A 72,089-nucleotide genomic window follows, 5' to 3' on the forward strand; every position below is an offset into this window, starting at 1 on the left:
AAACATTTATTTACTGTCCACGGACTCTTTATGTGATATAAATGTAAAGAAAACAATATATTGCTCAAGGGGATTAATGAATGTCCTTACCCTTTGGGTGTTCACACATTTTGTAATTTTTCCTACAACTGTCCAACGTTTTAGTATTGATCATCCTCAAAGATTTTTAAGCTCAAAATGACCTTTTTGTAGAATAAAAAAACATTTCACTAGTACACGACAATTAAATTCCCTTGAATTAGTCTAGTTCCTTGGTTCTAGCATAGAAAATGTACTGATGCTGATATAATAATTGAACAGGTTAAGATACATACAATTATGAACCGATTCAGAATACTTTTAGTTTGCTAGGTTGACCAAATACAAATAAATGGCAATGTTTCATAAATCACGCTTAAATTGATTTATATATATTTGAGTGTTGCATTCTCTAAAAATTTGTATATAAATACGGTAATTCATCACAAAAACTTACGAAAAGAAAAATTATTGCGCGACAAAGATGTATCTCTCTTAAACCTTTATCGGTAAAATAACGAACCAACGATAAATTGTTGTGGGACAGACAAAGGGTTAAGCTTATTGATTATTTGATACATTTAAATATTTTTTATTTGATCTAATTCATAGGTTTAGTTTATTTTAAAGTGATTATTGACGTCGCAGCTTCACTACTATACAATGCTCTATCTAAATCAACGCAGCGTGCCAGGCGGGAAGCTAATGTCCTTGTACCAAGAACTATATCAGAGTACAGAGTGCGCTGGCGCAGAACCCTCGGTACTGTCAAAGTCATCGGGGTGAAGATTTCTATAAGGCAGCAGTTGTCGACGACAATGGTAACGTTTCTATAAACTTCATATCCCAGAATCTCTCTGCAAGGCTCTAGACCGATGGCACCCACATACATTTAGATAGTACATTTAAGGTAGTACCGGGCACGTCTAAAGCTGCCAGATCCTAACTATGAGTGCTATTTATTTTGACCATGTAAGTCGGCGCATTTTGTATAAAATTTCTCGTTTTAGCAGTAACAATGGTTTGTTGTTAGAAACACACGTGAAAATTAATTTTCCCCCTTACTCCAATCATAAAATTGCGAATCAGATTGCATCCCACGGGTTGGTTTAATGGTATAAATAGCCTTATTTAATATCTACTGGAACCCAAAACATTTATTTGTGTGTATGGCCTATTGTAACATTTTTCTGACATTGTTGTCTATATTCGTAAACACATTTATATTCCTTAAACTTACTAGGTGTGAATTTAATGAAGTCATTTAATATTACTCCATTATATTAAATATTAATAATAATATACATATTATATTCTAAAATTTAATTTGCCTCATAGTGGTATATTACTATGGTTTATAGAGTTAGTTACATATGGTGTGTGTGTGTGTGTGTACTTTCAATGACTTTAAAGTAAAAGAAATTCAAAGTAAATAATAGTAGTACATCTAAAATGTTACTGTAAATATACAGTATATTTAAAACATGATAAATCTTATAGTAACTTAGACGTTTAACATTATAAGAAATGGGCCCAATAATTATACAACATCAATTCATACTAAAATCGCCATTCTTTAAAATAGTAAAAACCATAAAACTACAAACATCAAAACGTAATATAATATGAAATATAAACAATATACATAATATGCGAATTGATTTCTAACAGGCTTTTCGGAGGCAAATGTGCTGATGGGCAGGAAGACAGAACTTTTGTACAATCGAGTATGTGCATACTTGCATAAAGTTCTGCTTGGCTGTTAACCCCCAGTTATCACTTGTGACTTTGAAAAGGCATTAACAAGTTTCTTATGAAGAGCAAGGCCGGAAATTCAATTAGCAGGGTGCTTGTTTCCCGTGATAAATTTATGTTTCATTAAGTGTAAAATATTTATATATCAATGCGTCGAAATTGTCTATTAGATAATTTATAGATGGTTGTAAACATAACAATAACAAACGTTATATTGGTATATAACCACAATAATATATGTCTTCAATGCCATAATTGAAAAATAAAATTTAAACAAAACGTGCTCCATACTAATATCTTACTATTAAAAAGGAAATAATATACGGTATAGTGCTTGTTCTTACAGAGCATGAACGAGAACTCACTTACAGCTTCTATGCCAAAAGCCTGCTGCCAGAATTATACAAGATGTGCCAGGCCTTGCCTCTACTTCCAGCGCACATGGCCGAGGCAGGGTATGACCATATTGTGAACTTAGCTCAGCAGGTGGGCGTTCTCCAAAATCTCGCAGTGTTCCTCAACTATGTGCACCGTGTGTGGATTACTGGCAAGTTACCAAAAAATTACCGTATTAATAAACTATTTAGTTAAGATGTGCACTAATCTTAATATTTAACGATTACATTACAATACTGTAATAAATTAATGATTCTAAATTATAAGATGGTTTGTAAAACAAATAAAATTATTTCATAACCAAATGAATGGTCTAGGTGTCGGTGTTAAGTCTTCCTCAGTTTACAAACAGAGGAGACGAATCAACAACGACATGGAATCCTACCACATGAATCTGAGGGATACCATGAACACTGTCCATCCGAACGTGTGGACTTTTACAGTTAATTAAATCTATTTATTTATTTTTATTCGATTTCATACATAAAAGCAGTATTTATTAAAACGGTAGTAAAAATAGAATTTTACAGATGGTCTAAGTCATGGTCGAAGATCTAATGAATGTGAGATGTCTGTTCAAAGATGCCTCAACTCTGTAAGACCACCTCGTCCGAGAAACTTGTTGTCCAACAGGAAAATAAACATTCTGACCACACGGTTAGATGGCGGGCAATACAGTGTTCCTGAGTTTTTGGCGGCTAGTCACCAGCTGGGCAACATCTACCACGTCGCAGGCGACGACGAAAACGACGATGAGAATCTTGTTGGTGTGGACGGTGGCAGTTGCCACAAGACGAAGAAGTTGGTGGCAGTGCTGCAGTGGCTGTACGTGAACGTGGCCGTGGTGGAGTAGTGGCAGCATGCGGGAGACGTGGACATACAGGATGGTAGTAATTTTACAATATTTAAATAAAACAGTGGAGGCAGGTACTTAACACATATTTTGACTTTAATTGACCTTTAGTGGCCATATTAAAACCTCTGTGATACCTTTAAAACAATATGAATGTTTTTATAAAGTACCACAAGTTTATCGCGGTGGTAAGCGTACCACTCCAAGATCGGTGGCCCCTGCACCTGAAGCGGTAGCGGTAACTTTGCCTGCTTGCGCTAGTACTTTTCCTAGCAGGTGGACTCGGACCCTTGGGGAAGAGGATACAAACTCGTGAGAAAAAAGCTCGGAGGAGTAGGGAACAGCACATAAATGCCTGCTGGAATGATTTCGGCCATCGTGGAAGCTTCAAGTCACCCTGTTAGGCGGGAGGAGAGAGTAGCGAGACCGGTTCCAGACGTTCCCATTTTTACGGAGCAGGAGCTTGTAGCGGTGTCTAGCATGCGCAGCAAGAAGGCTCCAGGACCTGATGTTTTGAAGGTTGTGGCGGCGAGTTATCCGCTCTTGCTGCTAAATATTTTTAATGCATGTTTGGTAGCGGGTGTGTTCCCGTCGCGCTGGAAGGTTGCTAGGTTGGCGCTGATCAGCAAAGGCAAAGGTGACCCGAACTCCCGTGGGCATGCAGGCCACTTTTTGTGCTTGACACCGCGGGGAAGCTGTATGAAAGGTTGCTGAAACCGAGATTGCAGTCGTCCATCGAAGTCGCCGGAGATCTTTCTCTCCGGCAGCACGGCTTTCGAAAGTGACACTCAACTCTGAACGCCATTACAGAGGTGATCAGTGCCGTCTAGCAAGCCTAAACAGCTTGTCATCAGACTCAGCCGATTGTGCTGTTGGTCACCCTTGACGTAAAGAACGCGTTTAACTCTGCTCGGTGGGAGGACATGCTAGATGCGTTACAGCGGGACTTCAGCGTGCCCGACTATCTCCTGGTCATTGTGCAGGACTACCTGAAGAATCGTCAATTTTTTATATTGTATCAGAGGCTTATCACAGTGCTGGACGTACCATTCCAGCATCGGCGGCACCTATAGATGAAGCAGTAGCGTTAGCTTTGCCTGCCTTTGCTGCTACTGCTCCAGTGGTTCTTCCTGCACCACTACTAGCACCAACGGCACCTCCCATGTCACACCTTTTTCCAGTTGTGGTTAAGAGTTATTTCTACATACTAGTGTAATTAATTTATTTCGTCTCTTAAATGTGGGGGTAAGTGTTAATGTAATTTTAATAGTGGTTTCGATCATTAAAGTGTTATTTTTGTTAAAATTGTTAGTTTTATAAATTCATAGTTTATAAATCATATGTCGTCTTTCTTATTGTTTTGAGATCAGATTATTGTTGCTAGATAGTATGTAAACAACGCTTATTGAAGAATTATTTTTTTAGTATTTCGTGAAATACATTATGAGCACTATTTATTCATTGCAAATCCAGTTTATCAGTTTATTTCAATAACTCTTTTCAAAAATTAACCTTCACTAACGGTAAGCAATTAAACTATGTAATAGGCTTTAATTTAATGTTCTGGGCATATAAATAATCAACAAAATATTATTCCACATATCAACAGCTAGTGATAAATCACTGCCTCGTTTGCCTATAACACAAGGCAGTGATGACAGTATCTGTTCCTTGCGGACATCTCGGGAACATACGGAGCGGGAACACCAGTTATGTGTAGCGTGTAGAGCACTAGTTGCACTCTACTTTAGGTTAAATAACCTTCATTAAACCTTTGATGGCTAAGAGCGACGAGACCGCGGGTATTTCCGATGAACATAGGGAACAATAAAAAAAAGAAATACAAAAAAATAGAATTGCAATGTTGATATTCAAAAGTTGTCAACATTTAATTTTTGATAGATTTATTCATTTATTTTAAGACTTTCGCATAGTTTACTATTGAAATAAAGATTGCATGCTATAGCCTACTTTCTCTACTACAAGATAACAAAAAATCATCTTATTATATTTATATTCAAATAAGTTAGGAATTATGTAGGTTAAACGTACAAAAACACCAGAATTTTGCTTGGCACTGAGAAAAGTGACATGTCATAACGCTTAGTACTGAGAGTGCCACCCCTTCATAAGTGCTTAGCACTCAAAGGGTTAATGACTAGGATAATTAACAATAATAAATATTTGTAATTTAGTGTAATTGTTACTTTATGTAGTTTTAATTTGTATACTTATTTTGTAATACATTTTACTTATTTTTGTAATATATTTTTTAACTATAGGACTTCAATAGCAGTTCATAATATGTAATAGTTTGAAAATGCAAAAGATTAATCGGTCTAAAACGTATTTAAAACTATTTAATTTTCCTCCAATAATCTTCCTTAATGCTCTGGATATTTTAATAAAAAAAAATATCATTTTTAAAATGTTGTGTAATATCCCTCGTCTACAGATTGTTTTTTTCTTTAAAATAAATTACATTTAAAAATAATAAATGTAATAATTCTTTAAAAAATCGCCCTCCCACAGTAGAATTTTATATAATAACTATTTAGATTACTACTTTAGTAAAACTTGATATTTATTTGTAATCCTAAGATATACCAGGTGACATTTCTTTCTCTTCAAACAAACGTTCCTCGGTTCTCAATGAATATGTAACAAAATGAATTAGCCAAATTGGCCCAGTCGATCCCGAAATTCATAATTAACAGTTCCTATGTAATGCATTGATATACGAGGGGTATTAGAAAAATAAGGTTCCCATGATTTTTTTAAATAGACAGCTCTATATTTCTACTTGGTGTTATACATCAATTTAACACGTAAAAGTTAAGCTATTTTTCCACATAATCACCGTTTCTGTCCAAACACTTTTGTAGACGATGCTCCAACTTTTCTATCCCCGTGTGTAGAATTCTGCCGCCAATCCTTTGAGTAACCTCTTCCTTGACTTCATCATCGGTACTGAAGCGTTGGCCACCCAAGTGTTCCTTTGATTTTTGGAATAAGTGATAATCACTTGGGGCTAGGTCTGGGCTGTAGGGGGGATGGGGCACAATAGTCCAGCCAAAATTTGTCAGCAGTTCTTGAGTTTGACGTGAGACATGAGGTCAAGCGTTGTCATGGAGAAGCCTCACGCCACTGGACAATCTTCCTCTCCGCCGGTTCTGGATCGCGCGTCTCAGTTTTTTTAATGTGTTGCATTATCTGTCAGAGTTTACTGTTGTTCCTGTGAATGGTGATTCTCCGATTTTCAAGCAGTATTGTCTAAACTTTTTCAATAACTCCATCTGAAACTGAAGGCCGTCCACTTCGGTTTTCATTGTGAATTTCCATGCGGCCTTCACTGAATTCTCTACACCATTTCCGAACGTGTTAAACAGATATGCAGTTTTCCCCATAAACTTTGATTAACTGACGATGAATTTCAATAGATGAAATCTGTTTTGCATTTAAAAAACGTATCACAGCACGAATTTCGCATCTGGCGGTAACAATGACAGGAAGCCTCCATCTTCGAAGGCAGCTAGGCTGGCACTGATGGGCGTAGCGAGGCGCACGAGCTCCTCCCGTTTGTTTTCAATGGGGTGATCGTGACAGGCGGAGAGAAAGAGTGGGGGCAGAGCCGAGCAGTACCGATAAATCCCGAACATTCCTGACAAACCCTGTACATGCGGCTGATAGCGACCTCAGTTCGGAACGGTTCTGATTTCTATTATCTTACAAATTAATGAGTCGTTTTATATCCGAATTAATGAGTCGTTTTATATCCGAATTAATGAGTCGTTTTATATCCGAACATATCTGCAAAACATAGAAATTATATCGAATTAATTATATTAATATTGAACTTTCTTTATAACTCTAAAGATACTTTACAAAATGTGAGATGGTGCACAACGAATAAAATGTCATAATCTAGAATAGAATAGAAAAATTATTTATTTTCTTGAAAATATGTACAATAGTAAAATTATATAAACATCATTTATACCTTAAGCACAAACACAAACATTGCTCCTTAGTTGTAGACACAATTGACATGAGAATAAAAATAAAGCAATGTTACTTTTTATTAAAGAAATATGAACATGTCTTTTTTTATTTTAATACAGCTAGGGTACATCAATAAACAAAATTCAAGAAAACAAAATAGGACCTCAAAAGGCAAGGAACTGCCTGTGTAGAGACTCCAACTTTCTTAGAAAAACAAAAGAAAACAACACTCAAGCAAATGAAATTAACAAATAAATTCAAATACGATAAATCTACCCATTTAAACTAAGCTTTAATAAAACACTTAAATTTGAATTAAAAACACATTATATAATTTTCAAAGTCTAAAGCTAATTCAGTATACATAAAATGCCATAAATATAAATTATAACCATATCCAGTTATCTTTTTGTGATATTGGAATATATTCAAATTAATAGGACAAAAGCAACATATTATAATGTGGAGTCCTTAATTGGTAGTAAATAAATTAATAATTACTTAACCAAAAACATAATTATAGAAATATGACAAAATCAATGACAACTACCTGACTTAAATACCTAACATAGCACGTGAGAAATAAGCTAGACTTGAAATTGTGCATGCAACTTCGACCAAGCCTGATAAGTGTCATTTTGTGTCGTCTGGCGTACGCGATTATAATGCTGATCTGATCTATAGTACATGGAAATTATCGAATAATTTCTAACTAATAGTAATGTAACCTACAAATTATATTTATTTGATTAAGGCAGTTGGAAAATGCAATGAACCAAATATAATGTTACGAAACAATTTTATTGGTTTATATTTTAATACGAAAGATGCAATTAAAAAACTCAACATAATTGTTGATTTTGTGTTTGGAGACCCTGAAGATAAATTTTTTAACTACTATGCTAAGTAGGGCTCTTTTTAATCCTCCTGGATGTTTAATCCACCCTCGAATGTTTTATAGCTACGCCACTGAATGTAACGAAGTTACTTTGTTACATTAGACTTCCTTACGTCTTTTTTGGTATTTCGATACTCCGTTGTATTGGTTTATTTGTATGTAGACAAGAGTAATTGCCTGCCATTAATTACGTTGTAAAATCACGGTTCAATGAAATAAATTTAATTGCGCTGCATCCTGCAGCATCCAGCTTTGAAAATGTAATATATATATTACATTTATACATATACATACATATACATATTACACCACCAGGCTCTATTAAATTCAGAGGAGTACAGAGCGAGAACGCGCGGACTGCTTATTCCACTATTCTAATACGCGGGCTATCTCTAGTTGGCAGGAGGGGCCCCTCCATCCCCACTTTTTCTCTCCGCCTGTCACGATCACCCCATTGAAAACAAACGGGAGGAGCTCGTGCGAGGCGCGAGTGGCATGGATAGAGAGAGGGAGAGTTGATGAGTAAGACAGTGTTGCCAGATTTCTCTCAACATATCGCATTCTGTCTCGGCGGCATAGGGAACCTTATTTTTCTAATACCCCTCGTATATTTAGGTTGCAGTAAATTTTGAAGTTTTAGTTAAATATGTTATACTTCTATTGATTGTGATAATATAGAGTTTTTATTTATTGAATTTAAAATATCGTGAAAGTTTAACGTAACTGAATAATATAGAAGGATGTAAATTAAATAAATTTACTTATTATACTTCCGTAGTTTATAAAACTTATTGTACAGACTTTTACGAAGAGCAAGGGAATGTTTTAAACAAATTGTAATTAAAAAATTATATCTAAATTAACTATTACATTGATGTATAAAGCTACAACTTTATAAGTTAATTTGATAACCACTTACAAGTATAATTGGCTCTTAAAGTTTATTTTTGCTTGCAAGTTTTAACTTGGCGAACGGACTTTTCATGGCTCTGTCGCATTTCCTATTTGAATTGGATAAACGCTTTTACGAGATCCATTAGGGTTTCCGCTACCCCAGAAGATTACAGCAAATTTCCTCCCGCACCTCAAAAGGCGACCCTTGCACCCGAACAAGCACACACCCTCACACGCGCAGCCCGGCCTAATTGTCATCATATGTTGATGACTCACATAGAAGGCCTTAGTCTACCAAACTGATTTTTTATCATTAATAGTTAGGTGAATATATTTATAATTTTTAAAATCTGCATGTTATTTCATGATTCCCAACACAAAATGACTACGACATTCCTGACGTATCTTAGAAGTAATGCGGTCAATAAACAATTCAACTTTGTATATCAGTTACTTAAACTGTAATAAAGCAAATAAATAATATATACTACTAGTTACACGTGGCATCGAATGCGATTTTTAAAATCGAAGGGGAATGCCTTCTTAGTGACCTACGTTAAGTGATTCATAGGTTAGATATAATTTTTACTGGTTTAAAGTTGTTCGTGAGAAAAGGAGCATACATTTTTGGTTCTAATCAATTAAATTTCTGACGCCACAGTAGAGTTTACTTGAATAAATTTCTCAATCAAGAAAATAATATAGTTACATATAGACTAATGAACTCGGAAACATACGTCCGTTCTAATATATCTCCATACATAATCTAAAGGAAGCAAACCAGTTTTGGGGACCTTACGGGTAAATAGCCACAGCTTTGGTGGGTTTCATTACGGTGGTTTTTTTTAACAGATTTGAAATAGTATTTTTAATGCGTTAAATGATTTGAATTCACTTCTGTAATCTATAAGAACTATTATTACTATATAATTAGCAACCTCCATTAGAAAACTGATCAAGCACTGCATGTTTCTTAATATTTCTACAATTGAAATGTTAGCAAATGTTTCTGCTTCTTTGGTGTACATCTGCTAGATAAAGTGTCAACGGCTGTTTATCGTCATTGGACTATTTTTCGTAAATAATATCATCATTTAGTGTAATTAAAATAATAATTAATTGTGTTTTTTACCACTGTAAAATATTATAACTAAAGTAACATTTAACATCGAGATAAGTTTCATAACTATTAGTTACTTCAAATTTGGATTGAACTATTTATAAGTAGGTTACACGTAACTGAGAGCGTTCTATTAATGTGACATACTGATATCCAGTGCAATGGAAAATTATAACTTACAATAATAAAAATTTACTGTTCCAGTTACTACTATTTAAAAATATTTAATTGAATACTTCAAATTCTTTTGGAAAAACGGAGTAATGTATTGGGATTCTAATACCTACAATTTTATCAGTGCAATTATAAATAGTAATACATTTTTTGTTTTCTACGCGATAACGAACTTTATTGGAAACATAGAGACGTAGGTAGACATATTATTTTCTCTAATTTAAAGCAATAGCGAGTGGTATTTTTCATATAATAAATATTATGATTTGAATATTGATTATTTATGTAAACTAATTTGCAGAAATTAAAACGTAAGTTTTCATTGCAATATATATCAAACTGAAACTTACAATATAACTTCTCCATACTGTTACAAACTGTAATTTTCTATAAATTACGACACAAAAATAGTAAGCAATATATATTGTAATAACTGCAAGCTATAATATATTAAATACTACTAGGTGCGTCACTCTCATTAATGTGGAATTTCGTGTAGGATATATTAAACGATGGTTGCGGTTATATAAAGTCTAATTTCATTCAGAAGTACTGTTTTCTTTATATGTCTGTGTTGACTCAGTATTTATCATTACAGTGAGTGCTATGAACTCCATTCTATTTTGATCTCTTAAACACCCGTTTCTCCTAACTTTGCGCTTGTATCACTCGCAACATGCCATTTAACACTGAATTCAAAATAGGAGTTTGGTAATGTGGAAAGAGATGACGTTATGTAAGCTGTCTGTTTAGTAGTGATTGGGTAGTCCTGAATACGACTAGATAAGGCACATTCAACTGCACAAACAATTAACATACAGTAGAACCTCTCATATCCAACCTTCCCAAATCCGACTCCTCCCGATAATCGACCTAGTATCCGATCGTCTAGTGTCCGACCGTCCGTGTTATCCGACCGCACTCTGTTGGAGAGCGTGTTCTGACTTGATTTTTACCGCCTCACGTTACACCCTAGAAGCGTCAATCGAGCCGTTCGGTATCGATAAAGTAGCTGATGCTGATATAATAAAAGAACAGGTTAAGATACATACAATTATGAACCGATTCTGAATACTTTTAGTTTCCTAGGTTTACAAAAAAAAAAAAAATGGCAATGTTTCATAAATAATGCTTAAAGTGATATATATATATATATATATATATATATATATATATATATATATATATATATGTATATATTTATATTTGAGTGTTGAATTCTCTGCAAATTGGTATATAATTACGCTAAATCATCACAAAAACTTACGGAAAAGAAAATTTATTGCGCAAAAAAGATATATCTTCCACGTCTCATGCTGCCAGCTCCTAACTATGAGTGCTATTTATTTTGACCATGTAAGTCAGCGTATTTTTTTATATTCTTTCTCTTTCGTGCAATAACAATAGTTTGCTATTAGAAACACACATGAAAATTAATGGGCCCGCTTACTCCAATCATAGAATGGCGAGTCAGACTGCATCCCACGGGTTGGTTCAAGGGTTGAAATAGTATTATTTAATATCCACTATAACCTAAAACTTTTATTTGTGTTTGTGTGGCCTAATGTACCATTTTTCTGACGTTGTTTTTTGTATTTGAAAACATATTTATATTCCTTAAAATTTACTAGGTGTGAAATTAATGAATTCATTTATTAATACTTCATTATATTAAATATTAATAATAATATACGTAGTAAATTCTAAAATTTAATTTGCCTCAAAGTGGTATATTACTATGGTTTAGTTACATACATAGTTACATACATTAGTTACATACATATAGTTAGTTACATATGGTGTATGTTTTTTCAATGACCTTAAAGTAAAAGTTACAAATAGTAGTACATCTAAAATGTTAGAGGAAATGACACATAAAGTATATTTAAAACATGATAAAACTTAGTAAAACTAGTAACTTAGACGTGGCATATTATAAGAAATGGGCCCAATAGTCATACGACAGCTAGTCATACTAAATTCTTAATATTATAATTGTCATTCTTTAAAAAAGTAACAACAATAAAACCGCAATCTTAAAAAAGTAATATAATATCATATACAAACAATATAGTCGTACAAAATATGCGAATTGATTTCTAACAGGTTTTTACGGAGGCAAATGTGCTGATGGGCAGGAAGACAGAACTTTTGTACAATCGAGTATGTGCATACTTGAAGGAGGTTCTGCCTGAGTGGTATCCCACAGATATCACTTGCGAATGTGAAAGGGCATTGACAAGTGCCTTAATAAGACCATGGCCTGAAAGCAGAGTAACCGGATGCAGGTTTCACTCGGCAAACCTAACTATATGTAAATCTAACTATAACAAACATTGTATTGGTTTATAACTTCATTAATGTATGTCATCAATGTTATAATTGAAAAAATTTAACGAGACGTATGCTCTACTAATATCTTAATATTAAGAAGGAAATAACATAAAATATAAATGAGATATCCAGATGCAAAAGATAAAGTAGTACGGTATAGTGTTTGTTCTTACAGAGCATGAACAAGAAAGCCACGTACAGCTGCTACGAAAAAAGCTGCTGCCAGAAGTATTCAAGATGTACAAGGGTTTGCCTCTATTTAGAGCGCACATGGCCGTGGCAGGGTATGACCATATTGTGAACTTCGCCCAGCAGGCAGGCGTTCTCCAAAATCTCGCGGTGTTCATCAACTACGTGCACCGTGTGTAGATTACTGGTAAGTTAACAAGAAATTTATCGTGTTAACAAACTACTTAGTTAAAATGTGCAGTTAACTGAATATTTAACGATGACATTATAATACTGTAATAAATTAACGATTCTAAATTATAAGATGGTTTGTAAAACAAATAAAATTATTCCACAACAAATTAATGGTCTAGGTGTCGGTGTTGAGTCTTTCTCTGTTTACAGACAGAGCAGACGAACCAACAACGACATGGTGTCCTACTACAGGAATCTGAGGGATACCATGCACACTGCCCATCCTGAACGTGTGGATTTTACTAGGTAATTAAATTTATTTATTTATTTTTATTAGACTTCATTCATAAAATTAGTATTTATTAAAACGGTAGTAATAATAGAATCTTACAGCCTCAACGCTGTAAGACCTCATCGTCCGATAAACTTGTCCAACAGGAAAATAAACATTCTGACCACACGGTTAGATGGCGGGCAATACAGTGTTCCTGAGTTTTTGGAGGCGGCTATTCACCAGCTGGACAACATCCATAACGTCGCAGGCAAAGATAAAAACGACGATGAGAATGTTGTTGGTGTGGACGGTGGCAGTTGCCACAAGACGAAGAAGTTGGTGGCAGAGATGCAGTGGCTGTACATGGACGCGGCCGTGGTGGAGCAGTGGCAGAAGGAGGTCGTACAATGCCACTAACACCAACCCCCCCCCCCCAAATGCCAACGGGGGTTATGTTTTTTGATATAGTATTTTATCTCAAAAGTATCTATTTGAGTTTTACCGATAAAAGCATTATTACCGGTCACAGACGTTTAAATTAACCACTAATCAAAAGGCTATGAGTTGTGTTTAATGTTTAGTGGTCCTTAATTTTATATCTTCCTGTTTCTAGTTCCCAACCTGTGTTATTTTTCCAAATGTGATTTTGCTGGCTACTTCTGTGTAGTAATTATTGTTATTTGTTAGCTAAACATTTTTATCTTTGTTTGAAAGTTCGAATTGTGCAAAGTTATATAGTACACTGTTAATTATAAGACTTCAAATGGGTGATCCTTGTAAATCAAGTGAAATACGTGAGATTCTCATGTAATGTGATGTGACTGACTTTGTTGAGTCTGAAGTGGAAGATGTCGCCGGTACCTCCAGAACTCGTCTTGGTGATTCCGATTGGGACTTGGATGAAGGTAATTCTGACATTGATAATGATTGTGAGGATGCTAATGCCCTTTATGAATTTTTATCGGGTTCAGGAGAAGAGTATGAGCCTAATTATTCTAATGCAGAAGGTAGAGAAACAGATTTAAGCAGGCCTAGGCCTGACCCTAACATAAACAATGAAGATTCATCTGATAGTGTTGAGGATATTGCTCAACAGTCTTGTCCACAACTTCCAGGTTGGCCTGTTAGACTAGTGGGCCACAATGGGTTAGGGTTTCAAAGTGGGTCCAAAAATAAAACTAGAAAATAACAATGAAGTAACTGAACAAAAGGCCTTAGGCTATATGAAATTGCGTAAACTAATAGAACGGTATTTAAAAAGATTCAAGTTTACTAATGTATTAAATATGTTCGAACCGTTATACTACATTAATATTATATTACAAAGGAAACTAAATGTATGGTCAATGAAATAGTTGAAATGTGATAGCATATTGTCAGAGGAGAGGACCTTATTAGGCAAAATGTTGGAACTCAAGGGTCAGTATGAAACAAGGGTTTATTTATGAAACATTGTTAATCATGTTTATTCAGGCATAGGTAAAAATTAAAATTTGATAAATATTCACCGTCCGGTACTGTTTTATGAGCCATTGGATAGTTATGTTCTCGACATCAAGGAATGGGCTAGTCTGCTAGCTGTTCACATTTCCGAGAATTAAATTGTGGACTTAATTAAATTTGAATTAAATCCTGAAACTAGGAACCAGCTAGTATTTATGAAAAATCCTAGTACCTTTAATGAACGAGATGAGGTCTGCATACAATTTAAAAAATGTTGAGTATGCAGATTATCAGATAAAAAGTCAACAATGTTTTATGAATCTAGGACCTAGGCCAATATTAACGTTAAAGATAAGAGTGCTGTCAAACGTTATCAGTGAGGTAAACATTTCGCTTATGAATGTCTGGTTAGATTTCAGCCAAAGCCAAATCAGCCTAGTAAAATCAGTTGCTCCGTGGATGCCGGTTGAGAAGGACGTATATTTGTGTCGCTCCGTTCTCTATTCGTTCAACTCGCGTTTGTGCGTTTGTGCGAATTTTCGGGTGGTTTCTGCAACTGCACGATCCAAGTGTAGTGTGTGTGGGTGGCTCTGGTTTTTGTTCCGTGGTGCTCCGTTACCTGGGTGAATTTTGGTGAGTGTTTCTTTTTTTATGAATTAAAGGTTAGTTTTTTACACTTTTTGTTAAGTTATTCCTCCTTCTGGGGGTAACTTGGGGGTTTCCTCTTTTGGGAAACGGTACAGCCGATTTTTCTTTGTATTCGATTAGAGTTTGGGTTATTCAAGTCAAGTAGTTTATTTTTGGGTCTCTTTGAAAATTTTCACTTGCGTCCACAACAACAATTTTTTTTTTTTTTTTTGGGTTAACACCCTACAAACTTATAGAGGGGTTGTTGCCTGGCTCCAGAAAAATCTATTTCATTTTCGGTCAATTTTGAGCACTTTCGTTGTACTTATTAGTTTTGTTAGTAAAGATTTTCTCTAGCTGTAAATGTTTTGGGGGTCTTTATGTGGTGGGGGGTGTTTGCCCTCTCTATTGAGCTCCTTTATACCAAGTAGCTTAATTTTATTTTCTTTAGTTCTCTAGTTATTAAGCATTGTGTGTTTTTGTGAACAAACGCTCCCTGCTCTGTTCCTTTGGGTTTTAGGGGTTGTTGCTTGCTGGGCTGGTAGGGGACCTTGTCCTACACCTTCCACCAGGTTTGTCAGCCATTTGGCTGGTAATCCGATTTTTAGTGCGACTTTGTCGTACCTTGTCTGTTGCTGGCACAGCTTCGTCGCTGGGTGGTCAATTTTGCTCATTCCGGTGCCGATCGGTCCCGGAGGGGGTCCTGGGTGTTCTCTTAACATCTTTTGGCCTGGTCGCTTTTTTGTCAGTTTTGGGCCGATTTTTGTCTCTTTTTCATTCTGTTTTCTGTTTTGGGCTCTGTGCTCACTGGGGGTTTTCTTGTTCTGTTCCGACCCTTTTTTCCATCTGTGGGGGGTCCCCTTCCTTGGTGGGGCGTACCCGCTGTCCACCGCTCCCTTCCTCTGGCTGCTGGAGCTCGGTTTATAGTTCTCTTTCTGCAAGCTTCAGGGGGTTATGTCTCCGCCTGGAGGAGTAAAGAAGGAAGCGGATGCCTTCAGGACATCGGGCTTGAGGAGATCTCCGCCTGGATCAGCGCCGACGACGCCGGTCAGCGACCGTCCCCCGGCTTTTCCAGCTTTGCCTGCTCCGCTTTCTAGGGCTGGTTTCAGTTACAGTGTTGCCTCGGTTTCGTCCAAGCGTTTGCGTGGGGAGGAGGAGAGTGTGGCTGAAGCGTTGGAGAAGCGTAGTCACGGTGGTGACAGATTGGAAGATTGGTGAGAGAGGCTTTGTGTGTTCTCGAGCTTAACACTGCGAAAATGAGCAAGGCTAATGTTTCAACTCTTAGGGATACCATTTTAGGGCTCGAAGGAGAAATTGGGAAGCAGCGTGCTGATGTGGCTTATCTGCGCGGTAGAGTCGATGAGCGCTCTTCAATCCAGCGCTTTCTGTCTGAGCGTGATGGAGGGTTTAGCGAGGCGCTCAAGTCTTCGGTGGTTGAAGCTATCGCCGAGAGGGCTCCGACGTGGTCCGAAGTACCTAATCTTCGCCTTCTGCGGTTGTGACTGTGAGTATTCGGCCCAAGGATCTCCCTAAGGCCGTTAACCCCACTATTTTCATTAAGCCGGCTGAGGGGAAGAGGGCAGTCGAGGATATCCGCAAGGCTGTCCTTGTCTCCCTCAACCCGGTAGCCGAGGGGCTCAAGATCCGTAATTGAGGGCTGCTGGTGACGGAAGGATGGCGCTTGAGGCTGGGGACTGGGAGACCGTCTCCAAAATCGAGAGAAGTAGGGCGCTTGCTGACAAGGGCCTCAACGTTTCTAATAGCGCTAAGGTTGCGCCCCGTTTGATTGTGTATGACGTGGATAGTGCCTTATCTGATGAGGAGTTTGTATCTGCGGTCTTTGAATTATTAGAATCTAAAGTACAATGTGTTAGTGCTGGAAACCAAAAATAAAATGTACTAGGAGAAGTAAATCTTATCCTGAAAAGTTAATCTAGTAGTTATTAATAACTTATCGCAATTTGGAATTTTAGGGGCTAACTTCATTAAATCAACTGGATTAAAAGATATCTTAAACGCGTTTTCCGGTGAATGGCCTCTCACTATGGAACTCGAAAATGACTTTAGACAACAGGACGACCTTTGAAATGAACAATGGCGTGCCGCTGAAGATGGCAATGACACTAAGACAACCCTGATTACAACGCTCCTTAGTCCCACAGACAGGGTCTTTTAGATGACGACTATGATGCCAGTGTCGGTAGCGGACAAGCATAATTCAGTGACAAAAGGCTGACAGGAGTTTTCCGGTGGATGGTCCCTCACTATGGGACTCGATGAAGACTTAAGACAACAGGACGATCTTTGAAATGAGCATAGAGACAGGTATAAACAAAAAATAGGGAAAGCCACCTCTACTATTCCTGGACTATCCTGGGTGTGGACATGGTGACTGACTTCCAAATCCTTACCCCCTCCCTTGCCAGGTACAACTAATTGTTTGCAGAATAAAGAATCTTCTCAGTTGCCACTTTATCAGTGACCTGTGCGGTTCCTTGTAGTTTGTGCTGTTTTACTTACTGAAGTCTATTGGAACTTCATCTTGCCTGCATTTTTTCTTCCCTTCTTAAAAAGGTAAGCTTTTCCTTATTATTTTATATTCATTTGTAGCATCGAAATTAGAATAATCATTTATGAACTAAATAGACTAAGAAGCGTATATTAAACTTATAAATAATATTATTTAAAAAGAAATATCAACTGATGAGTGAGTAAATAAAAACGATTTTTTTATATTTCACTGTACTTAATCCGTTCGGCTGTTTCTATTAGTGGCAAATAGTAGTTTTATAACAAATAATAATTAATGGAAATGTCCACGAGGCACGTAAAATAGATACTTAGTCTTTTAGAGATTTTACAGGAATTCGGTGTATAAAGAGTAAAAAATCAATCAATGGAGTAGTACACTTTCTCTATATGGTTTTAGTGGGAAAAAATGTCAGAATCACATATACGGTGTGTTTTTTGATCTACATAAAGACTCTTGATATTCTAATCTTCTCTTTTTGATGGCGACTATGAGACCAGTGTCGGTAGCGGATAAGCATAATTCAGTGACAAAAGGCTGACAGGAGTTTTCCGGTGGATGGCCTGTCACTATGGGAATCGATTAGGACTTTAGACAACAGGACGACCTTTGAAATGAGCATAGAGACAGGTATAAACCAAAAATAGGGAAAGCCACCTCTACTATTCCTGGACTATCCTGGGTGTGGACACGGTGACTGAATTCCAAATCCTTACCCCCTCCCTTGCCAGGTACAACTAATTGTTTGCAGAATAACGAATCTTCTCAGTTGCCACTTTACCAGTGACCTTTGCGGTTCTTTGTAGTTTGTGCTGTTTTACTTACTGAAGTCTATTGGAACTTCATCTTGCCTGCATTTTTCTTGCCTTCTTAAAAAGGTAAACTTTTCCTTATTATTTTATATTCATTTGTAGCTAGCATCTAAAACGGAATAATCAGTTATGAACTAAATAGACTAAGAAGCGTATATTAAACTTATAAATAATATTATTTAAAAAGAAATGTCAATTGATGTTTGAGTAAATAAAAAGTTTTTTATTTATATTTTACTGTCCTTAATCCGTTCGGCTTTTTCTATTAGTGGCAAATAGTATTTTTATAACAAATAATAATTAATGGAAAAATTTCTGAATTAAAAAATACCTGACGAATTATTTATATATGTAATTTTACATAAATTGCAGCAGCTTGCCCGTAATTATATTTACTCTCAAAATATTGATTTTGAATATGTTTTTGAATTAACCAATCAAAACGTATTTTATTTTGGCACTATATTATCTGGCGGATTTAGCATAAATATAAATTATGCACAAATATAAACGAACAGTTCCATTCACTTCCGCCATCTTTTGGTTTAAACGCTTCAACATGTGTATCCTCTATGAAAACTGTAAAGTACTTAATCCGATGAATAATATAATGGTTAAGAACCTGTGTACTTTCTGTGATTCACAAAGGAATTGCAACATTTTTTACTATTTATATAATACGAAAATAAATGTAAAACTATTAATTTCTCTTACTATTATTGGTATTAATTATTCTTATATTTAGGTATTTGTTGCATGTTTTGGTATACCTTTACGGTAAGGTCCCGGACTTGTTACTTTGACCTAATATTATGTTATGTAGAGCTTTGTTCTTTTAGAACTACTGTAATGGTTAATCCGTTTTATATAAATTTAAAAAAGACAAGATCGAGATTTAAGAACCAAAATATCTGACCGTAAACTAAGCATATGGAATATTTCCTTGTTTTAGAGACATAAGAAAATGTATTAAAACTTCTACCATTTTCCTAATATGTTAATCAACTTTAAGTTGATTTATTATCTTGTACTTAACACATTCACTACCACATTGTTAAAAATCTTCCATAAATATAGACTAGGCGCCGCAATTGTGCTGCAATTAACGATCTCAGTGATATCGTTAATTAATACGCTCTTATTGTAGTATTAGCTTAAGTCAAGATAAGAGCCTTTTTATTTACTGTCTAATTAAAGTAAAGTAACCAAGGGTAAAGATGAACTTCATTAGCAGAAATGTGTTTAATGTTAGGAGGGTTGTGACATTTTAGAGAATCTCTTTAAGTAAAACCTTTCAGGCTTATCCTTGAGAACCTTTTAAAGGTTTTCGAAACGTTATCTTCGTTTTCATAAATAAGCATCATAGTATTTGATGAGTTTGACTTTTTAATTATACTTTAGAGAATATATCAGGACAAATTATAATACTTAAAAATAAAAGCCGCAAAACTGAATATTTAATTCAGAGCGTATGTTTTAGTTTAAAATTGTAGTTATTATTAAAATTAAAATTAATCTTGTTTACCCTTATTTATAGTTTACATGATGCTTGAACTTATTAGGTAATGTAAATAATTAATTATTAATTTTGTAAAAAAAAATTAAAGACTTTATTCCTGCTTCTTTGTTACATTTCTTTTAATACTTGAGATATAAGAACTGAGATAGGTAAGACTCTTGTTAAAGTAAACATTAATAAATCACACTTTTATAGCTGTTCACTGCAACATTCTACACTGAAAACTAAATATCTTAGATGTGGGAATTTTCACTGTAATTGAGGGATTTATAAATATGTGTTAAAACATTAAAATATTTTTTACAAACTCAATTTTGTTTAGTAAATATAAAAATACAATTTTTAGCGATTCTTTTAGCACAGTTTTTTTACACTGAAGGAACTCACCTAAATAATATACATTTAATAAAATATCATAAAAATATAGGACAACCCCAGTTTGAAAAGGAAACATTATACCCTAATTGTTTCGGTTAAGAAACAAAATGCTCTTAAAATGATATTATTTAAAGCCGTATTTTTCTTTTCAATATTCTTTAAAACTCTTTTAAGTTCCAAACAATAGGTCACAGCTCAAATCTGACAAAGTCTAGTAAAAAGGAATAGAGTGGTCAGCAAATCCAGTTACTTTATAATTTTAAAATCAATAAAGAAACAAAATTAACAAATAAAATATTTTAGGTCAATAATGTATACATATACAGTTTACTAATATTCAAATCCCAAAAGTGTCCGCTCTTATGTAACGTCATAGTTGGTATTTTATTTATAGTTGTTAAATGTGTTCAGAATTATTCCTGTATCTCTATTCTTTATCCCACGGTCCTAGAATATGCAAGGAGGATTTGTATTTTTCAAAACTGAAAATACATCATTTTACTAAAATTGTACGTAATTGAAGTTTTTACATTTAATTAATTACACTGTAGTAAAAAAAACGTATTTTGAGTTATTAAATTTCTAACTATAGATTTATTATGTAACATAACATAGAATAATATTACTTTTTATGATTGTTTAAATCTGACATAGTATTTTTATTTTATATTTGGTGCTGAATGATCAGTAAAAATTTAATAGTGTATTAAAACTTGACCTCTCTCCTACTTAGACCACAACTGTTGATGGCGGACTATAATAATCTAGAAAGCTGTGTTTACCGACTTTGGTGTGCTTAACCGCTCTGACTATGAGAGGCGGCCGTAGCCTGTGCCTATTGTAACGACAGCAATGTAAAGTTGACCATCGGCGCACTTACTTATATCGAACTTGAGAGGCGGCCGTGGCCTGTGCCTATTGTAATGACAGCAATATAAACTTGACCATCGGCGCACTTACCTATATCGATTGTGAGAGGCGGCTGTGGCCTGTGCCTATTGTAACGACAGCAGTATAAACTTGACCATCGGCGCACTTACTATTTCGATTGTGAGAGACTGCTGTGGCCTGTGCCTATTGTAACGACAGCAATATAAACTTGACCATTGGCGCACTTACCTATATCGATTGTGAGAGGTAGTATTCCGAAGTGCATAACGTCACGAGTATTTATTAAGATATTACCTAATTCATTATTAATATGTATTTGACTAATAACAAATTAGTAGAATATAATTATTTATATGATGTGCAACAAAATTACCGTTAACCGTTAGATTAAAGATGATCCTTGACTATAGTGGAGAATTTGGTGAGAGCTGCCAACAAATGGAATAATTGTAGTTCCGATATAAATAATCATATATCTTACTATGGCCTTAGACAACTATTACAAATAACACTTTGTATTATTGGAGTAGTCAATGAGAGCTGTCAGCAAATAAAATAATCGTACTTAAATTAAAATCGTATATTTTACAGCAAACTTTACAATATATATTAATGGTAATATTTTATTTGATTAATATTTATTAATAATGTAACTGTTAATATATATTTATATTACATTTTTCTTCCCTCCTGCTTATCACATCTTAATTCAGAGTTACAGAACAAGTCTTGATAGTGTTGTTACAAATCTAAGGACAACTTTACTCCTATTTAAATATGTTCATGTTTAAACATTCAGAATTGAGTGGTCTAAGGAACCTCAATAACCGTAGTTGCTCAGAGATGAATTATTAACTCTCGCTCGCCGCACTACCCGGATTTTGAAAGATGAGTTCTCCTTTGGCTACTTTAACGACAACAATAGAAATTGACCATCGGCGCACTTCCCTATATCCCTTAATTAAAATGTAACACCCAGTATGGAATATTACAGGAATAACGTAACCAGAATCACTTTTTGAGTAATTGAAATTAAGACTCGACTGGGGTGCTGATTATCATTTTCAAAACTATATAAAGATAATTAATAAACAGTTCTACATTACTTTCATTATTATTGTAGATTATAAAAAAGTTATGATTTCTTGACTTTCACGGTGTAATATTCAATTAAGATTATATTAGGAGCTCGAGATTGTACAACTGCGATTTAAGTGTAAAGAGAAAACTAAATATGCATTAGTTAATCTTTTCAAAAACATTTTAATTGAAAATAAAATTCCTACATTATCAAACGTTTGCCAATTTTATAACTTCCAAATTGTCACAACAAATATTACAAACAATTTAGACCTACTTGTAGCATCGGTCTAATTTTTAGCCTTAGATTTTCCTCATGTGCAGAGTGCGACTGAGAGCTTAATGCGATCATTAGAAAAATATCGGCATATACTGATTTCATGATATACTGAAAAAGATATTACAGTTTTTAAGAACTTTAAACAATATAGTATTATATTTCTGGAATTATATGTAGTTAAATTAAATATATTTGTTATTTAAATTAATTAAATACATTATATTTGTATATGTTCATAACCTGAAGTAATCATGTCTCTTTACTCCGCATTTTTAGTTTAGATTTATAGTAATGTTTATTTACTGTTTTTACAGTACTCTAAGTTTACCGTATTTATTATTTTATTGGAATCTGTGATATCTTTACATTTTTCTCTGTTTTCTTCATATAATGATTAATTAATTCTATTTGGAGATTAAAAAAAGACACATAGGTCTAGGCGTACTTACCAACAATTACATTTTATTCTTATTTCTAAAGATAAAATAGCAGATTAATTATTTATTTACTTGGTCAAATAAGCTGCACTGGCTTATGCTGTATGATTTATACGTTAAAGTATCCATGTATTATATTGTTTTACAGGTAGAAGCAATGCTTAAATCAAACATATTATTTATGTTATTCCACTACATTATACTCAATCAATTTATCAAGTAACGCCCTGAGGACATCATGGTAATGTTTTCTAATGCCACTGTTTATATCATTTGTAGATATCTTTTTACCCAAGAAAATTTGCCAGGTAACATAGATAAATTGGCTGTTATATCACATTATTATTTATTTACTACTTACTAAATTTTTACTAATCTTCATCCCCTTGACAAATACTCCATAAAGACTAAAGTCTGTAATAGATTTACATTGCCGAATTTAGTACAAAATAAAACATTACTGAAATGGTGGGAAAATTGGCGATTGCAATCGTTTATATCCCACAGTATTATTCTACAGTGGGTGTTGCTTTTAACACAAAAATAATTATACATCTTTAACGACGTTTGCAAGTAACCAGAAGGATTACTTTGATATGCACCCAATTATACATTTTATTTGATTTTGTATGCTTCCCTAAATTGAAAAACATAAATGCAGCTAGCCGTTATCACGTCAATTAACTCAGTCCATTAATTAGCTATACTATATTTAGCGATTAGAATCATTGTTTTAAACGCTGTTTTATTAAATTAATTATTTATAATATTTTATCTTGATAGAAAACTACTCCGGTTAACTGAAAACTTAAAAAAATTTAATTATTATTCGTTAAAATATTTATATATTTAACATGATTACATCTCATTCCAGAAATAAAATACAAATTAGTTTAAAGTTCATAACAAATTTGACATCTTTGCCTTTGTTTGTGGACAACCGTTGGATCTTTGTTTCAATATTATCAAGGGGGAATACTGTTTTATTTTCCTAATATTATCGATGGAAAATAACTGAAAACAGGTTATCCTTTATAAAATTTTAGATAACATATTAGCTATTTTGTAATGGAATAGTAATGCATTAGTCTTAAATATATGAAATAACTGGGAAATATTGAAATCGTGGATGTTAATTCAGCGTCTAGAGCGTGTCCGTGAACTGAATAAGCACCCACTTCCCGTGACATCAGAGGTCTGGGTGTACCGATTATATTAAATACTAATTCTGGGGTAACTGGATTACCGGTGGAAGGAGTAGGCCCAGAAGAATGATAAGAACTGGACAGTACAAAAGAGGCTGCTATCAGCGAGGCGCGCATCGCAGATGGCAGTGTTTGATAACGAAATTGAGAGGTGGGGTGTGGTAGACGTGCCGTACCTCCCGTCTCAGTTGATCGGAAGTAGTGGTAACGATATAAAGCCTTTGAAAGTGTTTAGAGTTTTTTCTTGCTAATCGTCATCGAACCTGCGGGTAAGTGAACTTTTAGCTGGAGTCTAGTCAATATTCATTCTTAGTTATTTTGAATAATTTTGGGGAAAGAAATATTGTAAAAATTAAATTTCATGGGAATTTTGGAACTTGTCCTTTTGATCTGTGCAATATAAAACTTGGTGCAGTGAGCTCATGTATATAAAATTTTATGTAAAAATACTAAAAGAGTTTTGTGGTTGTTACAGATGCTTTCAGCAATAATTTTTAATTCTCTAACACTGAAGAAATTGTATAAAATAAATTCTAACACTGAAAAGACGTAATATTTAAAGTAAAGTAAAGAAAATTAGTAGCAAAATAAAATTGAATTTTGAAGATAAATTAAAGTGAAGAATTGCCAGATCAGATTAGAGTGTGAAAGTTTTGAATTTTGAAAATTGAATAAAAGACAAGCTGTAAGAACTTAGTACATTTTTGGAGTGACGAATATATTACAAGTTTGAATTTAAAGTTATCAAGAAGTTTTTATTTTAATTTAAAATCCAGTAATTATTTTCAAGAAGAAGTTTTATTTTAGTTTGAACCTTATTTATTTCAGAAGATTTTCTTTTATTTTTTGAACCTTCACAAAAATTTAAATTTCAAAGCTAACCCCTCATGTGCCAGTAAAACGGTACATAAAAATTGCGCTTTTCAGGAGCTGCTAAGGCAGCTGCCCTTAGAAAATATATAAAGTTCAGATTCAGATATATATATATATATATATATATATATATATATATCTGTTACCAGAATATTGTAAATTCACCTTATTACAATCATATTAATTTTAACAACTAAAATCTTTTAACGCGTTTTTGTATATAGTAAATATGATTATCGATTATACTGTAAAATAAAACAAACATCAGAGAATCCAGGTAAGTAAAATATGGCTGCAATTTTATTACCTTATTCACTACCATGCGCCGTGACTACGCAGGGTAGAGTTTCTCACTCTGCCTGAATGGTGTTAATGGTCTCTACTCTCCTGATACTTGAGATGACTCGGTGAAACGGCAACGGTTTTGTCGAAACAGTTTCGACAGTGCAACTGTTGTTGCGCCTTGAAATTGTTGTTTCATGATGGCTGTTCTATAGTCAATAATTAAAATAAACAATCATTCTCTTTTACTTCAATATTCTGATATTGATCAGAATCTTCCTATAAAGCCTAAAAATAATATAATGCACGAATCTGGCTAATAATAATAATCAATCGCCTTAACAATCAAATGATATTATGAAATTAGATAAGTTTATAATAATTTATCTAACATTAGAATATTACTCGTAATACCTACAAAATATCTTTGTAAACAATATTTACAGCAGTCGTTTCGTTGCACAACACAAATAGGTTATTTATTGTTGGAAATTACTCTTCAAAGGTCAACATTTAGTGGTCCATGTGAAACACATTGAACTCTTTAAACTAATCCTGCAACAATGAGTGTTTGAAACAGAAAGTAATTGAAAATGACAATTACACAGGAAATTGCAGCCGTTTAAATTGAAAAGGGAAAAGGGTCTGTAGGGATTAAAGGAATCCCAGTAATCGAAACAACTTCTCCATGAAACATTTACTGCGAAACCCTGCTTCCTGCCAGGTAGTGGACACAAAAGATGTGTTGCAAATATTTGGTCTAGCACTGCGAGGTGTGATGTCTTGCAATCCTCCCTCTCAAGGCGACCCTGTCATATATATGAAGAGTGTGACGTGTAAAAGTTTACGACACTCCTCTTGCTTCTTAAGATTCTTCCCTCGCTTTCTGTCCCCAGTTGCTCTTGAGTTGCCACACTAAGGACATCTATAGTAATGGAGATGATTTCCGAAGTAAGTGGCCTTAAATTTAAGGCGACAGTATACCATATAGGCGATGGTTACTTTTATTACAAAGATTCGACCCAGTGCAATAAGTGTTATCTGCGTTGTGCCTTCTCGAAAACTTGTCCGGGAAGAGGCAGTATGCCTCGAAATCCGGAAGCCAAACTGGCGTCCTCTCTGGTGGCAACTCACCCTCACAGTCATCCTCCTCAGCCTACGTGGCTCGAAGTCAACACACTGAGGACTACGATAGTGAAGAGATGTGAGACGTCATCAACGCCTTTTAGGCAATTACAAAGATTGGAAAGTGAGAGGTAAGTAATACATCTATAGGCCTATATTGGTGAAATTATTATAAGTTATAGATTACTTTTTTCCTCTCAGTTTGTCAACAGAGCACACCGACAGAGAATTTAGCTGATGACTATAAATTGTGCATGCATCATTAAGTGAAAGCTTATACGTGACATGTAACCTGGTGTACTCTGTTAATAAAATATGTAGGTTATTGCGTAGTAGGTTACGAATAAAAAAAGTTATTTATTGACCACAGTCTCTTCACGTGGTATGTATTTTTTAACTGTGGCCAATTTTCAATAAATTTTTGAACAGATCCATTGGCTAATATTACATTCAGAAACTGCTCAATAGGATGGTCATTGGACAGGGTGGGGGCTGCCATCCAGACTTGGGTTGAAATATTTTAAGGGGAAAACGGCAATGGCTCATTGACATTGTTCTTATTTTCATGTTTACTGAAATAAAATTTTATTCTAGTACCTCGTGCCAATTCTAATGCGTCAGCAAATTAATATGGTTGAACTTTGGGGTAGGGGAAAAAGTTAATCCTTTTTTTAAAATATAAATTTCATTAATATTAGGTGTATAATTTGACAAATTCTCAACTTTTACAAAAGGGGTTTATTGGTGGTAATAGATTATCTCTTTGTTCTAAAACTCTACCTTGCTGTAATATTTTATTATTGGTTGGGTCTTGATGTGGTGAAATAAGGTTTAAATTGACAATTTCTTCTGAAGGTTGAGATTTATAGGAATGCGTAAAATTATTTTATACTGGCAAGTCATTTCCTGTATTTTGTATACACAATTTTGATAACTTGTTAAGTAACCTCTTAGATTCCTTAATTATAAACTTTTCAGTTGTCATCATTATTTTGTTTATGTTTATATATTAGAGCTTATTGTATATATATTGGTACATAAATATGAAAATTCATCTCCAAACATGTTGCAACCTGAGTTCTATTGCGCACCGGTGTCGGCAAAACAACGAACATCGAGAAATCGTTGTGGGACAGCTAAAGGGTAAGCTTATTATTAATTTACGAAATACAAATATTCTTTTTATCACTATATAAGTCATATGTTTCGTTTATGTTAGGATTGATATTGACGTCACTGCTCAATTACCATACCATGTGCTGTCCAAATCAATGCAGCGTGCCAAGCGGGGAGCTAATGGGCCCGTACCAAATACTCTATTAGAATACGGGAATGCGCTGGCGCAGAACGCTAGATACGGGCAGAATCATCGGGGTGAGGATCACTACAAGGCAACAGTTTTCGACGACAACGGCGATGTTGCCGTAATCTTTATCTCCGAGAATCTGTCCGCAAGGCTCTCGACCGATGGCACCCACATCTACAACTTGTACTTGGACGGCACATTCAAGTGTACCATAGTTCAAATTCTTTATGCTGAATCGCGGTAGGAAGTAGGCTCCTGTTAACTAGACGCGGTGCGTGGACATTGTTTGTTTGGTTGAACCGGTAATCAGCTGATCGGTCTACGTTCCGACCCGGCAAGCCTGGAGAGGGTCAGAAGTAGTCAGTCGAGTCTTGAAGCCACGACGAGAAGGTGTACCGGTCGAAGCTGAAGTTTTCTTCCTCTAACCCTATAGTTGGGATTTAGAGTAATTATCTATCGCGTGTAAATTCAAGTTCAAGTATTTAAATTTTTAGTGCGTTTTATTTTGCGATCTGCCTTCGTAATCTTCAAAGTAGTAAGTCCCGTACCAGCGTATAGTTAATATCTTTTATTTTATAATACTGTAATTAAAATTTCTAAAGTTTCCCATCTTTCAGAGTCTGAAAATTTAATTCAATTTTTTGAAGTATTGTGAATTAAATTTTGGTCATAAAGTAAATATCAAGTTTTGTGTTATATTAATTTTGAGAAGAGAACTTTTTATTTTGTTTTGTTAATTTAAACCATTTTTGGAGAAGTATACATTTTTAGTTTAATTTTAATTTTAATATCTTTTAATCAGACTCTTAATTAGATTTGTTCGATTGAGTGACATTTGAAGAAAATTGAATCAAAAGTTTGTAAACTTTGTAAACTTTTGGGTGAACTTAAATTTCGGAATAAAGCAAGTATTTCCGAAAAGTTGTTTAATTTATAAAGTATTTGCTCCATATAAATTTAAAATATATGTGCTATAAAAACGGTACATAATTTGCGCCAATCTGCTGTTTCTTTTTGAGCATAAACTTGTACAACAGGTTATTTACAGGAAAGAACTTGTAAACTGGTATAAACTTGTATAATTCATGAAAGTGTGTGTAACTTGTATAAGACTTGTATGAACTTGAACATTGTGTATAAACCTGCATAATTTTGTGTAGTGAGTAAGACTTAGGACTTAGAATAATATTGTGAGTTTGGAATATTTGATTTATTTTAAGAAAATTATTTTAAAATAAAAATGGAGCTAGCGCATGTAGATCTGTTGCTCAAAAAGGAATTAATATTTGAAATAAATTTTAGGGGCGGAAATGCTTCTGAAAGCGACACCGTCCAGAATCTTAGAAAAATGTTGAGGTCCCTTTTGAAATTAAATATCAGGGCCAACGCTGGTAATCTGAAGGGGGGTATAGAACCTAGCACTGCATTAAAGGAAATAAAAGTTGATTTGGAGGCATTATCTGTCAAGATAGGAAACTTGTCCGAGGAAAAATCGACAGGCGAGTATTTGAGACTAGTGTGTAGGCACAAACATCTCACTGTGAGAGTTGATGTATTATATGAGTTGTATAAGTGGGAAGGAGCGTCTGAAACCTTAATTTCAAAACTTAAGGATGGTTTGATTGAAATTAAGGCAAAATTAGGAAAACTTGGCGTAAGCGTGGAGGAAATAGTGAATTTTTAAACCAGTCTTTTAAATACAAGCCTGGAAGAGGAAGAATTCGAAGAGATGAGCAAGCCCGTATCTCAAACGAGAAACGAGGATATTTTAGGTTTGAGTATTCCCCAGGGGAAACATGTAGAAGGGAATTTTGCAAAATTGCCAATCCCCTAGAGCGATTTTTAAAAATGTTTAAACCCACAGACGGACTAAATGTTTCAGAATTGTTGAATTATATCGAAATAATGTTAAAAATTAAGGGTGAAACTAGCTTAAGTGATAGTGAGATCATAAATATGAGTGTAGGTTATGCCACTAGTCCACTTTACAATAAAATGCTTCAATTTAAGGCAAAGGAGGGTATTTTAAAAATTATTAACGAATTCCCTCAAGTTTTTACCGATAAAATAGGGCAAGCTATTGACTTCGAAATTGACCTAGAAGTCAGCGACCCCGAGCCAGTGAGATTGAAGCTGTATCCGCTATCCCCCCCCCAAGCTGCAAGAATTAAGAAAAATTTTAGATGAACTGTTGGCACAGAATATAATTAGACCCAGTGTGTCAAATTATGCTAGCCCCGCATTTTTAGTAACCAAACCGGGAAGTGATAAATCTAGAATGGTGATTAATTACTCAAAATTAAATAGTAAGTTGAAGAGAGTGGAACATCCAATTGGAGACGTATACGAATCATACCACTACTTACAAGGGTGTACTTATTTTTCAAACTTGGATTTGAGTAATTCATTTTACCAATTAAAACTTACGGAAAAAAGCAAACATTTAACTGGTTTTGTTACGCCGTTTGAATCATATGAATTCAATCGTGTACCATATGGGTTACACTTGGGAAGCGGAACAATGAGCCGCTTATTAAATAAAGTGTTGCAAGGTGTAAAATTTCAGTATGCTTTAAATTATGTAGATGACATAATAATATTTAGTAAAAGTTTACCAGAGCATATAGAACATGTCAGAGATGTTGTGGAGAGGCTGGCCAAACATGGACTTACAGTTAACCCGAATAAGGTGAGCTTTGCATGTAAAGAGATCAAGTTTTTAGGTCACCTAATCTCTAAGGACCAGATAAGAGTCGACCCGGATAGAACTTCTGCCATTAGAGATGCGAGAGAGCCAAAGGACGCAAAAGGCGTAAGTAGATTTATCGGAGCGGTGAGCTGTTTCGCAAAGTTCATCCCAAACTATGCAGACAAGGCAGCATGTTTAAATGAACTGAGAAAAAAGAATAGGAAATTTGAGTGGACTCAGGAGTGCCAGGAGAGCTTCAACAGCTTAAAGGAAAGCGTAAGTACACCACCGGTATTAATAATACCAGATTATAATAAGCCATTTATCCTATGTACGGATGCGAGTGACAAGGCAGCAGGAAGCTGTTTAATGCAGGAAATAGAAGGTGAGAATAAACCAGTGGCTTATTATTCAAAAAAATTCAATGAATCCGAACAAAGAAACTTGACTGTGTACCAAAAGGAAGCACTTGCAGTGGTATGCGCGATAAACAAATTTCGCAGCTACCTAGAAGTAAGGCCTTTTACGCTAATAACGGACAATAGTGCACTAGCGTGGGTACTAGGCAATTTTAGGAAATTAGGAAAATTAGGTAGGTGGGCAGCTACAACTTTGAGCCTACCATTTCAAATTAAACACGTAAAATCAAAAGACAATGCGGTGGCAGACTATTTATCTAGACTATTTGAATGTAGAGATAAGATGCAAAGTGTGGAGGAAATTGAAGAATACCAGTACGGTATAGAAAATGATAGTGTAACGGACAATAGCATAAGAGTAGCAATTAAGGAAGAAAATGTAAATAGTGTATTTGTAAATAGCGTAGGTAATTTTCCACTAGCTTATACGGACTTTAAGGTTCACCAAACCCAGGACAATATAATACGAAAAATATATAATAGTATAAAAGGTGGTACTAACTCTGAAAAATATTTCTTGTGTAAGGGAGTTGTGATGTATAGAAGTAAGCCTACTAGTAAGCCAAAGATATGTCTACCAGAACATTTAGTAGATATGGTGTTTAAGTATTACCATGAGTCGGAAATCGGGGGCCACTATGGAATATTAAAAACTACCAGAAAGATATGCGATTTATTTTACCATGCGGATCTTGCCGGGCTGATAAAAGACAAGGTAAAAATGTGCGAAGCTTGTGCGTTAGCGAAAACCGGTAAGGTTTATCATGGCAAACTGATTTCTGGTGTATCAGCTAGGCCCATGGATAAATTGTACATAGACATTTTTGGCCCTTTAACCAGGTCTAGTAGTGGAAATAATAATATCCTGATTGTACTTGACGACCATTCAAAAATGGTATTTTTAAGTGCGATAAAAGACGCGAAAAGTAAATCAATGATAAAAGTATTAGAAAGTGAAATTTTTAAAAATTTTGCATATTGCAAAAATATAGTGTCGGACAATGCACAGTGTTTTAGAAGTGTCGAACTAAAGAACTATTTATTCGCCCGGGGAATCAATCATCAATTTGTAATTCCATTTGTACCACAGGGAAACAAAAGTGAACGTCAGTTGAGGACAGTAAAACAGATGTTACAAATTTACTTTAATTCGGATCAAACTAAGTGGGACACCAAATTAACTGAATTACAATTAGCGATAAATTGTGCGACCTCGGAAGCTACTAAAAATTCACCATACGAAATTATGTTCGGAAATAGGCCTAACTTGGAATTGACCAACAGATGGAACATTAATGATTTATTGGACTGTGATGTGTCAAAGCCGGATAATTTGGATAGGTTTCAAAGAACTGTGTTAAACTTAAAAAAGTCCATTTCGGCTAACAGGAAGAGGGCAGGCTATAGTGATAAGGAATGTGAACACCCATTCAAAGTTGGAAGCCTTGTATACGTGAAGACACACTGGCTGAGTAACAAAGCGGAAAAATTTCAGGCAAAAATGGCAAACCGGTTTTGTGGACCCTACAGGATTATATATAAATTAACAGAAGTGACCTTTATAGTTCAGGATATCAAGGATGAAAGATCAGTGAAGAAAGTGCATGTTTCACAATTAAAGTTAAAGTACTAAAAGTGAAAGTTGAGAACTCAATAAACATTAGCCCGGGGCAAAGGTCAGTATGTTTTATTTTCAGGACAATTATATTGTCGAAAAGGAATTGAAGATGGGTCTAAAACAATAAAATTGGCAATATAATTTATTTCTAAATTAACTTCAAGAATTGATTATATAATTATGTATTAATTTGGCCCAAAACACAAAACAAGTTAAGTATGAGAGTCCAGTAGTTTATTATAATAATACAAATAAATATTGGAATATGAAAGGGTGATGTGACGACGTTTTTATTTCAGAAATTGTATGGCTAAGATGAGAAGTCATAATATAAAATGCCAGTGTAAGTGTGTGATAGGAGTGTTGTTGTAAACCATGTAATTTTCAGGGACAATGAATGGCATTAATGGTGTATGAAATTAATACACAGAGGTATTGTGATATATCATGAGATATATTTATTCCCTGTTCCTTCAAATGTAGAAGGACAGGGTAATTTTGGTAATGTTGTGGTGTTGTTGTCCCCTGTTCCTTCCAATAGAGAAGGACAGGGTAATATTTTTTGGTGTACAATGAGTTGTATTGATAGTGATATTTCTTCCCTGTTCCTTCAAATGTAGAAGGACAGGGTAATATTGTTTTTTTTATCACTATATGAGGTTTATTGTGTGTAAAAAAATTGATTATTGTGCCATTGTAATCCCTGTAAATTGATTGTATTGTAATTAACAACATCTGGTAATGGTTTACATTCGTGACACTGGCGCAGGCGTACAATAAGAACACCGTGAAAGACTGACAGCCATACAATTATACGGAGGGAATATTTTGTAAAAAGGAATGTCCTCCAAGAGCTCAATGCCTCGCTGGCTGAAATTGTTATTAGATTGGAGGAGCAGGTAGCAGTGCTATTAGCGAACCAGAGCCAGCCAACCACGAGATCAACGAGGCCGCCGCACTGCACCGGCCGCACAATCATTGGAGAAGCTACCTGCCTCGACTCCTCACCTACCACATCCCTCTGCGATGGCTACCTGGGGAGCCACACTGGACGTCGGACACTCCTACCACATCACCCCTCGGACTACACATCACAGCCTCCACGTACAGATGAAATAATTAGTCTGGGCGCGCGGCCGGTCGGTGGTAGGCTATGGCGCGGGGGGAAGAGGGGTGTGTGAATCGGTCATTCCTGAAAACATCACGGTGGCGGACTTCAAGGTCGGGCCAGCCGGAAGGGCTTGGCTGACTTGTGACTCATCTTTCCCTCCTGCAAACCTTCCCTCCAAACAATATAATACCAGTGTGACATCTGCTGTCATAGAGTGAGCATCGTTAAACTTCAGTATTAACAGTGAGTTGTTCTAAGCTGTGTGTATTTACTGTGTGCAGTTAACTGTGAATAATTATTACGTTCAGTGTTTTTGTATTGTGTTATTTTGTTTTAGTAAGAAGCTTATTTCATAAGCAACATGTGTGACCGCGTGAAATTAAAACGGAAGGGTAGAGTTTTGCACAGTCAAAGTCGTGAAATTGTCAGTAATGTATATACATTCATGAAAAAGGAGGCTGATGAAAAAACTTTAAGTATTCCCTTGGCAAAGGCCCGTGTCCGAACAGCAGTAGCTACAGGCGTCTCAGAACGTGAAATCTCAAGAATTAATAAAGAGCTTAAAAATTTAACCGTTAATAATGACAATGGTGAAAGTAGCTTTCTCACTCCAAACAAATTGAAAAGGAATCGTAAAAAGCCTATTACAGGATTGGATGACTTTGACAAAGCTCTGATAAGGCGAGTTGTGTACCAGTTCCATCTTCTAAAAAACAAGCTACCAACTGTATCTTTGTTACATGAAGAATTGAAACAACGGATCGACTTTAAAGGATCAAAATCAAGCCTCAACAACATTCTTAAAGAACTTGGTTTTCGATGGAGAAGGACACAAAATAACCGCAAGCTCATGATCGAGACTAATGAAATAAGAGAAAAAAGAATTGGCTTTCTAAACATCAGATACCTTTTTCGGATGATTTGCTAGTCCCGGAGCTGTACAGGGTTATTCTCCTAAATAAACCGAGATTTGTTGGGTATGAGCTTGATGATCTAGTGACCAGCAGTGGAGCACATGTTGTGCTTCGGCTCCCACCATACCACCCGGACTTAAACCCTATTGAACTCATTTGGGCTGAAGTGAAAAATTACGTAGCCAGTAGAAATAGTCAGTGCAGTTTTTCAAGTATTAAGTCTGTAGCGGAAGATAAGTTTTCACTTATAGGTGCAAAGGAATGGGCCAGAAAGTGCGAACACGTGAAAAAAATTGAAAATGATTATGCTTCAGCTGAGCCCCAAATCGACAATCTCGTGGAATCAATTATCATTTCACTCGGCAGCAGTGACAGTGAAAGCAGTGAAAACGCGCCAAATGATTTGAGCGGCATTGAAGACTTGGGTGATTTGAGCGGCATTGAAGATTTGGATTGAAGCGTATGTATTAACTTTGTACATATTTTATTATTATTTATTAACATGTTTAAAATTACTTCTGTCATTAAAAAACTGTGGAGAATGTTGAATACAACACTGTTCTGTTCTATTCTATTATGTAAGGATCTAGCTTTATATTTAAGCCATTTAAAGACAGTTTAAGATTTAAAATGTTAAAACTGAACTTTTATCCTTATTTTATCCTAGAAAATATATTAGGTGAGGTTTATAGGTAAGCCAAAATGTCATTGCTTTCACGCTAAAAGAACTGAAGACCGTACTGAGACTGGGAGAAGCTCGCGCGCCGAGTGTTTATAAATATTAAGATAACGCTTAATTTCCCCCGGAATGAGAGGTCGTAGAAAAAAGTTTGTTAGACAAAAAATGCAGTTTAATCGATTTTCTAAAACTTTTCCACGGGAAGTTTGATACTGACAGAATAATAAAAAACTTCCTCGCAGAGCGCAAATTTCATGTCATAAAATTAACCAAACTAAAACTGTACTTGGTTTTTACTAATTTAGACATTATTATTTTAGAATTGACATTTTTTATACGTATTGGTTGGAAAGACAAGAATGTGTTCTTTAATTTGATATAACTTTTATTACGATAAAGTAATGGCAAAATGCTCATTTCATGTGTTAAATGGAATGAGTTTTGTGAAACGTTGCGCGTGACAGCGAAATAGAACCTCGAGCGAGCCGAACCTTAGTTGAACGGCTAGTAGTGCCAGAGCCGCGAGACCAGACTAATTATTTCATCTGTAGTGATAAGTACAAAAGAATTGTTATTTAAAAGTGTGCATGTGGAGGGATATTATTGTACTTAGTCCGGGATGAGTGTTTAAAGGTTTAGGTTCCTGCCGTGATTGCAGCTTCGGGCTAGGGAAAATATGTACCATAGTTCAAATTCTTTATGCTGAATCGCGGTAGGAAGTAGGCTCCTGTTAACTAGACGCGGTGCGTGGACATTGTTTGTTTGGTTGAACCGGTAATCAGCTGATCGGTCTACGTTCCGACCCGGCAAGCCTGGAGAGGGTCAGAAGTAGTCAGTCGAGTCTTGAAGCCACGACGAGAAGGTGTACCGGTCGAAGCTGAAGTTTTCTTCCTCTAACCCTATAGTTGGGATTTAGAGTAATTATCTATCGCGTGTAAATTCAAGTTCAAGTATTTAAACTTTTAGTGCGTTTTATTTTGCGATCTGCCTTCGTAATCTTCAAAGTAGTAAGTCCCGTACCAGCGTATAGTTAATATCTTTTATTTTATAATACTGTAATTAACATTTCTAAAGTTTCCCATCTTTCAGAGTCTGAAAATTTAATTCAATTTTTTGAAGTATTGTGAATTAAATTTTGGTCATAAAGTAAATATCAAGTTTTGTGTTATATTAATTTTGAGAAGAGAACTTTTTATTTTGTTTTGTTAATTTAAACCATTTTTGGAGAAGTATACATTTTTAGTTTAATTTTAATTTCAATATCTTTTAATCAGACTCTTAATTAGATTTGTTCGATTGAGTGACATTTGAAGAAAATTGAATCAAAAGTTTGTAAACTTTGTAAACTTTTGGGTGAACTTAAATTTCGGAATAAAGCAAGTATTTCCGAAAAGTTGTTTAATTTATAAAGTATTTGCTCCATATAAATTTAAAATATATGTGCTATAAAAACGGTACACAAGGTAGTGCTGAGCACGCCTCCAAGCAGCCAGCTCCTAACTCTAAGTGCTGTTTATTTCGACCATGTGAGTTACCATATTTTCTATATTTTGTCTATTTCCTGCAATAACAAGGGTGTTTCATCAGAATCGCATGTCAACATTAATGAGCCCGCTTACTCCAATCACGAAATGGCAAGTCAAACTACATCCCACGGATTGGTACAAGGGTTGAAATATCCAATAAAACATTCATATTTATTTGTGTGTATGGCCTACTGCCAATTTTTTCTGAAATTTTTTGAATATTTGAAAACATATTTTTATTCCTCAAACGTATAAGGTGCGAAAGTAATGTATTTAATTATTATTACGTCATTATATTTGTAGCGTTTTTAAAGCTACATTGATTTATTTTTTTAACTAAAACTTAAATTAAATAAAAATGTTGGGATCGAAATATTGGGATTTAATTTTAGATTAGATTGTGAAATGTCAGGGTAAAAACGAACATGTAATCCTTTGGCAAGTTAGTACTGGTAGTTTTAAATTGTTAGGAAGGCAGGTTGACTGCCTTGAATTGATTAGAACTTGTCTTGTTGCGAGTATTGTTCTCCTTGTTTGATACAGCTGGACCAATGAGAGAACACCGCGGATGTCCTGATAAGTTGGTTGGAAAGGGAAGTAGCTTATTTAAGCGCCCGCTCATAATTTTCGCCCTTCTTTTGGTTATTTTCGTGATTAAGTTGATTACAGTGCGCCGTGTTTCATAAATTTTTGTTCGCGAGGGATTTTGAGGAAAAAATTAAATTTATAGAAACTACTGAGCAATCTGAATAACTTATTCTCGAGGAACAATAGAGCACAATAGAATCATACAAGTTACATTTGGTTCATACTTGCAAGAAAAGTGAATTAAATTTGAACTTAGTTAATAACTTTAATTGAGATTTGGTAATTTATTAATATTTAATTGGAACTGTTTTATAGTGAACTGTTAATTGGTAATTAATTGAACTTTAATAATTGTTAGAGAGAGTTGTAATCTGAATTGCATAGACTTGCATTGTAAAGTGAAGTTTCAACTAGTGGAAATAGAAGTTTAAATTATATTTTGAATTTTGAGGGAACTTAGAAGTGAACATTTTTATTTTAGTTATTTCCAAGTGGTATTTGATTTTTATTTTAAAACTTTATTATTTTATTTTGGAAGAGAGCTCTGATTTTTAGTTTGATATATTTGATTAATATTTTGATTTCTTGCCAAAGGAATTTTTAAATTTACTAAAAGGTTTGTCAATTGTTTGTGGAAAATAGAGTGATAAAAATTCTGAAACGTTGAACTTATTAATTTTCCAGTTTAAAATAAATCCATTATTTTTATTTAGAACTGTGATTTTTATTTTAGACAAACCAGATAATATTTGATAGTTAACAAACTTAGTAATAAACTGTACTGAATATTCACTAGGAGCTTACTAATCAAAAAATATTTTATATCGTCTTGGATACCTCATTGATAATTTAAATATTAATACTCTGGAATATTAATATCAACAATCCAAGTCGTTATAATATTAAATTTTCAAAATGATTGTAAAATTTCATTGGTCACAAGCTGGTATATGTCTGTTGTTTAAATACTTACGTAGGTTGACAGTTTTTGCAATGACTTTACAGTAAAACTAGTTAGATGTAAAAAAAAATAGTAGTACATAAAAAATCAGAGAGGAAGTGACACATACAGGTTATTTAAAATTTTAGAACATTTACAGTATTTTAGATGTGTATATGTGTTTTAAAAGATATTGGCTCAATAGCCATACAACTGCAAGTTACACTACATTCTTAATACTGAAATCATTATTATTCTAAAAAATAACAACTATACAATTGAAATTATCGAAACTTAATATAATATATCATATAATTTGTAGAAATAATATGCGAATTGATTTCTAACAGGCTCTTTCCGGTGTCAAGTGTGCTTATGGGCAGGAAGACGGAACTTCTGTACAGTAGAGTATTTGCCTACTTGAAGGAGGTTCTGTCTGACTGGTATCCCACAGTAATAACTTGCGATTTCGAGAAGGCATTGACAAATGCCTTAAGAAGAGCATGACCAGAAAGCCGAGTAGCCGGATGCTGGTTTCACTCGGAAAATGTAAGTTTTCAATTTTATAACATTTATACATCAATGTGTATGGCAACTGTTTATTATATAATTTAAAAATAACTGTAAATGTAACAATCACAAACATTATATAGGTTCATAACATCATAAATGTATGTCATAACTGAAAAAAACAAAATTGAAAGGAGACGTATTCTCTACTAATACCTTAGTGTTATAAAAGAAATAACATCAAGTATAAATTAGATATCCAGATGCAGATGAAAAATAAGTACGGTATTGTGCTTGTTCTTACAGAGCATGAACTAGAAAGCGCGGACTCTGGGCCACGTACAGTTGTTACGCCAAAACCCTGCTGCCAGAAGAGTATACAAAATGTGCCAGGCCTTGCCTCTACTTCCAGCGTACATGGTCGAGGCAGGGTATGACCATATTGTGAACTTCGCCCAGCAGGTGGGCGTCCTCAAAAATCTCGCGGTGTTCCTCAACTATGTGCACCGTGTGTGGATTACTGGTATGTTAACAAGAAAATTATCGTATTAAAAACGACTCAGTTAAGATTTCCTGTAATTTTTATATTTGACGATTACATTACAATTCTGTTATAAATTAATAATTCTACATTATAAGATGGTTTGTAAAACAAACAACATTATTTGACAACCAAATTAATGCACTAGGTGTCGGTGTTGAGTCTTTCTCTGTTTACAAACAGAGGAGACGAACAAACAACGACATGGAGTCCTACCACAGGAAACTTAGGGATACCATGAACACTGCCCATCCGAACGTGTGGGTTTTTACAAGTAATTAAAAACAATTTATTTATTTCTATTGTATTTCGAAAAATAGTATTTATTAAAACGGTAGTATTATTATTTGAATTTTACAGATGGTCTGAGAGCGCTGGAACATAAGGCTTCAGTCACGCTTTCCTCGTTACAAAGAGGCCTCAACGCTGTAAGACCACCTCGTCCGAGGAACTTATTGTCCGATAGGACAATAAACACTCTGACCACATGGCTAGATAGAGGCCAGTACAGTGTTGGCGAGTTTTTGGAGGCGGCCAGTCACCAGCTGGACAACATCCACAACGAAGTCTACAACGTCGCAGGCGACGACGAAGACGACGATGAGGATGTTGTTGGTGTGGACGGTGGCATATTGCCACAAGACGAAGAAAGCGGTGGCAGAGCTGCAGTGGCTGTACGCGGCCTTGGTGGAGCAGTGGCAGGAGGAGGTCGTTCCTGTCGTGGCGCAGTGGCAGCACGCGGGAAACGGGCATATCGTGGTGAGTTTTCAATATTACAATTAATGAAGGCATGTACTTAACATTCATTTAGGCCTTTATTGACCTTCAATGGCCAAATTAAAGACTTTGTGATAACTTTAAAATAATACGAATTTTTTTATAAGATTCCAGAAGTTCGTCGCGGTGCTGGGCGTACCACTCCAGGATCGGCGGGTCCTGCATCAGAAGCAGTAGCGGTAGCTATGCCTGCCTGAACTACCACTTCTCCTGTGGTCCTTCCAGTACTCCAGTATGCCTACCACTGCTAGCACCAGTAGGCCTACCACTGCTAGCACCAGCGGTACTTCCAGCACCAGTATGCGTACCACTACAGGCACCAGCGGTACCACCTATCCCACAAACTTTTTTATGGTATTTGACAGCCCAGGACAATAGTTATTAGTTATTATATTATCCCAATTTAAATACTATTTATATACTTTATATATACATATTTATATTTATATACAGCCGCATTTGTAGCTGACTGACTGATAGGGTATACACACTAACCCCCTTCTAGAAGTTCTGGAAACACGAAACTTTGCACCCACGTAGCTTTTACCTTCAAACCACCAGAAAAATCTGAAAACCCAAAATTTTCACTTTTAAACCCCTCAAAAAATTTTAAACTTTCACACTTTTTACCCTTGCAGGCATTTATTTGAAGGCAGAAAGCGGGCGAACTGTTAGAGCTAGCTCGGATCTGACGGAAACTTGTTAGTCGTAATGAAGTGATCTACAAAAAGGTCCAGTAACGTTTTGCACTATTCTCATTGGTTTGGCCGCAAAACTCGTTTTAAAGTATTGCTTTTTTAATTATACTTGATAATTATGTTTCTGTGCCCTATATCAGCCGAATCTTCAAAGTTTGGATAACAAAATCGGATATTATTACAAAATAATGCGATCTACAAAAAGGGTCCTAAAATGTTTTGCTCTATCTCCATCGGTTTGGCTAATAAATGTCAATATTTTTTAATTTTGACGTGAAAACTTTGTTACTGGAGTCGATAGCGGTTGACCCGTTGGTCCTAGCTTAAATCTCAAAACATTTATAAATAGGTATTGGTAGAATCTACAAAAAAGGTTCAGTAGCCGGACGGACTGACATCTAGACAAGACACCTGCGAGCTCTGACCCTTCTTATCGTATTGATTACGTCAAACTGAAAACAACTCTAGATAGTGTAGATAGGAAAGATGTTTGCAGTGACAAAAACCTGTCCTATGCATTTTATACTTTTCACAGTAAGCTTCTGTCAGTCATTTCTGAATGTAAAGTTGAAAAACGTAATGCTAGAGAAAGTTTAGTCAAAATTAAACCGTGGATGAATAATTATATATGTGCGAAAATAAAAAAGGAAAAGACAAGCTTTTTGAGAAAGTTAAAAATCATCCGAACAATGATAAATTAATTACTTATCTATCTGAAGTGTGGCGCAATCAACTAGAACTGAACCAATGCTTATTACAAATGGATGATAATGGTGAAATGGAGGCCTATTATTCTACTTACCATACTTACCATAAGGCGGCATAGTCAGTGGTGTTTTTCAACAATAAATTCAGAGAATACCTAGAGAAGTGGGTCACTTCAACCTTATCACTAACAATAGTTCACTAAGCTGAGTTTTGTCGCACCACAAAAAACTTGGAAAACTGGGGAGGTGGGTTGAAAAAGTATTGTGTTTGCCATTTAATGTACAGCATATAAGAGGTGAGCAAAATGTGACAGCTAATTATCTCTCAAGGATGTTCACAAATATGAAGTTGATGGTGAGATGTTACATAAATTTAGTGAAAAATATGATGAAAACTTAGTGAAATTGTGAATAATGTACAGAACTCATTTGATCGTAAGTTTGAACCGTTTTTGCGTGTGGATATCGCTGATAAACAATAGAATTTGTTGTTTAAATTAATCCAGTAAATAAAAAGGAGAAAGAAACTTTTATAAAAATAAAAACATTTTATTCTATTTATGTGCCAAGTCACGGAAAAGTGAGTTAGTTCCATTAAGGACTTTATTTGTGACAGTTTCAAATTTTATCAAGAGAAAAGTTTTGGATGTCATTTAGGCATAAATAAAACAACGAGGAATGTAATGCAGTACTTTTATAATCTTGCATTAACAAGTTTACTATAAACAAAGTTAAAATGAATTGTGATGGTGGAGTGACAAGGCGAGTAATTGGAGAGATAAAGGAAATCTAAACTACCATTTCAGCGAACGAGCGATGCAGAAAATATACATTGATATTTTTAGACAGCTATCCAAGAGTTCATCTCTCAACGAGTACATCCTGGTGGCTGTGGATAACTACTAGAAATTCGATTGGTTAATACCTCTTCGTAAAATAATTTCATAAAATAATTTACAATCATTAGTGGATATTTAATATCTTTAGACTGTATGAAATAATATTTTCGGATAACGCGGCTTTTTTCACTAGTGAAGAGTTTAGGAATAAACTATTTCAGTTGGGAATAAAAACTCAAACAACTATACTTTACGACCCCCAATGTAATAAGAGTAAAAGGTACATTTGAAACCTGAGTAACATTGTCACTTGTTTATGTAATGAAGATAAAAATGAATGGAACGGACAATTATGTAAAATACATACTATTAATTCATGTGTAAATAGTGCAACTGGGTACTCAAGTTTTGGACATTTATTAAATTTAAACCATGTTATGAGTTAGTATTGAAATGGGGAAAATAAAATTTACGACAATTAAAACTCTGTGAGAATGAGTCTAATAATTGGCTGATGTATACATTTTAGGAAGCAACATAATCGGAATTCAAAATAAAACTGACACAATCGGAATCAAAGTAGGAGACACTTTATAATGTAGAATCCCAGGACACATACTAAATTTGCAGAATAAATGTGATAACTATTTTAAATTGTGGTGGTGATATCCGATTGTAGTTATATAGTGATTTAAACAAAATAAAACATTGCTATGTCTAGGACTTGAAAGGAGTTTAATATAAATGAATGTCTACAGTTTATTCATATGAAGATGGACAATGACGTTCTAATTCAGGAAATATTTTCCAGTATGGAATAAAAATGTTTAAATTAAATAGATTATAAATATATCCATGAATATCAAGTTATAAAACTCATCCCGAGTATTTGGTATTATTGTGTTTTTATTACACGATAGAATTTGAAATAAATATCATGAGATGGATGTCATGAATGAAGAATAATATGGGGTTCAGGACAATACTTTTATATTTGAATAATAAAGTTGTGTTCTAATGAGATCAATATTTCTTTAGAGATAAAACTCCAAATGTGTTGTAGATTACAGTATATATTTTTTACAGTGATTGTTATGGTGCGAATAGTAATTGAATGAAAGTTATTCTTCATAAATAATATGAGGTAAATAAACCGCTGTTTTCCCATGTGTTCCATGTATTTATGTTTGTTAAATAAAATCGGAAAATCTATATAATATTTTCATCGAATTTGGAAAAGGAGTGCAAAAACTGCAAGTACAAGAATATATTTTTCAAATAGTAACCAGAAAACATTTGTCAAACGCTTCTCCTGTTTACTAACAAGTCAGAATTTATATTTTAAATCTTTTTTGCTTTTGTATTTTTGCTTATTTAAATATATATATATATATATATATATATATATATATATATATATATTAGCAGTTGCCCGCGGCTTCACATGCAATTTACCGTTGAAAAACAGTACACTATATTTACGTATTCTTTTTCTATCAAGTTCGTTAGCCTCTTGGGCGCATTATGAAGGTATGTACCATATTTCCTGCCTCTATCTTTCGTGGTTTTTGCTAGGTGTTGATAATTTATCTAGTACAATTAATTTATATGGATGAATCTCGATAAACTAATTAGGTTATAAAGAATCGAATTAGGTCTGTTAAAAATATTTTTCTGTCCAAGATATTTCCAGTATTATTGAGGAGTGTTTCTTCAAGAAAATGTATCAACGAAAACCAATTTCGATCATAAAGCGTCTTCTTTCGGATCTTTTAATTTACCTTAGATCCAACCAAATTCGATTACCTTATTTGCAAACATTCACGGATTTGTACAATGAGGTTGTTTTCATAATAGCGTTTAATAGTATTTTCATTGCATTAGATAGTTTATTGATCATTGGTGAAATCTAAATTTAAAATTAGGCAATGACGTCTTCTATGAAACCTGCATTACACTACTGATCAAGCACTTCACAATTTTCAAAATTTGAAATGTAAACAAATGTATCTGCCTCTTTGATGAACTTCAGCTGAAAGTATTAACAGTTGTTATTATGAAAGTAATTATAAGTTGTTAAGTATCAGTTTGCTTTGTATTACGTGTCGTAGCGCAGTCCGTCGGATCCAATATAAAACACTCCAACACCAAAAACAATTTATAATAAAAAATTAATTAACTAAACTATTTAAATCTGACCAAATCATGAATCTAAACCATTCTCGAATCCCCTTCAACATACACAAAAAATTTCATCTAAATCGGCACAGTCGTTTAGGAGGAGTTCAGTCACATACACACGAACACAAGAATATATATATATATATATATATATATATATATATATATATATATATATACAATTTGATAGATGGATTGAAAGATAAAGCGGCAAAACTTTATTTTCTAAGAAAATAAATATGAAGAGCAGCTCTAAAATCATCTATAGATCTGATTGAATCCTTAGGTACGTACCGTAGTGAAAGGAGAACACTATTCTTTATTTCGCATCCCCCCTATTGCACTGTGCTATGAGATGAATAGTGATATTGATACACTTCATATTTCTTTAAATAAACGTGTTCAAGAATCACAAAGAAAATAATTAAGCGGTACGAATTAACAACTAGATAAAATGCAAAACTTCTATCCATAAGCCTTAATTTTATGTTCAATAACGATCGAGTGGAGGAAGTAATCACAGTCACTGTAAGAGATTAGAATGATAAAATAGAAGACTAGGACCACGTACCGGTTTATGTATTCGTAAAAGTAATGACAGAGGCGTTTGCCTCCTGTCTGGATAGGTTTGTACTTTTTATTTTCAAGTAATTGAACAGATCTAATGAGTTAAGAAACAGGACCGCGGACATACACGCCGTGCATTATTGTCTAATCTATCATCTCTCTCCTTAGTTATGCCGTCGTGTTCTAATATATATATATAAAAGAATTATATATATATATAAAAGAATTATATATATATATATAAAAGAATTATATATATATATAAGAATTATATATATATATATATATATATATATATATATATATATGAATTATATATATATATAAAATATTGAAGGTTCTATTGAAATTAAATAAAATATTAAAAGCTCTCAGCGCTAAAGGAAGATTAAACACGAAAACTTACTTTTGTAAGTTAAGAATGACAGAAATATTATGAAATTAATTCGAGTTGGCAAACGAATCAAAAATTAATTTTCCTTTTTGAGAGTAGAGTGCAGACATCAAAGCATTTTTAGGGGATTAAAACGTATATCACTCTATTTAAATAAAAAGTGCTTCGACATTTTTAATGCAAGCATTTCAAACCGAATTAACTTTTATTACAGTAAAACTTAAGAAGTTTGGAGTGAGTGAGGAGGTAAAGGAGATATGAACTTGGAGTAGGTGTGATATTGTCAACCATAATTAATCAGATCCATTATTCTATGCAATAAAATAGTCGTCATCCGAAACGACTTGGATGAAGGCTTTCTTATCATTTACTGCCTTATATAAACTACCATGACTCAAGAGGCGCAAAAAATGTAGGATGAAGATTTTCTGATTCCGATTTCTATTTTCTGAGTGACGTAACCTTGCATTCTTAAAACTTCGTTGTGACGATATTTAAAAAGAAATTTGACACATACGTAAAATTCCGCACAAAACAAGAAGCGAAATTTCCAAAACTATATCTATACAGAGACAGTCTGCAATTTCTCTAAAATTAATTTTTCACATTTAATTTGTTGAGTGCAAGTGCAGGTGCCTTTGTTCCGCACACTTTATTTCAATTTAAATATTATAGAGATTTTTTTGTAAGAAGAAAGGACTACGAAAACTAGTTTAGTTGGCATACTAAAACAAGACCTTTTATACTTGATACCACCAATACAAAACACTAAATATTTCATATTTAACTTGTAAATTACAATTGAAGTCACTAACAATAAAACGTCAGCGTACAACGCAGTAGCTGTTGCAAATACATCCAACTTAAAAACTTTGTATAACGTACTATCAAAAGACGTTGTTTATTTATGTAAATATAAGTATTTTCCTGGACAGTTTACGACTGAAATTTTGAACCTCTATTTGGCTTTGTCAATAAGGTGGTATGCTTGAATGTAGCGTGTGCAGATGTAATGTACATAAAACTTGAAAATAAAGTGAAGCGGAAATGTATGCCTTAACTTTTATCACAGTAGTAAAACTGAACGGGTCGTGAAAATGACTGAAAACCTGAGAATATTGCTTAGCCTGTGAAAAATTTCGTTTACGTCAACTTAATGAATTGTGATTGAGATGCTGTAATAAAGTTGTAATATTATTATAGTAAATTAAAAATAAAACAGTTTCTGTTACCCTAAAAAGCGTACAATTAATAAATGCGTATTTTAATTTGAAATAAAAACATTATAACATACGTACCAACTGTCAAGCAGTTGGACTAACATGTACTTCGTATACTAATGAAATTTAAAAAATAAACTGTTCACCAATATAAATATTGTAACAACAATTTTGGATCAACTTGTGGCCAATTAAACTTTCTTAAAGTTACCTGCAAACAATTAAAATTTAATTTCTTTCAACACATAATAATATAAAACCTTGATTAGCAAAGCGATACAGTATCAAAATCTAAGGCAATAAATAAAATTAGTACAGGGTGTACAAATATGAACAACTCTCACAGATTTGTAGTAACCATTATATATGTATTTATAGCATGAGTAACAAAAAGGAGTTATATTAGAAGAGTATGCAAAAACTCTGTGGAATAAAAAGAACGACTTGTGTATTATATATCTTTAAAATACAAATATAAATACATGACACGATATCTATGAATTATAAATACAAATGTATATAGATTCCGTACAAAATGTTTAAGGTACTATATTTAAAGTTTAATGAACTATCATTTATAAATTATTTCCATTTTTAGTATCATTAAAGTTTTAAATACACATAATGATAAACTATGCAGATTTAATTTTACAAATTTGAAAGGAAACGAACATTTTTACTGCATAAAATCTAAGAAATCAATGTGGAATTTTTCAAAAATAGTTATCATAATTAAAAAGCTACGGATTTAACTCTTGATACGAGGCGTTTTATCTTGATACTCAATTCAATCAAACACAGCAAAATGGTTTAACTACAATGAATATTTGCTGCATAAATGTGTATATGTTCCCTTTGAAGTTAATATTTAAATAATATTTACTCAATTGTGTATTTAAAAACTATACGAAATAAAATATTAAAATAATATTCTTTCTAGTTTCGGAGTGAACTTTAACTTAAAACCAGTAAAACTAGTGGGACCCCCTTATCAAAGGAATACTCTGGTTTTATCAGATAATTGGTAGCGATGATGTTTTGAGGTCACCAATCTCTTATGATCAATAGCTTTCGCTTTAATTGCGCTCGATCTGTAGGGTTATATTCCGAGGTAAAACCCTGTTAAATGGCATATATATTTTCATTGTTAATTATTCAAGTTTTGACTTTGATCACTTATGCAGCTAGGTATAACCTTGAAGAAATTTACAATATGGTATGTGTACTTTTGTTTATTATGAACATTTTAAATCGAACTAGTCAACAAAGGTCAATATTGCACAAAACATTCAATATTTCATGAGAACACTTTTCATATTTTGTTATTGAAAGCAATAACCTTTTTAAAATTTATTGTAGAAAATGCAATATAAAAGTTGAAATGACGGTACATATTCAAATTAAATAGAATCTTAAGTAGGGTTATTCAGTTAAGTACTTAATACGAAATTTCTTTATTATTCCTCATGTAATTTCCAAAACATTAGGAAACAGAATAAAATCTTGTGATTTCTTTATATATCCAAAATTACAATTTTTGCCGCCAAAATCTGATAGATGGATATGATGGTTTAGTTTCCCATCCACTGTTTCTGAGTTAACTCCGGAGAAAATAGTTGAACAAAAGAAAGGAACTATACGGAGTATTTGGCAATTATGTAAAAAAATTTATGAAATTAATGTGTAACTTTGAAATGAAAAAAAGGATGGTAAACTGTGGGAATAAGAAATTAGGTAGAAACTCGTTACATTTTATACAAAATGTTTACTCCTTGAAATCATATATCCACTTCGATTAATAAAGATAACGATTTGTGTGCCTGAGAACATTCTTTACACACAAGAACAAAGAAATAAAAACAAAGAACTCTTGGCAGCTCCTCAAGAAGAGGCATATTAGAAATATATAGTCATATATTGCTTGTTTTACTGTATGACTATCCGTGTGGAGTTTTTTAATGTTATTTATTACTCATTGTTGGTTTAAGGTATCCAACTGAAACATTTTACGTTCAATGGTGTGGCCATATCGTGGCACAATTCTCTAAATAATACCGTTGACAATGACGTCCATTAATAATGCCAAAACCTAACGCCATGGTTACTAAACTTGTAAAATGCTAAGATGTGTACAGGTTAGACAACAGCAGCTTATCGAGTTTTAACTAAAATTAACATTGAATTAAACTATTTAAACCAGAGTAACTCTGACATTAAACAACTTTAAAACCCGAATAAACGGATTTCAGTGGGAAAGCCTATAACCAAACTGGGAAACTGTGGAATATGCGTGATAAGAAAGACAGAGAAAAATAATAATAATAACAACAATAATAGTGTGTTCTTATCATATATTAAATGGCATTAAATTAAAAGGTATTTCGTTAAATTGGTTCTTTTAAGTCAATCACAGAATGACAGCGTGTGGGTGAGGTTTAATTTTCGTAGATGGCAAGTACAACCTCCGTCACTGTCACATGATGTACTGATGAGCAAGAGATCAACATTGATACCTCCAAAATTGCCGGGACTGTTAAGTTCGATGAATTAGTAATACATAACCAATTAGATATATTTAAATTATTACATGATAAGACAGAAAGGGTAGAAAAATGCTTATGTAACATTTAGTTACAATATTTAATAATAATATTTATTGCCGGAAACAATTTACAATACTTGTATTGTAAGCGTCCTTTATAATATAAGTCAAAGACTAAGTACTAATAAAATCCAATTTCATGTGAATATATCTTACCTGTAAGCATCAATTTAAGATTACATTTTGGTACGCGTCACTTGTCATCGTTACCTCACATTTCTTTGGATAACAAAATAGGAGTCAGAAAAAAATTATTTTTTCATTGTTACTAAATAATATCCCAGCAGCTCATCACAATTTTGCTAACGCAGACAAAACCCCTGACACTAGGAAATTTTTGGGTCAATATTTAACTTCTTTGTGATCATTGACATATTTGATCTTTTTAGGAAGCCTATTTACTAGCCCTACACCAACTTGAGACGGCAAGTATTCAAAATCAGTAGATCTGTGCTGTGCGATTTCGAACGCTGTTCCGGCCTCTAGTTTGTGGGCTTTGCTACCCTAAACTGAGACACACTTGAATCAGCTGTATAGCATGATACCGCAAATATGAGGCTAGTAAAAGTCAGCATTCCAAGCTCGACCAGGGCATTGTTGTAAAACACATACCACACAGTAATTGTCCTTACATAACGTATTGGTATTATGCTTGGTGAATGTTCAAAATATTGCAACAATAACTCATTCATAAAAATGTGAATACATTTTGACTTACCGAGTGGTTTCTCATGATCGGTAGAACGCCCGTTAGTTGAGTTAGCACGTAGCCGGGCAGGCTGTCGTCTTCGAGTGAGTTGCGGGAAGTTGGCTCAGGCCCATAGCAAAAACCCTACAACGGCATGAATGAATAGTATGAAAAAAGTTCATATACTCATAGGCACTGGAAAAAAATTTTATGTTGTTTATTTCCTCTACACCACATACCAACATTTCTGTAAAAAACTTTTAGTGTGTAAGTAGGATAATATTTCAATTTTATGATTCAACAACAACCTACTCTTAAGATTCAGTAATCCGTTTTCTTTCTTAGATTAAAACATTACTAAATTCTATTAATTAACTGAGCACTGAAATACTTAAATTAATTAGCTCTGTAATTATTTATGTTACTTCATCAATATTTTTATGACATCCTTTTAAAATAAACTAACTATTTTTCTTGGAAAATTGTTATCAAAAGGCCAAAAGAAAATAATGATACCTTCGCGCGCGTAATAAGCCTCAATGAGATTGTTTGCGAAATCTCAAATCTATAGTTTATTTTGTTGTTGTAGAAAATTAATTGTTGCGTATATTTAAATGAAGTTTCAGATAGAATATTCAAAGTCTACAGATGAAATCTTTCTCAAGATGTCTTAACGCATTATAAATTCAAATTTTCTCCTTATCTTAGTTTCATAGCATTGTTCAGATAGTAAGAGTTCCGGAAAGCTATGGAGGGTACTAATAAAATAGTGCACTGAAGCTTTATGCTAAATTTTAAGTCTATAGGTTAGTATTCTAGATAATAGTGCGGGCAGTTAGACGGATAGACAGGTGGACAGAAATGGAATATTTCCAGCCCCACGAATGATAAGCTCAGCCAATGAATCTTGATAATATTTAAGTACATAATATTTATGACAATACACATTACAACATGGAATTTATTAAATACGGTATACGGACTCGTGTCATGACAATATATTTAATTTATTAGAGTAATCTTATAATACTGGATTACAAAAATGTTCAATAAAATTACTTACTACTTCGTGGTGCGAACGTTTTCAACTAGACTGTTGGCAAGCTACATCACTTTATAAAAAATTACTTATTTATTTAGTGATACAAAATACATACATAAGTTTTCTATAAATAATACAGTGAGATGATAGTTTACATAAGAGTTGTTACACATTATCAAGTAAAATGGGATGGATTGAGCAATAAATCGTACCATTCTTTCAAACTATATTTTTTTTAATTAAAATAATGCGTGATCTCTAATATCAAAAGTAATATTAAAACAGCGTATTGTAAATTTAAGATTAATCGAAAAATTTTATGTAACAAGTTACCCGGGAAATCATGTAATAAAAATGTAAAAAATGTGGGAGCAGGAAAATATTTGTTAATATTCAAACTTATAAGTTTTAATGAAATTTAATTCTTTAAAAACAGTTTATATTCTGTTAAAATTGTGTCTTTAACCAACCACGTATTTACTATGTCAATTTGTTGCAACGCCACATGGCGAACTAACACAAATTTATTTAAGTAGTTAAAAGTAACACACTCAATATGAGACATTTTATGGATCCCAAAATGTGCAGTATTTACTATACACTAATAAATAAATAAGTAATTATTTTACGAAAATTATATTTTGATAATAATTACTATCGTTATTTTACCAATTGATGTAGGAAAATATGAGGTGTGTTTTACATATTTTAGTTATTATAACCTTTATTCAGCCAATTGGGAATTAATAGTTTAACTATAAAATGATCATAAGCCTTACCTTTTCACATGTAATCTACAGCAAAGAAGAGCCGAACCTCTTGCTACAGCATGTACAACAGTTCTGTTCAGACAAGCCCAACATCCTGTGAATGATAATCAATTATCAGTCCACGTTGGGAAGACCTCTGACCTCTGCAAGTCACGTAGGCCACTAGTTGCTTCGATTGTTATATTAGCAAAACCATTACTAGCGAAGTAGGCAACTAACGAACTCTCAATCTCGTAAGTAGTGGACGACCTTTGAGGCCATGCAACCACACAGAGAAATGCAATTAAGATTAGCTTATCATTGTACAAATATCATCAAGACACGAACTTTCACGTTACTTTCACTGGCAGTTTTTCAATGTTAGTTTCTTTAATTAAGTCCTCCAACCAGAAAGAAATGCGTTTCTAATTAAAATAATGTATTCGTCTATGACACAGTTTTCAATAATAAGTAAAAATGAGTTCAAAAAGTAATTCAAATTTTAATAGACCCATCTCTTACGAGTGCTTTATTAAACATCTCCAATAAATTTAACTTAAATGATTGACATGTTCTCTATTGTATTTACAGCAAATGTGCCTACTAAGTTTTCTTACTTAAGTATGGAACTTTGTCGATCTGTATGGTACATTTTTAATATCAGAAGGATAAAATAATTATATCTTAACAAAATTATTAAATGAAATAAAATATATATTATTTGATGGCAAAACATGTATAAGATGTATACATAATACAGGACTTTTAGTACGTATAAATTTTTTTTATTTGAATATGATATATTATTGTTGGTGTCGATGAAAAATTATGTTTAACAGAAAAATCGATTTAGTGACCAATAACTAGGAAAGTAATAAGGCCCCTGAAATGAATGGTAAAACGTAGTTGAAACTATGCCACAATATTTGCTAGTGAAAGGATAGTTTTACAATTGAGTAGTGCATATATTGAAACCGATTTAAAAAGAATGAACAATGTAACGAACCCTTAAATGTTGTGGTGGTAAAGTTGATTATTTTCTAGGTTAATTTCAATAGATCAATTCATTAACTAATGAAATCATACACTAACTATTAAGGACCCGGCGTTGCCTAATTGAAACTCCCGTCTATATTTTTGTCTGTTCCTTTTTCTGTGCTACAATTCTCTATAGTAAGGTCCTAAGGACAAGATATTTAGGTTCTTCTTGGTTCAAGGAACCAAGATTTCCTATCAATTTCAGGGTTAAAAGTTAAAATATGTGTTTATCCGAGGCGATAACTTTTGATAGAAATTTTCAAGAAACATTAAACTTTTAATATAGGTTACCCTTGCTGTAAGGAAGAATTCTTTTTATTTTGCTACCAAAAAGGTCTTTATTTCGCCCTTATGTGAGATAACTCTATTTATAAAGGAAACAGGATTTTTCTAGCCATTGTTCAGTTACACAAAAATAAGTAACACTACGTTTTGAGATCTGCAATCTGACCTCATCTTCAGGTAAATACTGGAAAATTTAGTAGATTTAATAATTTTACTTCCCTGTAAATAAGCTTCTAACCGATATATCGTGATAGGTTATCTTTCCCATTAAATAAAACGATGAACAGGAGGGAGAGCAGGAAATTTAACTGCAGAATATATTATATTAAAAGAAACTTACAAAACAAGGTATCTAAATTAAGATAAACCAGTAGAACAAAGTATGAAGGACCTGACAGAGCGTACGAACAAAACGAATGAGTTACCCCCACATGAATAGACATAGGGTTGGACTTTCATTTGAACTTCTGACCCAAAAATCAATACAGTTTTCCCTTTGACAAAAAAGAACACATGTTTCAGCTTTCAAGTCTCTATGACATATCTATGTAGAGTTCTTTGTTTGAAGTTTGTTTTTAACGATGGAAGGTTAAAATAAACAAATGCTACCAGAGCGTTGTTACGCGCTTAAATTAGGAATTACAAGTTAAAATATAAAGTTAAACATACAAAATTATAAAACTTGCCAATTAAAATGTAAAGCTGTTCAATTAATTTCATAACTCTCATAAATTGTATTGTTGCCTTAAAGACATATTATCATTCTGGATATTGTTCACATAAAGATTTATTATCATTCTGGATACTAAATCGGTATGATTCAAAGTTATAGCTTTTAAAGTATTTTAAAGCTTTAAATATAAATACATATTATTACGGTTTTTTTACTAAAACTGCAGAAACACATTTTTTTATTTTTTTATTTATAGAAGAAAAAAGTTCCATTTCAAGTTCGTAAACAACGAAAGTTAAATATTCTTAGTTTCTGGATGTTGTAAGGGACTGGACAGATCAGGTACTCAAGGGCAGATTTATTTATTGCCCTCTAATTAATTAGATTTGCATTTGGCGTCCATTTATAAAATTAGAATTTCAATTATATGTTATAAATTTATTATGAAATCAGAAAAGGAAATTAAATATTCAAGTTTAAATAGTAACTTCTTTCCACATACTGACGTGTAAGGATTTAAATATATTGTGAAGAAAATCCAGGGAAGAAAGAGACACCAGAGATACACTGGGCCTTTCTCCACTGCCTATATTGTGTGGTCTGAGATTACACAATTTCCAATGTTGTGTCAGAGGCAGGATTCTTTATTCCCTAAGGTTGTTTAGAAACACTCAATATGAGCTGTTTCTGAAAGAAATGCTCTATTGTTCTCAAAAACCCTTAACTCATATAAAATTCCACTATTGGGTTGCAGGTATATTAAATATGTATTTTAAAATGCTCCAATAAATTATAATCATTACAAGAAGGTCAAATACTAATGGTATATGCATAGAATGATACGATGTTATATAAAACTGTTAACATTTACCTGTGAATAAGATTATGATTAATGTATTTCTGTGCAGATGACGTAATATTGGACGGAGGGAAATATTATATTTGTAGGATAGATAGAAATTGAATTAATATTTTTAGGCAGTAATATAGTTATAAGGATCAATCATTTATAATTTCCAAGTAACTTTGAAAACATTACTATAAATAAATGTATTACACCTACCAGTAATAATTACGGTTAGTTGTCTACAATATTTACGATAGTACAAATAGAGTACCTATTTTTATACTCAGTTAAAATATAACAAATCTTTTCATTGACGTTAAAAACCTTTTTTGGTTCTTTTTTAAACTTGTTATTTCACTTTCATTATAGTTATTTCGAGAAAAAGATTTTAATTGTTAAATCCATCCCTTGTCATAAGGTGTTTTTAACATTATTGCTGTTTACAAATCACTAGTACATTAAAATTATTAAGTTAAGGCTATATAACATCAACCAACATTGTTTATTTTCCTAATATTTGCAGTACGTAAATGTTGGTTGTATATCAATAATGTATAAAACACTTACTGTTTTTAAACATAATTCTTTAACCTTAAAGCTGCAAGAAACTAGTTGGAACTCCATGAATAGTTTACGTCAAATGCTTGTAAACTATAACAGTCAGACGTTATTGAAAATACCGATTACTGTACTTTCATCCGGAAATATACGAGTACATAGTTAAATGAATTATTATCTGTAGGAAATTGTCTTAACCAGTTCACAAAGTTTAGTTTACTTGCAAATCATCAAGGCTCATGAGTATAGCTTTATACATGTAGAGTTTTACTTCAATAATAATCAACACAGTTTGTTAGAAGACAATACAATAATCTTTCGTGCAAATCGACCCAACATACATTTTTGTAACCCATTCCTTTTACTAAACATTGTATTGCATAGTCTTTTTTATACTTGTAGGTATTAGTGGGAAGTATTAAAAATGTAATTGCTACAGCTGGCAAGGATAATGAATTGATTTACCTGAACTCATGGCATATAAATAAAATTTATCATAATATATCTTGCTTATATGGTATCTCCATATTTCAAAGTTTGTAGAGCAATAACGAAGAAATAAACCAACCTGTAACGGTAAATCTAATTGAGACATTTCTAACATAATATTTGTTTTTACATCATCCTGGTTGGTTACAATTGGTCATAAGTATGTGAAAGGTATAGCTAATACTCCAAACTCAATGGTTGGACCTAACGTATTTACGCGCTCCAAGATAGAAAAGGCTTGTGTACATGTAATAATCTTATGTTGAGTTCTTGCATCTATTTCAGTAGCACAATATTTAGAATGTATTCTGAATTAATAGGCTCGAACTAATTAGAATACTTTGACCTAATACACATTCTTACCTCTTGAAAATGATGTATTATGAAAGTTGCTGTTCACTTAGTACAAGAAGCTTACAAATCCCTCAATTCACTTAGTCCTAAAATTACATATGCGCTGCATCAAGAGTATTCCATGATATTCTGGATGGGTCAAATTAGAACAGGAGCGAATTCTGTCAACCCATGTTACATCCACCATGAAAAGATAACGGGCATTAATTATATAAGTATTTTTAACATACAAGAAGAAGGGGGGCTATCTTTGGGGAGATCAATGGGGAGGCTATCTAAATTCCAGCCTCTTCTAGTCAAAGCAGGCTGAGAAAACAATACTCCCACAAACAAAATCCTTAAGCATTATGGAAGCCCCTGAAAGGTCAGCCTTTGTATTGAATTAGACATATTAGTCAACCATTATTATTTCCAATATCTCAAGGTTTGCAGTTAACGATATGCTGCTTCCGATATATAGTTCAAGCAATTTAATTTTTTTAATACCTGTTCATCCACAATCAGGATAGTGTTTTTACTATTTGTCTCCTTATCAATAATTTTTACATATTCAGAATTTCCTATACCCTGTAGTCAGTTAAATAAATTATCCTTTTCTTGACATTTTATAGACTACCCATCCCCTATATTTTGCATCACACAAATTGACATACGTCTGCTTGTTTCCTAAATTTCCTAAACCTCCCCTTAAACGACATTATACTACGAAATAAACTCTACAATTACAAAACTTTTTTCTCAAAATTCTTATTCTAACATAGGTTATATTTATGCTCTTCCACACAGTGTGAATATTGGCTTTCACTCTGTTGCAGTGATTTTCAATATTACCAAATCTTTAACATTTGATCATCAACGACTCTACATAATATTTAAGCTGTACTTTATCTTTACTTTATTCCAATCTAAAGTCTCTCTTTCCCTTAAGCATTGTCCCTTTAGATATCCTTTCTTCCATTCGCTATTTGTATAATTCTCCCATAATGCATTTATGTGTTATTTAAGTCTTATCCAAATCCTCCTTCGGTAATTTCAATCCTCTTTTCTACACTTCTGGGTTGCTCCCTTATTCTGGAGTCCGCATTCACATCATAGGTCATGAATGGTCTTTTTCAGAACGGTTTAGTTGGTCAATTGTTTCAACGACGCCTTTTGGAGTAATGTATTGGTACTATTATGTAAGCTTTTTCTACCTCTCACTAGGCACACTTTTAAAGAGAACCAACACAACTTAAATATTTCCCTGCGGATTGTTTAGTTTTAACTAACCAAGCAACTTTTTAATGTGGTAGGATTATATTCCATTATAATCTTGTTTGTACAGTCTGTATTTTTTTGGAATAAATCTCATTATTTCTTCCCTTAGAGTCTCTTCTTCATTTCTTTAACAGTCTTCTCGGCCCCTCCATTTTCCTATCTGGGGTTGGACTGTTACGTCTTAATCTCGGTTATCCTTCTTTCCACTTCAGATCCATCTAAGCCACTCATGTCTGCTTTTCTCCAAAGAACCCTGGATTAGATACGCCTGTTACATTTAACATCTTAATTCCGTTAAAATAGTTTTCTACGAGCTTTCTCCTGAGAGCTATCGCAATGTCATGTTCATTCTTCCTCGTAAGCTCTTTTAGTTTCTTTGAATCCCCCCAGTCCCATCCAAAACTATAAACAAGCCAACCACAAACTAACAAACTAATGTTACACATTGTTCTTGTGAAGTCCTGAAAAGCCAAACAGTAAAAATGGGGAAGTTAAAATCATGATCGTCCAGTTGGATTTTTTTTATGCTACACCTTGGTAAGTATATAAAAATGATCCTTGAATCTATGGCCTTGCTAATAGCCTTTTATGCCACTTAGCATTTAATCTTGTATCCACCGCTTCCTACTCCTCCTCAACCATACACAAGTGTATGCTTAATATTAAATACCTTTTGGAAAAACAATTCACCTACTTCGTTTCCTATAATGTTTATGATAAACACTTCTTTCTTTACCTTGTCTGTCAGTTGCCAGCTACATCGTACACTATAATTTCGGTTTTTTTCCTCACCAGTTTTGTCACTTTCATTCCAACAACCTTTAGCGTTTAAACATTTAGCAGCTTCTCTGTAACGTCTTTGGCCTCCCTATCTTTTACTCCTGATTCCATTATTTCATTTTAGCTCCAGCCCTATTTGAGATGGCCCTCACCAACATCTGTATCCCTTTTGCTAAAATTGCATATCTTAGGCCTACGAAGTCCCTGTACGCTTATGTCTATCAATTTTTACAAGTATCGCTGTCTTTTTTATTTTCTCGTGGTTTTGGAATAGGACACTACTTTTGGTTGGCGGTGTCACGATTTACATATCATCGACCTCACAACCTCAACAAACTCTTTCCTCTCATACTCCTTTTCTCGACGTTCTCCATCTTTGCAGGAGTAGACACCTTTTTATTATTTCTCCTCACAGTCTTATCTGTAACTCTCTTTATGGTTTCAACATATGATTTTATGATTTCGAACTAGTTTAAAATTTTCCATATCCGGCGTCGTTTAGGTCACTTTCACTCTTGAAATGGAGAACAACACTGTATTAAAGTTTATCAGGAGTCTTTGCCCTTCATTCTCTATACTTATCAAATCCTTAGTTCTCACCATATTTTTTCTGCCACTGGAGTCTGGAGTCGTCCTTTTCCTTTTTCAATCCTATTATCCTAGGCTGTTCATAGCGAAATAAATAAACGTTCTTCTTACGAATCTGGGTTTACGTCATATAAAAATATAAAATAAAACAAATCTTATACGAGAGTTTACCTGTACAAGTAGCTTGACAGAACAACTGCTGTTATCTAACAATAATATAAATTCATTCGGTTATACTTAAATAGTATAAAAAATACTTAATATAACCAAATTGTTAATCGCTAACATTTCTTTTACCTTGACTTTAAAGGCTTAAATTGGTCTCCACGCTTTACATGCACTCCATCACATTCCAAACAACTCATCTCTCTCATTTCAATATCTACTTTTAACTTGGAAAAATCTCTATAAGTAATATGCTTAACCCTTTCTTTTTCTATTTCACATGCAATTTCAAAAAATATCAGCTTCTGGTCAGTGATATTCTGCACTCCGTCATCAGTAATGCTAGAGGCATCTATCACACCACATCTCTCTACCTGTGCCGCTCTCTTCGTTATAATAAGTACTATGTGTGTTTTTGTGGTAGCAGTCTCTCTGCTACATGATCTATTGAACTTTATGACTTCAGGAGGTGACAAGGGTATTTTGATTCATAACTTGAACTTGACAACAAATTTATATTACATGTCTAAAGGCATAAGACTGTATAAACCTCTACAGCCAAGTTTACCAACAATAAATGAAACGTTGCCAAGGTGGAACAGCTCACGAGAGAAGGTCGGTACACAATACCAAACACTAATCCTCAGATCCTTTAGGATCATCGTGATACATTCTATGCCAAACTCCACGCTCACCAAATCGTATATTTCACATGTTATGTTCTCCCTGACTTGCAAGCCAACTTCTCCCCGCATATGTTGAGGAAATTTCGTTTTGCCACTATGGTCAGCTCTAAATAATGCGTATCCCGTCATAAGAAAGCGGTTAGAAAGGATGCGGTTTTAACCCTGTTTCTGACACACCAAAAACGTCAAAATTTAAATATGTTACAAACGAGCATATCTCGTCATACCCAGTGCGTAATGAGCGCACATTCCAGTGAGCAATGATCAGGCCTTGACGCCCTCTTAAGACGTTTCACGACTCCTGATAGTCCAACGCTGTGCTCTCACTAAGGGCGGTCGAAGCGATTTTACTCGTTTCCTTTCCTAACCTTCTTCCCTCCAGTGCATCGTCTTCACTATTGTTTCACTGTTCTTTACTTCTTTTTCTGTTCAGACACATGTCTTTCAGAATGAAATGAAAAATATTTTTTAAATCTTATTTGTTACTAAACTAATTCAAATAAATCATTATGGCCCCATTTTTGAGAATATATTTTAGCCTAATTAATGTTATTATAAACACATAATACAATAGATGGACCGTTAATAAAATTCTAAACGTGCAAAGTATTCTAACGTTGTACAATAAAAATAAATAAATGCAAAACTCATTAACGTTCTAAATATATAAACATATAAATTATTAATATCTCACAAATAAAGCTCTAATCACATATAGTGATTATCTCTATTATCTCTATCACTATTTCCGGCTATGGAGTTTTCAACTTGCTGGTACCCTTTTCCTTGTGATTTCATTAGGATAACTGAATGTATAAATATTAAAGCATTTTTAGTTATTCAAGCTAACATTTTATAAAAATACAAAAGGCACTCTTATTATATACTTAAGTTAGAACTTCATTGTAAAATCTAATTTTTACTAGTTTTCCTTAGATGAAAAACTACCTTGTTCGCAACAAGGTAATTCGTACCCTTCATAATCCCACGTAATATTTAAATGTAATATTTTTCTTCCTCATGAAGGTTACCAACGTTCGTAAGACCGCCAAAATAATTACTCTTCTCCAGAAAGCATACTCTCTTATTTCATTTGTAATCTCTATGAACTGGAGAGGCTCTTAACCTACAAAACTCCCTTGTCGGTATTTAAAATCCTGTGAGATTATTGGTTACTGTATATAACGCTGTATTTTCCAGGTGAAAACCCTTTTTACTGAGGTAATTAGTTTTATAAAACCACCTTAATTAAACTATATCATGTAACTATATCTGTTACTTCTAATTTAAGTGTGGTAACTCCCAAAATCTTATATAAGATTATACTACAGATGCACTAATTGAGTCTGTCATTTTTTTAGGCGTTTTCTCGTGTAAGCGTGGCTTTAATAACTCTTCAGTTGAAAGGGCTTCGTACTTGGGCTTCATAGCAAGCATTACTTGCACAACTAGAGAGATTGTATGTCTATACTGGCATTTATTGACAATTGATTCATTGAATGTTCATCATTTAGACGAACCAATTGAAAGGCTTTGTGCACGGGCATGGTAACAAACATAACTGGCCCAGGTAGAGAGATTGTATGTTTATACTGTATTTTATGGAAAATTGTTTTGGAAATTAGAATCATCCAGACAAAACCATGGGCAAACTTTGTGTATGGGCTTGATAACGAGGACAACTAGCTCAGTTAGAAAGATGGTATGTTAATACCGGATTTTATGGGTAAGTGGTTTGTTAACAGTTTTTATCTTCCAGAAGAACCAGTTAGCAGTAGATAAGATATGATGAAAGATTACCTCACATGATCATCATTCATTTAAAACAAGGTAAATTATACTTCCTCGGACTACAATACCTTATAATTGACTATTACGGTGTCGTGGTTTTGTTGGTCCTCAAAGCAGCATAAAAAACCAAAATACAACGTTTTGATTTAGATTTTACCTCATAAACACCTGGAATAAATACATGTTATATATATTTTTAAAATCTTAAAAAAGTTAAGAATGCTTTTAAATTAAAACCTTGTTGACAGAAAACTGTAAATCCATCCTAAAATAATAAAAGGCGTTTTTCATGCAAGACTTTAAACGTAATAAATTATTTTATAACATTATATGTAGAATATAAATGTTTAGTTTAACTTCAGTTCAACTTCTTTTATTGCCGCATCTGCGTAATCAAGGCGAAGAGGTAATCTCATTTTCTCACCAGGTGCACCTGATATCTTCAGGCGAACATGACTCCAGATTCTAGGAGTCAAGTCTGTGACAGCATCAGATTCCAGACGCTGCGCTAAGAGGAAGATGACCTGGTGCTGATATCAACATTCTCATTAATTCATTCATCCCCATCATAGTTAATTTATATATTTTCATTTATTCAATCCGTATGGCATGTGAACTTCTATTCCAAATATTGATTAATAATTCATATCGTTATTTAGATAATATTAATAAAGTTTTGTAAATATGACCTCTAATATAACATGGTTCATTAAAAAATAATGCAACACAGTACAAATATAATGTTAATGCAAAAGTTTTGAAATATTCAGAAAGAGAGCGCTATTACTATGCAAATGCATTCCTAATTAATGTTCCTACCTCGCGGCGGATTGAGCATTCCGTAAGACGAATATTGTTTGAGCTTAACCTTCCAGACCGCAGGTCACTTAATAAAGGAGAATCAGCATAATAGCACAATATATATAATTATATATTTTCTAAGTCGAAATTTGATTGTGAAAAATAACTCCTTACCCCTTAATTATTCAGTAAAATACTTCATTGTAATAACGAAAGGAATATGTCACAGGGTTTGTAATACTATTAATAATTACCCGTATATTACAAAAATATGAACTTTACAAACTACAAAATGTATTACTTTTCTTGTCACTTTATTTAAATATCTAATGATAATATATGCACATAATGATTGGTAAACATTTCGTATTTTACATTTGTACTATTTTGTGCAACGTACATTAAATGATATAACACACGCAAACTCAAATCATTAAATTGTGGGAATATGGACAGTGATAGAGAGAGTGCCTATGTAAACATGGATCATTGACTCGAGAGTATAGAGTACAATCTGAGCAATCAGTTCCAGACCTTGGATATAAACAGGCCTTGGAACTACTACTCCTAGGAGGCATGAGGTAGTGTACATGTGCAATACTGTAACTATACCCCAAGGAGGTTAGGTTTGATTGATGCACATGTACATAACCTGAATAACGCTCCCCCCGGGAGATTTAGTGACAACACGTTAGATGCCAGGAACAGTCACTGTACTACTATGTCGCTACAACCCTCTTTGCCAATTCACCCCCTCTGTAACTGAACCTCCTCTGCAACTACATTACTATTAAATTCACTCTAGTAATTCATACTAAATAGCTTCTCGGTGAAAGCTCCATGTGAATATTTAGTCAATGCAATAGTATATAGCTAGACTAATTTTTAATAGGACCACTAAATGTGTTTAATCGTTGTTAAAATTCACAGTCCCAGACTAGACTAGGTTTCCAGGTATAATAGAATACCTTTGTATATTTTGCATTAATTAGATATCCAAATGCAACATTTTTTATCCTTTTCAATATATAGATTTAATTCTGTCTTTCACTTTTTGTGGAAATAAACGTGATTTGATTGAGAGAATCTGGAAATTTATTTCCTTAACTTATAATTGTTTGATGCACCTCACATATGTTGTTTTGAATTTTACTGAAAATACTAACTTCCAATATTTACATACTTTTAGGCAAAATTCGATGTATATTTAAACACTTAACGAAAGTGTGCTTTAATTTTATATACAATATCCGTGCTCCAGCGAGGTTTGGATACTTTTAAAAATCAAAACTTAGTATTACTCATACAAACTATACATGTATATTTAATTTCCTCTGACGTGCAATACAGGCAACATCACGGAGGTGAGTTTAGTATAGCCTTCTGCGTGATAGCTAGTGGATTAAAAATAATTTTATATGCCTCTCACTATGCTATAAAACACCTTTACATTGATTGAGCATGTGAACAGTAAATGATTCAAATTTCCTTTGAAGTTAATAAATCTCTAACTGACTGAAAACATGTATTATCGTGTTAATATGTTAAATTAAACATATTAACAAGTATTAATTTATGTAAGTAACAGGTACTCCCACATTATCACCACACTTATAGAACACTCCAGAGATACTAACTTAAACAAAATTATTAAAATATATAGAAAAGAGTAATATATCTAATACATTACCCATAACTACTCCGCAATTTACTTATTTACCATCGCTATTGGTTCAATTAGCTGTAATAAAATCTATTTAAAAAGAATTTAAAGCCAATTTAATGTTTTGTTTATATTACTCCAGGTAATGATTAACATTTTTATAATGTGTCTCTGTTGATAAAATCAAATACTTTTTCCAGGTATAGAAAGCAATTAAACAGTTTCTCTCTACAAAGACCTAATCGATGTCCTTTGTAAAATTAAATAAAGCACACGAAATGATTTTTTTTTTTTCAAAATCCATACTGGCTTTCAGTTTAATTGTATAAAGATCTATGCACTCGATTATCTTATCTTTTACAATATATTCAAGTATCTCAAGTAAACACAATAAGCAGGCTAATGGGGTGAAAATCCTATTTCTTTATGTCGTCGCCTTTATGAAATGAGAATACTTTGGAAAATTTGAAAGCTTCAGGATTCTCTACAGAAAAATTATACTATAATTAATTAAATTCGAATAAATTCGTTCGAAATATGAAGTCAAAATGTAAGGTGTAGTTTGCGTCATCAACTAGCTCCAGACTAATAAACGAGTCAAATTGTACCCTATTTGCAAATATTTTCATTTAGCTGCCAGCTTATGTACGTCTATGAACTTGTTAATCTGTTTATAAGCAACGTAATTTTGATGGGGAAATAGTCCTACTCCGAGTTCTACCTGCCAAGTAACCAATAATTTTCAGAATTATCTAGGATTGTTTGCAAAACTGTTGATTCTTGTTCTGCAATAAGTAGTTTTAGTTGTTTAATTAAAGTATTCAAATTATTGTGATAAAGAAGGTAATATTCTTTTAAGTTTAGATTGAGTTGCTGTTCGTTTATAAATGTATCTCGCTCGTATATATTTCTCTGATGAAACGGATTAATCCTCTGCTATAGTGGGTTTTAAATTTTAAGCTTCGAGCTACATTACTTTTGGGGGTTACGCCACCTGTTTAAAAACTTAATAAAACGTTTAAAATACTTAGGAGCTGATTTTTTCATCTGGAATGTTAGTTACACACTTCGGACCACAGTGTTTAATATAGTCAAGTATTATGATCCTGTCAATATGTAAAGTAATGTATGAACTCTCGTAGATGTCTACACTATTTTTTTTTTGTTTTTGTAAAAAATGTATCTGTTACTCATCGTTGTAATGGTACGTTACATCAGTCATTATTATTTTAGTCTTTACTGTATCCAAGTGTCTGTGATTAACAAGTAAGTAATTATCTTTGTTCGCATTCATATCTGAAATAAATATAGGTTGTTCATATAATTAACTGTTATTGTAAGATTGACTTAGTTTAGAGTAAAGCTATGTAAGTCACTGTCTGAACTGCTAATAAATTGCATTATATGCCTTTAAATTTTATTCCAGATTGAAAGCCGTACACTTCATGTAACTCTACATCTCGCCATACACATACACCATCATTCCATCACACTTGTTCCTCCCTCATTTTGCACTGAACATTTTTGTCCCTTCAGCCACAATCCCATCCCTCTGGTAAAAAATCTCACAATCTAAAAATTGGAACTAGAGAATACATGTTTCATGAACGGCATTTGATTTTAATGTATTCATAACAGACTAAGACTGCGAGATTTTAAAGTGCGAGGAACCTGAAAAATGTAACATAGAGAAGCTTTGGTGAAAAAAGTAACAGTTTCTAAAAATTGTGAAAACTTTACCGGAGTAATACAGAATTTAAACGATTACTAAGGCATTAGACATTCACAATGAGCCACATGAGTTTAAAATAGAGTTTATTTTTCCTTCAAAAATTATAATTGAGAACCATACATGTCATGATTCTTTTAAGGATACGATTTTGAGAGGTATATTTGAGAGGAGTTATCAATCAACAGACATAGGAGTATGATGCGGTCTACACGTGTACTCTACAGATAAAGAAAACTGTTTATTTAAAGAACAAAATATGATAGATGCGTTACATCAAAATAAATTATATATAGTAGTTATCTTAAACAATAATAGGTTTGAAATCCATAACAATACATAAATGTCAAGTTAATTATGCCTTCCTTTCAAAAGTAAAATGAGTGGCTCGGCTTCAGTAAGTTCAGTTTTCATTAAGTCCAGGACCTTGTATTTTGCCATTTTAATACTGGCTGTTTCGTTAAGTCCAGATTTCATAAAGTCCAGGTCCTCTAAACAAATTTAATATCAAATACGATTTCATTAAGTCCAGTTTTCAATAAGTCCAGGAGTTTAATGTTATTAAAATACAGCTGTGTCAGTAAGTCCAGTGTCACAAAGTCCAGAAGTACAGTCTGTGCCAGAGCAAGTCGCCGGCGACCGTCATGTTGCTATGTTACAGGGGCAATTCTGAAGGCGTTCCAGCCTCAGCGCAAATTTAATAATTCATATGGATTGTTATGTAAAGCAGCCTAAAAAGAATTAGTTTGAATTCAAGCTTTAAATATTTATCTTTATTTTATGTATATTTGCAATTGTGTATCTAACTTATAGTTTTAAAATGTTATGTTTCATACAAATCATAGAATCAATAGAAAACAATATTTTAATTATTAAACTTTATTCAACCTAAAATGTATTAATAAATTTAAGTATACATTTGGAATGTTTATTGTATCTGTACTATGTATGTCCAATTAAATCACCGTAAATAATAACATTAATAACATAATGTTGTATTATTTTACTATATGAAAAATCAAATTCTCAATAATGCCAGACACTCAACAAATGTTTTGAAAGTATTGAGTTTAGCAAACACACATAAAATATATATTTTTGACGTATCATATGTTCCAATGCTAAAATAAAATTATATAACATTTTCCTGTATTAACTATGTTGTGTTTTATTAAGTAAAACAGGAAATTAAAATTAAACATTTTGCAAACAACAACTGTCATTTCATTATGAAATTTTTACTCAGGAGCTATTTAATTAGCTCTCATAACCAATTAAGATAATTGGTCTGTTATGTATTATGCATAAACCAGTGTTGATTATTTACTGTTAAACGCTATTACTACAATGTTATTTATCAAAGTAATACAAATTATATATTTTATATAAATATTTGCTCTGATAATGGCAGTAAAGAAAGAACCTCCTATATATTTATTATATATAATCAGCCAAACAATAAGCAGCAGCTGGGATGTTAACCAGTCGCGCCACTTTAGCTCAGTAAACTACCTTGCCCCGATCATGAGGTTTGACAATTAGTTGACTTAGTGGGAAGCCTATCAGTCGTGGAGCTGGACAACTTTCATTTTAAACTGTCTTTCCGCACGATATATCAGAAACTAACTAACATATAGACGTTTGTTTATGCATGAAGCTTCAGTACTATATGAGGAACAATGCGTTCGATTGTGGTAAACTTCACACCATGAGATTTGGGTGATATTTAGCATATATTACATTTTAGTCTTACGGGTATCTTATGGGTAACCATTGTGATATTGATAACATAGCACAATAAATATATTTGTTAACAAAATCAATTTACCCATCATAGATTTTAACGTCCTAATAATATTATATATGCGAAAGTGCCTTTGTTTCTTTGTTTTGTTTTCACGCGTAAACTACTCAACCGATAGTACTGAAACTTTACATAGACATTCCTACGGTTCCTGAAACGAATATAGGCCTATTCATATTTCGAAAAACCTTCCGGGCTCCACCATAATGGACTTAAAAATAGCGAAAGTTCCAATTCTTGGTCTTTAAAGTTTCGTAATTTTAATTGAATGATCCTGTCAAATGTAATCAAATTTTCTGTTTAAACATTAAACTAAGGCAGCACACCAATATGTTTATTTAATTTAAGCACTATTTTATTTATGTTTCATAATCAAATTTAGCTGACACTAAACTCCTGTTCTCAGTCCCTTAGGACTTTATTATATTTTTTAGTCAACATTTTGTTAATCGGGTAAATAAGGCAAATTCAACTATGGAACCGTAACTACAATAGAATCGAAGTCAGTTGAAATGCTCGGAACCAGAGAGAGTTTTGATCGAAGTAGGCTTCTCATTCCTAAGTAGGTAAATATATTTCCCTCGTCAGGACAACGATGAAAACTCATCTATGGCACTAAAAATACATTACATCGGAAGTAGATCACAATAGCTGGAAATAAGCGGTTTTTTAAGCAAAGCTGTATTCGGAGACCAGTTTAAATAATTTATTGATGAGAGCAACGAGGTAAATTCAGTTGTGGTATCGGAAATATGTTGAATTTGAACGAGAAATTAATGCTCCTATACCAACCAAACATGGTATAAGATTTTGTACTTCTGATCGTCTAACCATAAACACTGAAATTATATGAACCTGATCATATGACTACTTAAGTTTGAAACACATTATAGAGGACCATTATATTACATCATTAGTGTTTTGATAAAGTTGGCTTCGGACTTAGATTTTTGTACCCGCGGGTAACAACTTGTATGACGTATTAACACATGTTGACTAATTATTCCAACACATCCCACACCATTTTAAGGTGAGTGGTGACTAGATGTGTAGACTTTTATTATTTAAACACAAATATGAAACGCAATAAAATGAAAAGAACGTGAATGTATCATGTGACAAGATCATGTGTATCATTTCGAAAAATATGTCATAATTATAGACTTAAATGAAACTTCATTTCTACATAAACAAGAATGAGGTCAACCATTGAATTTGGCTAACAACACTGAGTTCGATAATGGTGAATGTCATTCCATGGTTAGCTATTATATTTTTATTGGTATTATAGGCAACCATTTTGGCAATGAAAATATGGCAGAATAAATAAATTTGAAAACAAACCTAGTCCAATAAAGAATTTTTTACATGGAAAATTTTTATTCATATGATAAAATGAAAAAATTACCAGAGTGGAAAGTCAATGTTAAAAGTAGGTGACAATATTAAATATCAGAGAACTCTCGAGTTGCAGTACCCTATTTAGCTCAACGGAACTTTCATTACTGGAACACTGCTATAAAACATTATTTAATATGAGACTATAATGTGGTAAGTTATCTCGAGAAAGATTTCTTCTGTTAACATCATTTTGATATAGACAAGATTGGGTTGTTATCACTCAGTACGCCAACACAATTTTTATTTTATCTACTACGGGGGTATATAAAAATGTCTCTTCTGTGCGACTGTTTATCATTCTATCTGCCTGCTGGTATATCGAAAATAAAATATGTTATACAATATGAAATTTTAAATGCAAACTCAGTCTCTTATGCAACACGTGGTGTTGCGTGTTGCTACTTTGTTTATATTATATTGAATTAGTAAAAAGCATTTATTTTTAACACACAAGTCTCTAAAACAAAGCGATAAATGTGCATTTGAATTTTGCTCCATTTTAATTGTATAGCTGATGAAACATTGAGAATGCCTCTTCTTGTGTGTATTGTTGCTGGGTAAACGAGACAGATCTCTTTTGTAGTGTAGTGATATCTCTGTTGCCGAGATTGCGTTTTGAGCGTCTTCGTTACCGACTGTCTAGGCTAATTTGTTGGCCTAGGCTATTATGTCAGTACCCTATTGAAGCTGGCAAATTCAAGGATATCAAAATCATATTCCTAATGTACTCTGCTATTTTGATCTTTGACGAATCCTTTTATACGGACGTGGGCTCCAGATTTCAGTATTCAAGACTGTGACAGAATGTCAGATTTCAAATGCTACACAAAGTGGAAGGTGAAGTAGAGCTAAACTATTAAAATTCCCTTTTGATTGAATCAGCCCTTCCAATAACAGTTGTGTTAAAGTGAACACACTGTAGTAATTAATGTATGATGGCAGTAATGATAAGAAATTATTTTTGTAGACATTGACACTGATGTGGCATTTTTATGTACTTCCTACGTAATCTCATAGTTAATCATATAATAAAACAAGACTTCCTGGACATTTCTTAAGTCACGAATATTTAATATAATAAGATGCAATTTAACTAGAACACAATTAAAAAAGCTCTGCTTGGTAATACAAAAATAGATGATGGCTCTGTTTAAAATTCCATGTTTTATTGTGTGAAATATAAAATTTTTTTTAAAGGAGCATTGTTGGAATGATTACTAAAAGTATATATACAAATTTATTTAATTAACTGTTTTTCTACACCAGTTTCAATGAAAATACTGTGTTTATCTTTTTTGTAGTATAGTTTGAATTGTTACTAATGATTTTCATTATACTTTTTAAGTTTTTTTTTTCTTGTGACAAACTTTTAAATAAAAGGCCTTCGTGATCAGACATGGACATTGGAAAGAATGTAAATGTAAGAGTAACAAATGTGCCTATACCATGTCTCTTCTGACGAATCTGAGGTTGTTTCCTGTAATACGAGTAATTTGTCTAATACTGTAACCAAAAGGACTATCTATTGGAAACTGTTAGACTCTTGTTATAACTATTAGGATAATTTGATAAACTGCAAACTACAAAATAGATTTATTTTCGTCGATTTATATTTTTTTTAAACGTTCTTCCATTATTATGATAGTTATTTACCGATCGATAACACGTGTTAATTTCTTCCTCAACCATGTCAGATATTCCACAACTGTTATGCCACCATAATAGAACTATGTAATTTTGTTGAATAATTCCACAACACAAACAAAATAGTGAATTGCTTCAGTGTTTCAATGAAAACAAATGTACAACAATGCTCATGATTTCCAGGAATTTATTAAGTAATTGTGTGTGGGAGACGAAAGCTACAGACAGAATAATGTGTCAGAACCGGATACGGGAGGTCCTCTATAGCATGTTGCCCCTGTCAATGACCCATTATCTCAAATGTGACGAGGGTGCAATAAACCAACACCCCCCGCCCCTCGGTTCGAGCCGTGAGCCTGTCAGGCTCAAGGAAGTCCTCACCGAATATTTCTATTGTTTGAGTTTATCGTACTCCAGAAACCAGATTGTTTTCTAAAAGTGTCTATTTTATTGCTAATATAAACTAATCTATCAGAACTGTTTATACAATTTTATGTATAAAAGTTAAAAGTGTTTTAATTTTTACATTAATGATAAACTTCTAAACGAGAATTAAATAAATTTACATGAATTGTTAACATAATGTAATTTATTCCTCGGGTAAAGTACCTTTATTCCAATGTATAATGTTGTATATAGGTAGAATAAAGAATCAAAGATACAAATTTCTTATAAACTATGACTAGTGTGTATATGAACATTTAAAAATTAGCTGGTTACTTTCTAATGGCAAAACTACTTGCTGACGCTTTCAATGGAGTGTTTTTACAATGAAGTACACATAACCAAAAAAACTTATTACAATGATAAAAAATATCCATCTATAAAACAGTACAGAAATCGGCTAGATGGGGGAGTAGTATAAAAATAACACAGAGCTAAGGCAGTTTCCGGGTAGCCTACAGCTGACTTCACACAGTCCACAGATCTCACAGGTAGATAACAATGAAACGTTCTCTATCAAACTTCATTCCATTTCACCCTTGACATTGTACTCAACTAACAAAGTATAATAGAAAACTGTGGATTAATTATAAAAAATATTTTAAATCAAATTACACGTTATTGTTTTACAACCTCTCTAAGTTATAAGGAGGAAAGAAGGCCTAGACAGGCAAATATCTATATCGTTATTAACGTATCATGTTTACCTTTTTACTTAGTAATATAAGCTTCTCAATTTAACTTTGTATAAGTTGAATAAATTTGAAAATTGCATTTAAATGTTTGATCGGCAGGTTTAGTGAGACGTGTTTTTCGATTGCAGGACTGTAGGTCTACGCCTAGTTTTGACGAGGGTGACTGACGTCACGTTTCTGCAGGGTAGGACAGTTAGTCCACGCCGACACCCGTGAACTAACTGTCCTACTTTTCAAAACTGACCTGGCCGTGCATTAGTTTTTATACCTGCACTCATTCTTCATTTTGATCAGTGATGATTTCACTACACTCGCACAGAGTAGACTGCTAAGGCAGTAAACAGTTCACATAAACCAAAACTCAAGCTATCACATATAAAATAGATTACTAATTGAAATTATATTTAAACAAATTTCACACATAACTATATTACTATCTGAGTAATTCGGCATTATCCTAATGAATCATAAACATCTACAATAATTTGGGATTAATTATTCCTTCTCTTGGTCCATAGTTAGTATAGGC

At 33.4% G+C, this 72,089-nt stretch overlaps 1 long non-coding RNA gene and 1 pseudogene across 1 annotated transcript; one reads left to right on the forward strand and one right to left on the reverse strand.

The window, feature by feature from the left end:
- The first annotated feature begins 26,521 nt into the window (after window positions 1-26,521).
- On the forward strand, window positions 26,522-39,571 carry LOC124369539 (annotated as a pseudogene).
- A 6,140-nt stretch (window positions 39,572-45,711) lies between these two features.
- Window positions 45,712-52,072, reverse strand: LOC124369761. Its single transcript, XR_006923080.1, has 2 exons — window positions 51,899-52,072; window positions 45,712-50,221 (listed from the first exon to the last, which is right to left on the reverse strand). It is a non-coding gene; the product is annotated as an uncharacterized LOC124369761 (long non-coding RNA).
- Window positions 52,073-72,089: the final 20,017 nt, after the last annotated feature.

The sequence above is a fragment of the Homalodisca vitripennis genome, chromosome X (genome assembly GCF_021130785.1).
Source record: "Homalodisca vitripennis isolate AUS2020 chromosome X, UT_GWSS_2.1, whole genome shotgun sequence".
In the NCBI taxonomy this organism is placed as follows: domain Eukaryota; kingdom Metazoa; phylum Arthropoda; class Insecta; order Hemiptera; family Cicadellidae; genus Homalodisca; species Homalodisca vitripennis.